Source organism: Neofelis nebulosa, chromosome 13, assembly GCF_028018385.1.
Source record: "Neofelis nebulosa isolate mNeoNeb1 chromosome 13, mNeoNeb1.pri, whole genome shotgun sequence".
Taxonomy (NCBI): Eukaryota; Metazoa; Chordata; class Mammalia; order Carnivora; family Felidae; genus Neofelis; species Neofelis nebulosa.
Window position 1 is genome coordinate 2,529,951 of NC_080794.1, and position 51,799 is coordinate 2,581,749.

At 45.5% G+C, this 51,799-nt stretch overlaps 2 protein-coding genes across 3 annotated transcripts; one reads left to right on the forward strand and one right to left on the reverse strand.

Moving 5' to 3' along the window:
- Positions 1 to 2,013: 2,013 nt before the first annotated feature.
- Positions 2,014 to 18,101, reverse strand: C13H1orf131 (chromosome 13 C1orf131 homolog). Its single transcript, XM_058696135.1, has 7 exons — positions 17,994 to 18,101; positions 15,897 to 16,243; positions 5,585 to 5,641; positions 4,830 to 4,925; positions 4,598 to 4,684; positions 3,986 to 4,038; positions 2,014 to 2,869 (listed from the first exon to the last, which is right to left on the reverse strand). Exons 1-7 carry the CDS (start codon positions 18,079 to 18,081, stop codon positions 2,731 to 2,733), a joined length of 867 nt encoding a protein of 288 aa, XP_058552118.1. The 5' UTR covers positions 18,082 to 18,101; the 3' UTR covers positions 2,014 to 2,730.
- Positions 18,102 to 18,299: 198 nt separating this feature from the next.
- On the forward strand, positions 18,300 to 51,561 carry GNPAT (glyceronephosphate O-acyltransferase). 2 transcript variants are annotated; one of them, XM_058696134.1, is made up of 17 exons: positions 18,318 to 18,433; positions 18,682 to 19,258; positions 26,533 to 26,715; positions 33,602 to 33,778; positions 36,663 to 36,792; positions 37,933 to 38,060; positions 38,517 to 38,592; positions 38,851 to 39,002; positions 39,140 to 39,270; positions 40,791 to 41,014; positions 44,537 to 44,779; positions 46,116 to 46,195; positions 47,256 to 47,396; positions 48,487 to 48,586; positions 48,666 to 48,759; positions 49,383 to 49,444; positions 51,251 to 51,561. In XM_058696134.1, the coding sequence occupies exons 2-17, from the start codon at positions 19,253 to 19,255 to the stop codon at positions 51,292 to 51,294; spliced, it is 1,971 nt and encodes a 656-aa protein (XP_058552117.1). In that variant the 5' UTR covers positions 18,318 to 18,433; positions 18,682 to 19,252; the 3' UTR covers positions 51,295 to 51,561. The 2 variants fall into 2 exon arrangements, with proteins under 2 accessions (XP_058552116.1, XP_058552117.1); XM_058696133.1 differs by lacking the exon at positions 18,682 to 19,258 and having other exon boundaries at positions 18,300 to 18,433.
- Positions 51,562 to 51,799: the final 238 nt, after the last annotated feature.

Consider the following 51,799-nt stretch of genomic DNA (forward strand, 5'->3'; position numbering starts at 1 on the left):
CACGCCTCCCCCAGCAGCCCCTTCGGCCCGGCCTCACTGCCGGGTTAGCTGCTGGATCCCTGAATGGCTTCCCTGGGGAGGGGCGGTTGCAGACTCCAAGATGAGGCAGCAGGGCATTTATGAGCAAGGGCTCTGCGGATCAACCCCCTTGGGAGCGAAGGAAGCAGGGCCGGCCAAGGGAGTCATTGGGTTGGGACACAGACCCAGCAAAGGCCTCTGCCGCTCTGGGTTGGGAGAGGGGCACTGGGTTCAATACTCCCGTCTCGATCCAGCACGGACGTGGGCCACCCCGGGAAGGAGGTGAGGTGATCCCTGAAGAGGGCCAACGGCTGAAGGTTGTGCCTTCAGTGCTCAGAACAGTAAGTTCTTCTACCCGAAAGAGGATCTGAGGGAGATATCCGGGCATCGACCCCCCCGCGCCACAGGTCTATACCGCTCCTTCAGAATTCCAGTGAGGGAAGCTTAGCCGAGGAAGGCCAGGGACGCTGGAGCTGGTCTTGGAGCTGCAAGGGACACTCGTGGTCAGCCTCCTCTCCTATTCATTCTAGACTCCCCTCACTCTCACCTAGTGCCTCTGCTAATCGTGGTTGGGACCCTCATCCCTGGGGGTCTGAGCCACAGGTCACCAGGCCCTTCGCACCCAGGGTTGCTGCATTTGTCTACTTACCATCAAAATCAGGCCAAAGGACTATGAAGAGATGCCTGAGTCCCACCTGGGTGCAGAATTTTCCCTGCCCCACCGGGTGACGGCGGCCTCGTCTCCTCTCGATGGTCAAGGGTAGGTCACCCCTGCGAGGTGGTGGCTCTTCTTGCCTGGACAACTTTGGTTCAGCGGGACACGTGCTGTATTGTTTCTTCCTTTGGGAAGCAGGGTCTCCAGGTGTCCGGGGCCGAGAGTTGTAGGGACGGGAGCCTCCAGGTCCCTAAGTGGGTCACTGGGAATAACGGTAGGCAGGGCGTCGTGTGGAACAACGGCTGAGCCACCAGACGTGTCGGGGACTGAAAGACACCCCTGCAAAGGGGAAATGGCGGTGTGACGACAGTAAGGAAACACGTACCCACCGCACGGAAGCCGTCTGTTCCCTCTGTGGCTGTTGGCAGAATCTTAGTCATAACCGTCTTTCTTTGGATGACTGGTTTTCATGGTGGCTTCTCTCGGCTGCGATCTTGCTAGAGGAAACTTCCATCGATGGGGAAATAAAAAGTGTGATCTTAAGCCTGCTCTCTAGCCCTTAAAGTACAGGTTTTTCTTAGTCCCTAAATATCTGAGGATTCCTGGAGCGCCCAGTGGTAACAAGACCACTCTTTAAGTATTTATTCAGTAAATTAAAAGGTGAAAGCAAAGCGAGGTGAGTAATTTAAACTCAGAACTTGCATGCTTCTCCCGAGTGGACTTGTCTGCAGTTCTGGTCCAGAGTCTGGCTAAGCGTTCAGCTGTCTGAGCTTCGAGGCCGGTGGAGGCGGGGGTGGGGTGGGGCGGCCTCGGACCCTGGGCTGCCTGTAGAGAAGGGGAACCAAACTGTCCCGGTCGCTGCTCTGATAGGTCACCTCTAGGTCTTCAGATATTTCCTGGTGCTTTGTCAGGCTTGGGATCCTCTACACCTTTAAAAAAAAAATCACTCTCTGGGGGCCTGGGTGGCCCAGCTGGTTGGGCGTCTGACTTTGGCTCAGGTTCACGGTTCACGAATTCGAGCCCCACATCAGGCTTTGTGCTGACAGCTCTCCCAAAAACAAACATTAAAAAAAATTTTTTTTTAAAAACCTCACTCTTAAAAACTGCCAAAGTAGGTATTCTGCCAAATACTGCCTTTCAAAATAAACTTGGAAAACAGAATGCTGATTCCACTCTTGCTTCAACTCAGGGCTTTTGTGGAGCTCCTCACTTGGCAATGGCTTTGGAGTCCACCTTGGAGCCACATAAAAACGTCAGCCATTTTTTACCCCTTTGTTTTGACCAAAACGTTACCGTGTGGTAAGATTTTTTGTCATAAAGAGAAACAATGCCAGAAGTGATTACTATCATTGAAGACTTTTTGTTTTTAATGGGTCACAAGCTTTGAGAAGTTCCAGACGCTTTCAGTAAGTGCAATATAATTTAAAACATATGTTTAGCCATCCACGGTGATTATTCTGGAGAGGACATTGGCTTACATGTAGGTGTGGCTAAAATCCTCTGCTGTGTTACCTGTCACAGTCACATATACCACAAAAGCTGTGTTCTATTTACATAACTTCTTACAGAGATTTCACGCACGGGGTAGGCTAGAAATCAAAACTGCTTTTCCCACAAAAACAACTGACAAATTATCACACGTGGTTCTTTCATGACAAAGTAACAGGACACCATTTTTAGAAAATTAAAAAAGGCAACTTAAAGGTAATTACTAGCACTTACAAATCAGTAAATCATGAAGTTTATAAAAAATCATTACATGCAGAGGTACAAAACACCAGTCAGAGCCAATCTAGCATAAATCTCGCCGGCCAGGATTAAACGTCCTTTTCAACAGGCTGGCTATAATTATACTCACAGTGCGGTTGGCCCTTCCCACCGTACGCTTATCACCATAAAACACACACACCTCACCGGTACAAATTTTATTATTTCTACTTGACGTTCTCCCCTAAAATAGAAAAGCAGTCTCTAAAATATGAAATAAATTAAGAATAATCTAGAAGTCTCATAGGGGTCCAGTTCCAGTACAGAGTTCCTCTATGTCACGAAGTACTTCACTTAGCCACTCGGGAGGAATTTATTTTCTTGATGTCAACCTGGCTCAGAATCAGTGTCCCATTTTTGAATTTTCCAACCTGTCCAATCCGTCCACTTGACAAAATACTGGGAGCTGATTTCTTCTTTTTGGCTCTCCTGCAGTTAAAAATTAGAGAAGGGTACTAAAGTTAAGCCTACAAGGGCGGGCTATCACACCGCCAGCCAGGTGGCCAGGGCCCCGCCCCTACAAACTCCGGGTGTCCCCCTGTGCGTCCCCCCCACTGCCCCACCCCAACAACTGCGGGCCTTCACGTGGCCCCAGAAACATGCTGCCTCCTTCCTGCCTCAGGGCCTTTGCATTGGTTTCTTCTATGTGGAATGTTCTCTACAGATCTTTCCAGGCTGCCCCCTCCTCTTCACTCAGTTCTCAACTCAGGATGTCACCCCCCTAGAATGACATCCCGGCCCATCCCCGGTGATTTTCTCCTCCGATGCTTTAGTGCCACCTCTTCATAGAACCTGCCGGGGCCTGACATCCCCTCGCTAACCTGTTCGTATGTTTTGGTGTGTTTCCCTCACTACAGTGTAAGCTCCTCAAAGACAGAGAAACTGCCAGTGTGACGACGCCTATATTCCCGACACCCAAGACACCCATATGCCTGGCACGCAGGGGACCCTCAACGGACAGACATGTATGGTCAGAACCAATGACCACTTGACGGTATGTGCAAGCTCACTAGGAGTCCAAGGAAAAGGCCAAGACAAAAGAAGTCGATTTTGAACCAGTAATTCAAGGAGGGAGAAAAGGCATTTTTGAACAAAAGCTAAGAAACGAAAATAGAGCAACAAAATCAATGTCCCGTTACTCAGACCGTGGCGCCCTACCTACGTGGTAGGTCAAGGAACTGGCAGTACAGACCCAGGCCGTGCTGTCTTATCAGCAGGCTCTTGGGGGGGGGTGGGGGGGGGGAGACACAAGTCTTTTGCTGGAAACGTCAATCTCAGCTTCTCCACCAGTCACTTGAGGTGTCTGGTCTTTGAAAATGGGAGACCGGAGAAAATTCCCAGTTTGGTTCTGAGGTAGCTATTCGATCTTGGGCAATGTCCTACACCCGGTCTTCCCCTCACGGGACTTACTGAGAATCCACGAGGGACTGTGAAGCACTCTAACGGGCTAGAAACACCGCGTAAACTCCAGGTGCTATTTTCACAACTGATTCAGTATGCTTATCCAGATCATTCCACCCCAGTAGCTGATGATGTGTCACTCACCTGTCTTCCTGCCCTTTCCTCTTCTTTTTCTTGAAAATATCTGTGTCCTGGGCCTGATTTCAGAATTTAAGATAATATATGTGTCAATAACGGATAATGGAGATTCAAAAAAAGGATGAGGTTTGTGGTCAAAACCCAGTAAGCTATCATTTAATATTTTTTTTCAAGTAGGTGTATGAACACAAACTTAGTTTCTTCCTAAAACTCTTTCAGAGTGTGAAAGGTCATTCCAGAAAAGACTGACAGTAGAAACATCGAATCTTCCGTTTTAGATGAAAGGGAGCGAGTGTAACCTCTGTTCCTCTGAGGTTTTTCATGGGTCCTCGTGTTCTACACAATGTAAAATGCAATACAGGAGAAAGAGCAAGGCAGCTTATGTTATCCGAGTGGGAGTTTGCTATTTCAGAGCAAACCTCTCATGTAAATATGCCAGGTTACCTGGCTGGTATTACGGAGTAAGGCAGACCTGAACAAGTGGAGAAAATGATCCTCTAACTCCAGATGTTACTGTTGTCTACACTGCTTTCCAAGCAGCCGGTCCAGCATTCCACTGTGGCCAAATGCAGCCACCTTTCTGTTCTAGCTTAGGAACGAAAAGGCTATTACTCCTACCATTCTCTTTTCTTCTTCTTTTGCTGCCTTTTTTTCTTTGATTTGCTCCTGCAAGACCTTGTAATTCACATAACTATTTTTGGGAGGCTGAAATGAAAGGAAAAAAAAAAAAAAAAGATATCATTTTTTTATTTTGCAAAGACCTCCCAGTGACCCATGCCCTGACTTGCCCCAGGCTCTTCCCCCGCTTTTGTATCCTGTCTGATGCTGGAAGACGGAAGCAGCCCCCCACCTGAGCACCCAGCATTATGGCACGTTCCCGTTCCAGGACTCTTTCCTTTCCTTTTCCGTAACCCGTGATCCCGAACCGGTGCACTTCCAAGCGAGCCTGTGGGCACAAAGCAGAATCAGACCCAGGTGCGTTCCAAAGCCTCCAGACAGGAGATACATCCCGGGCAGTAACACACGTCAGACACAACGTGCTGTCGCAAGAACTCTGTGGAGGGTGGTTTGCACAGCCTTGTGGAGGTCTCCGTTCTCCCACGTTTAATTTTGGACAGGTGAAGCAAAGACTTCTCTCCACACAAATTAGCAACAGAATTCGGATTAAACACAGAGATGCTCTCTGAGTTTCCACTTAAAGGTACCCCTCCAAACACACTCACAAGGAGAAACCATTCCTCATGGAGGTTTCAAATGCAGATCTGGGTTTGCTCATTTGTTTAAAGACACTGCAGAGGAAGAGGAAAAAGTCACCAGTGCCCACTCTTAGCAGCTCAATCCCTTCCTCCTCTCTTCTTTTTCATGCATTTTTAAAAACCGAGTTTTGACTACAAAATACACACGCCTGGCTTTTCATACTTACCACTGCATTATTGGCATTGTGGTCACAAGCCCTCGGGTTTTAACTGACAGCCTAATAATCACCAAGAGAAGGTAGTGTGATTTGCTTAGCCATTTACTCAACCACTGGACATGTAAGCATATTCTTTTGTGTGTGTGTGTGTGTTATAAAGCTGAACAGATTAACAATTTCAAAACACATACCTTCTCTAAGTTAAATTCTTGTCTATCCACATCGTTCCCAAGGATATTAGTTTTGGTCTGAAAAGAAAGAGAATTCTTATTAAGATCATCTGTTACTGTATCATTAGAGTATTTGTCACCAACAGAGTAGTCATGTTTTTTTGTTTTTCAGCTTATTTATTTTGAGAGAGAGTGCACATATGCATGTGCATGAGCGGGGGAAAGGCAGAGAGAGAGGGAGAGAGAGAATCCCAAGCAGGCTCCGATGCAGGGCCTGAACCCTCGAACCAGTAGATCATGATGTGAGCAGAGATCAACAGCCAGACGCTGAACCTACTGAGCCACCCAGGCACCCCCAGGGTAGCCATGTTTTAAAAAGCCCAGAAACTGGCCCAGATGTCTACATACCGAACAATAACACAAGCATGTTGCACAAAAGCCTAATTACCAGTTAATGGAAGAAAAAAAACCTTTTGAGGTCTCAAAGCTTAAGAAAGGATGAGAAATTTCTTTTAAATTTTTTTTAACATTTATTCTTGAGAGTGAGCGAGACAGAGCACGAGAGAGGGAGAAGCAGAGAGATAGGGAGACACAGAATCCAAAGCAGGCTCAAGGCTCTGAGCTGTCAACACAGAGCCCAACGTAGGGCTCGAACTCACAAACCATGAGGCCATGACCTGAGCCAAGGTCAGATGCTTAACCAACTGAGCCAACCAGGCACCCCAGGATGAGAAATTTTTTTTAATACAAAAATTTAAAAAAATGATGAGAGAGACTAATGTCTGTCTCTCATAAACCACATGTACAAGATTCGGTTTGGTACGGGGTTTAAAAAAGGGTGGGTGTTTGAGGGATTCTGGAGGGCAATATTATATTTGAATAATTCTTTCTCTTCTTTTTTCTTCCCAACCAGCCATTAGAATGATGGCTAACAAAACTCTCTTGACTTGAGTATTTCTTTCAGGAACATCAGATTTCTGGAATGGCTTATACTTCCCAAGAGAAAATGATGATACTGCAAAAGCCTGCAAAGCATGTGACTCTTTACATCGATGTATCTACTAGCTACGGTTACTGACCCACAGAATTGACCAGAAGCTTGAGATCTGAAGGAAATACACTGTCACATCTGGTTAACAAGAGCGGTCGCTACTCAACTCCAGCCACCAGATCTGGACCAACGGGAAGCAGGCTCTAAAAAAGAAAAGGCACCCTTCTCCCTCACAGGACAGTGGTGAAGAGGGATGGATGGCCGGCTGCTCTGCTCCCAGGATGGGACCTCCCGCTGCTCCTGCTCAGCAGGTGGGGGTGGGGGTGGGGGGGAGGGTCAGTGCTGGGTTGGCTCAGTGCTCTACCCCACACCATGCTGGGAAGTGCCAGAAACACTGCAATCTACAGGTCTCCTGGACTCTCCTGCAAAGGGGAGCTGTATTTCAGCTCAGCCTGTCCCCCCCACTCCTGCTGTGTTTGGGCTGTGTGGGTCAGTCAGTGACTGTTTCCACAGGGGACAGCCTCTGTCTCCACGAGGCCATGTACTGACCTCACAGAAGGGTTCTTACGATGAAAGTGGATGAAGCGTGCAATGGTAGACGTTAGCGAGGTCCAGTAAACAGGAAGACGTGGCCAACGCTGCGAAGTCACAAGCCTCCTGGGGGCACCACAACACTGCTCGCCCGCTGTCACGCAGCCCACGGACTCTTGCGGGCCCACGTGCTGACGGTGACAGACAGAACAGGGCACCACCAAGGATGCTCTAAGCATGCGGCCTCGTTCTGTGCTCTCAGTCCCAATAAATGCACCTTCCGCATTAGTGTATCAAGATTCCTGACTTTTACTATGCTTACGATTTTCTTCGATCGTGTATTGCACAGACTCAAATGCCTTAATTAAGGCCATGGGCACGTGGAGGACGCCAGGCACCTCCATTCATTTATCCCAGAAAGTCTTACTTCCTGTTCCATGATTGGAAAAAGTCTACGTCTACCTTGAAGGTAAAAACTCTTCTCCACTGGTACGCGTGTCTAATCTACTCAATATGATGAACACTAATACCACTTTTGGAAAACAAATGGCTTAAGTCTTAACGACTTCAGGACCATCCAGATCCTCAAATACAAATTATATGTTAAAAAGAAACACCGTAGGGGTGCCCTGGTGGCTCGGTCAGTTGAGTGTCTGACTCCTGTCTCAGGTCATGATCCCAGGGTTGTGGGATCAAGCCCCACGTCGGGCTCTGCGCTGATCATGGAGCCGGCTTGGGATTCTGCCTTCCTCTGTCCCTCCCCGCACCCCACCTCCGTCGCGCTGCCCCTCTAACCCACGTGTGCTCGAAGATAAAATTTAGAAAGAAAAAAGGATGGGGCGCCTGGGTGGCGCAGTCGGTTGAGCGTCCGACTTCAGCCAGGTCACGATCTCGCGGTCCGTGAGTTCGAGCCCCGCGTCAGGCTCTGGGCTGATGGCTCGGAGCCTGGAGCCTGTTTCCGATTCTGTGTCTCCCTCTCTCTCTGCCCCTCCCCCGTTCATGCTCTGTCTCTCTCTGTCCCAAAAATAAATTAAAAACGTTGAAAAAAAAAAAATTTAGAAAGAAAAAAGGAAACCTGTATGCTGGTCACAGATCTCCAAAATCCCATGAAACATTTACCTCCATTTCTAAGTATTGAAGTAGTTCTTTTCTCTTTCTTCTTCTGTCCCAACCATCCAATCAAGTAATGGCTGAACTCTTTCAAGTTGAAAATTTCTTTCAGGAATATCAGATTTCCAGCAATACTGGAGAGGTCACAGACGACCCTGACTGACTGTTACTAGAAGATCAGCAAGAGGAAGGAAGCACTGTAATAAAATTCCTAGCCACCTGTGCTACAGTCACCGCAGGGCTGAAACCCCTGGGTCTGGGGGAGAAATTGGTCCCCAAAGGACAGGGGCATGGCTTCTGATGTCCCTGCTTCCCCCAACGCCAGCCCACAGATTACCCAGTCCTTGCATGCAGGCGTCTGTTCATCTTGGCCGTGGGGACACGTGGGCCGAGGGGCTGTGGAGACCTGAGTGGCAGGCCTGGCCTCACACAGATCATCTTGCTGTTCCCAAGCCCTGTATCAACATGTCACTAGAAACTCCTCAGCTTTGTAGCCGTCGATGTATTTGAGAAAAGGTCTGGATTCTAGATCCTTGTTTATTTATCTTTTCATTTTTATTAAAAAAATTTTTTTTTAATGTTTATTTTTGAGAGAGAAAGAGTACAAGCTGGGGACGGGCACAGAGAGAGAGGGAGACCGAGAATCCAAAGCGGGCTCCGCGTTGACGGCACAGAGCCTGATACAGGGCTTGAACCCACGAACCATGAGATCATGACCCGAGCAGAAGTCGGACACTTAATTGACTGAGTCATCCAGGCGCCCCTCTAGATGCTTGTTTACAATAAAAATAAACATTTGGAAAATAATTCTTAGCTAATTATTTTGTGATGCTGAATCCATAGGCATAACCCCCCCCCCCCCACCATTACCTAACTTTTATTCACAGCTTTAAAGCCACTTCAGTACATTATTCATAACGTATCGCCTGGTAGAGAAACAATCGGTGGTCTTCCCTGTTTTCTTGCCCCTTGGACCCACTGCAGTAGGAGGCACAGCACCTGCAGACAATACCGGGTCCTCTCCTGCTTCTAGGCTTTGCTGCCTACCTGAAGCTAGACGGGGCCACGTGACCTTCTGTGGCCAAAGAAGTGTGAGCAGAAAGGAAGTGTGCCCCTTGCACATGGAGCCTCTCTCTACCAGTCGTCTGTTGACTCCCCTTCTTCCCCAAAGCAACTAAGAACCTTCCAGATGGTGGAGCCCCTATTATCCCCGGCCCCTAGCTGAGGATGGTGTAGGGCAGAGCAGTCTGTCCTTAGGAGATATAAAAATAATTAATTTTTGCCTTCGAACCACTAAGATGGACAGACTATGTTATTAAACCACAGCCTAATCTAACTTGACCGGCAAAGCCTTACTGTCCCACACACGGGAAAGAGAAATGTCTGCAGATTTTGAGAACTTGCGTGTTAGGCAATGAAGAAAGAAAGCTGTGGAAAGAAGCAACCGTTTGGGAGAAACGCACGGGGACGATGGATAAAGGCCCGCAGCCCCCTAGGCTCAGTGAACTCATCCATGGGTTGACTTGCTGACCACGAGTACTTTCTCCTGCACTGGTTAGATTCTTTTATTCTATCAGCTACACTGTCCAACCTTTGTCCAATTAGAGAGTAGCTGGGGAAATAAACAGTCTCGTTTTAAAAAGCAAGCAGTTCTGGGGCACCTGGAGGGCTTAGTCAGTTAAGCGTCCAACTCTCCGTCTCGGCTCAGGTCTTGATCTCGTGGTCGTGAGTTCAAGCCCTGCACTGGGCTCCGTGCTGGGCATGGAGCCTCCTTAAAAATATAAATAAAAAATATAAATACAAAGTATGTATCTACATAACTGTATTTATAAAAATATAATAACATATATGTAATTTAAATGCAAGCAGTTCCAAGAGCATCAGGAAAGGTACTCTGATCTTCTTGAGGAGAAGTTTCTTCAACTACATTACTCTTAACACCTATCTGACACTGGACCTCGCAAAGAACCGGGGTGTGGAGCAAAGTAAGAACCTGGGGAAATAACCTGGGGACAGCTCTTTCTATCTAGTGAAGATTCTGGGAAGCAGTGCACTTGTACTGTGCAAAGGACAAAGAGCCTGACCTGACCTGTATTCTCTCTTTCTGGCGTAGTGGTGAGGCACACAGCTCTCACACAGCCAGAAACCCCGGGGTCCGAACCTGAGCTCTGGTATTTACTTCACATCCATAATCCTTTGTGTGGAATTCTTACAAAATTAAGGAGTTTTCACATTTTAGAAAGGTAATACCGTGACTATACTGAATATCATACGTCATTTCCAGTGTGGGCCAAGACAGCAACCCATAAACCATTAAGCACGTTCACATTTCTGCAGCAGTATCTATGAATATTCATGCCAAATGCAACAAACAGAAATAATTCCTAAGCCTCATCTGAGTTCAGTTCAGGTTTTGCTGCCAAATAAATCTATCTGCATCAAACTTCGAAACAAAACATTAACTGTGACTTCCAAAGCTCCGGGGTTCTGGGATTGCAGGTATGGGGCGGCTGACTGTTTAAACGCAGGCATGCACCCTCACCTCTCTAGGCATCGATTTCCTCTGTAACATGAAGACAGGGCGCATGAATTGTGAGGATTCCACGAGATAACGAATTAGGGAACAGAAATCATCACTCGTGGAATGCAGTACGCACCAGCACATCTTGGTTATTAGGAGTGATTGGCTACCTGCTCAGGAACAGTCCACATGCACCTGGGTCCAGGCCCCAGGAGCCAAGAGCCCCTTCTGATCTAGAGTCCACCGTCCTATTATTTCTATTGTCTTTCTTACCCCTTCTTTTCTACGGAGGCCACAAAGGAGGCTAAGGTTCAGGGCAGGGGCCGATGTTAAGGGTGGAAAAAACACTGGTGAGACATCCCTGTGAGCCAAACAACACTTGCATCATTTCCAGCCACACCCGATGCTTTCATTTCTCAAGACCCTTCCTCGTAGGCAGCCTTGCACCCGTTCACGGTGCTCATTCCTCATATTCCGTCAGGCCACCCATCCTGACCCAGCACCACTGCGGTAAACTCCTGATTCAGCTCCTGCAGGCCTCTGCTACCGCTTCCCTGTAATCTAGTTACCACACAGAGGCCTGAGTGATGTTTAAAAGGTTAAGTCAGGTCACCTCATGCCCTTAAAACTCTCTGCTGGCTTTCCACATACTTTAAACTGAACTCCAAAGGTCTTACCATTGCTTACGGGACCCGGCAGGGGCTGGCCTTGGCCTGTTCCTCCACCGCAGCTCATACCGTTCTCCTCTCTGTCCTCCTCCACTAGGCTTCCAGCTTCCAGAACACATTAGGCCTTCTCACGCACCCGGACGCTGGCAATGCTGTGTACTCCCCACCCGCGTTAGTCTCCCGGCTCCTTTCTCTGACAAACCTCAGCAGAGCTTTGTCACCGTCTCCTGAGACTTCCACCGACTCTACCGAAAGGAGGTTCTGCCTGCTACTCCCAAGACCCTATTTCTTTTCCTTCAGAAGGTTTATAACTTTTTAATTATATTATTAATTTACCTGGAGTTTGGTTGACCCCACCAGTAGAGAGTATACTCCATGAGGGCAGAGGACTCTCTCTCATTCACCATTGGATCTTCTGGGTCTGACAAATAGCTGGCACCCAAATTATTTGTGGAATAAGTAAGTACACAGGTGATCTTTTACCTACTATTTCCTGATAGACTACTTCTATAGTCACTCCATTGTAAAAAGGATATGATTAGGAAGTTCATCTGTAGGTTAGACACCTGGGATGGGTAAAATGTTACATAAATGGTGGCCAAGTTCCCAGATGAACCCATTAAAAGGGGTGATGTCAGCGGGGAGGGTTTCCCCCCACAGCCAACAAGCAATCCTCCCACACCAGCTATAATCCAACTCCATCTGGAGACAGCACCACACTGCACAGACTAAGGGCTCAGTCCTGCAAGACTGTCCCTCGCTTCATATGCTGCAAGCCCAGGTTGTTGCCTGTACTTAGGACTGGCTACCCACAGGTTACAAGTCCCCACGACTCCTTCCTTGGGTTGGATGAATTTGCTAGAGCAGCTCACAGAACTCAGGAAACCTGTCTAACTGACTAGATTGCTGATTTATTACAGAAGGACACAAGTCAGGAACAGCCAGATGGGGGAGACGCACAGGGTACAGCAGGTGGGACAGGACAAGGACTCCCATGTCCTCTCTGAGCGTGTCACTCGCTAAGCACCTACAAGTGTTCACCAACCCACAAGCTTTCCAAACCCTTTTGCGTTTATGGAGGCTTCACTACCTAAGTATGATGGACTAAATCGCTGGCCATTGGCAATAACTTCAACCTCCAGCCCTTTACCTCTCCTCAGAGGTCAGAGAGACAGGATTGAAAGTTCCAAACCTCTTGTCACGGGGTGGGTTCCCCTGGCAGTCTGTCCCATCTTTACAGCCTTTCCAACTCACTCATTACAAAAGATACCTTTACTGCTCTTATCACCTAGGAAAGTCCAAGGGTTATAAGGGTTTTGTGCCTGAAACAGGGGACAAAGAAAACATAAATAGATATATACAGATACAGATACAGATATAGATATATACATACACACACACACACACACCAAGTATATGTATATATATTTTTTCTTATTATAAATCACCATACCACACCATGAAAAACTGTTTCAATACACAATGCAGTTTAAGCACAGTATTTATGGCACAAGCCTAAGTTCTAGGGAAAGACGGTCACTTCCTGGGTTCAGGCAGGGCCAGCAGGGTTATCTAACTGGTTAGTACCTCTCAAATATTCTCCAAAGACGACCAGCTGACTCCATGCAGGCTATCATTATTATACTTCTTTGCTGATTCCATGTCTGTTTGAACTGTCCTACAATGACCTGTAAGCTTTCAGAGAGCAGGGGCCACAACTATCTTTTACTATGTTGTACAAACTCTTAGCATCGCATCACATATCCCAATTACTCCCAGCTGACTGACTATTCCTTACCTGGCATTCCCTAGATCCAGGATATGCCACTAATAAGCAGTGTTGTATTCGTTTGTATTTATTTACATGTTGCAATGCCAACAGGCTGAAGTCTTTTTACAGGCATATGTGTTTTTCTTGTGTTCATATCCTGTCTCCTTAGCCAGACACATTCACATTTTCAAAAGAATCAATTTTAGGGGCTCTTGGGTGGCTCGGTTGGTTAAGCGTCCGACTTCAGCTCAGGTCATGATCTCGCGGTTCTTGAGTTTGAGCCCCGCATCGCTCAGAGCCAGGAGCTTGTTCAGATTTTGTGTCTCCCTCTCTCTCTCTGCCCCTCCCCCACTTGCACACTCACACGCTCTCTCTCTCTCTCTCTCAAAATTAAACATAAAAAAAATTCTAAGGATCAATTTTAAAAAGGAGGAAAGGGCAGAACGGCCAAGGGCAACTGAGAAGTTTCATTAGGGTCAGGAAGTCCAAAATGTCCAATGAGCTGAGGTTCCTGAGAAAAGCCAACTACAATGAAAAAGGGATCAATCAGAATTGGAAGAAAAAGAATCTAACAGCCTGCTGCAGATGATCTATTATTAAGAGACAGAGAAATGCATTCATTCAATGCTAACCTTTTTGTCCTTTCTACTAGAAAACTTTCCATTCTAGAGAGAACACAAGCAGGTGTAGGAGGAAACAAAAGACCGAGGACCTGAGGAAATGAGGGGGGGGGGTACTCAGATGCTTTGCTAAACTCCCCAAATGCAGAATTATATATAATGCAAAGCACTGTTTCCCAACCTTTCTCACTACACGGCACACACAGAAAATACTAACATTTGTATGGCACACTAGGGGACACTATGATAATATTATCTCTTGTGAGTTTCCCTGGCTGATCAGCTTGGGAGTTCCTGCTGGCTGAAGGACCAAGGGAATCCGTTTCCTAGTCCACCTCTAACAGTGCCCAGTGCCCCAGCATTTGGAGTATGAGTTGGGAACTGACCGGGAATCCTAAAATAAAGGTAGATTATTACAAGAAGCACTATTAATCTTTGAGGAAGAGATCCTGATGAGGATCACTTCACTTGACATGAAGTGCTACCTGAATTCTAGGAAAGATTATACAGATGGTTTTTAAATCGTAAAAAAGATGTGGTAAGCACTAGACACCGACCAGCACATGCACACACATATTCACTGAGAACCATGCAAGCCTGACTGTCTGCAGTGGGTTGAGTTGTGGTCTCCAAAGAGACATGTTCTAAACCCCCAGAATCAATGAATGGATCTTATTGGGGGAAAAGGGTCTTTGTAGTGTAATTAAGGATCTCATGACAAGACCCATTCTAGATTTCGGGTGGGCCCTAAATCCAATGGCAGCTGTCCTTTGAAGAGACAGGCAGAGGGAGATTTAAGACTCAGACATATAGAGAAGAAGGCCATGTGTAGACACAGGCAGAGGTTAGGGTAACGCAGCCACAGGCCAACCAACACTTAGAGCCACCAGAAGCTGAAAGAAGCAAGGAAGGATTCTCTTTCAGAGTGGAAGGTGCCTAGCCAGCCAACACCTTGATTCTGGCCTTCTGGTCTCCAGAACTGTGAGAGAATGAATTTCTGCACAGCAGCCCTAGAAACTAATACAATCCCCTTTTCCATTTACGACAGACAGAAGTTTATAGGACACGAAGAATGCAACAGAAATAGAGTCCCTGGAGTTTTGCAATGAATTTGACCAAACCATAATGATATCCTTGTGGGCAAAGCTAGATAAGCAACCATACCTCTCTCCTGGACTGAATTTTGAGTGAGACTTCCAAACTCAGTCTGAGATTACCGCTCAGTGAAATCAAACTGCTTTCCGTGAGAAGGGGAGTTCCTTGAGAGGGAGCAGTTTCGTCTATTTTGTTCAATGCTGGAACCCAGTGCCTACAACAGCAGCCAGAAATAGTGGCTGAATGACTCCGTTTTCTCAAAGCACCGTTAAGCAGAAGCCCCAGGCGCATGAAAGAGTCAACTCGGCAGGCTTGCGTTGGAATATTGTCTGATAAGAGTGTTTTTACATCCCCGAACCCCTGAGTCAAGGCACATCAAGGCTGCCCGGATAGTTTACACTAGCCGTGGGATTTATGGTGAACACGTCCTTTTTCCTGGGGGTCTAAGAGCTTCAATAACCAAGGTCAGTCTGGATGTCTACACAACCGACCCCCAATAAAAACCCTGGACACCAAGGCTGGAGTGAACTTCCCTGGTCGGCAACACTTCCGACCTGCTGTCACGAATCACTGCGGTGGAAATTAAACGCATCCCACGCAACTCCACTGGGTAGGGACCTCTGGACACCTGCACCTGGTTTCCTTCAGACTTGGCCACATGCACCTTTTCCCTTCGCTAGTTTTCCTCTGTATCCTTTTGCTGTAATAATTTGTGACCGTGACGATGACTATAGCCAAGTCCTGAGTCCTGTGAATGCTTTTAGCTAATCCGCAAGCCTGAGGGTTGTTCTGGGGACCTCTGACACGGTCTGTAAAAGTACTCATCTAGGTGCGCCTGGCTGGCTCAGTCGGAAAAGCATGCGACTCTTGATCTCGAGGTCAGGAGTTCGAGCTCCATGGAGGGGAGGGGAGGGTAGAGATTACTTAAATAAATAAAAAATTTTAACAAAGAAACAAAAAGATACTTCTCTACAACTGCAATATCAGGGTTTCCAACACATACACTGAAACTAACCAACTCATTACCTGTGTGTTCTCATCTTGATCCGGCTTCCCTTTCCTTTTTTTATTTCTGCTGTGAAATTCTATCACTTGTACTCGCTCCCTGCTGTTCCTCAGTGTTGAGGGAGATGCCGTAGCACTAGGGGCGTCTGGTCCTGAAGGAGAGCTGGTGCGGGTCACAGCAGGAACACACTGCAGCTCTTCCCTGAGTTCCTTGAAGAAGCTGGAGGCTCTCTTCCTTTGGCCTCTCACGGGAGAACCAGGTACAGGAGCTGGGTCTGCTGCCAAGGTCACTGGAGTCCCTGCATCTCTCCTCTTGTTTTCTCCCTTCTTTCTGATCCTTTTCTGTTCTGCCTCATCTTCTGTCTCCCCTGTTTGTTCAAACACAGAGTGGAAAGATAAATATTTTTGGTTCTATCGAATGAGATGAAGGCACTTGTACATACCGCCACGGCTATCAACACCCAGAAATACAAAGAAAAAAAAAAAAACAAACGATTTCTTTTCCTTCAGATAGGGATGTATTTGCATAATTCATAGAATTCCAAAATGCATGGGGCGCCTGGGTGGTTCAGTTGGTTAGGCGTCTGCCTTTGGCGCAGGTCATGATCTCGCAGTTCGTGGTGAGTGTGGGCCCCACATCCAGAGCCAGCTTCAGACCCCCTGCCTCTCTCTCTCTCTCTCTCTGTCTCAAAAATAAATAAACATGGGGCGCCTGGGTGGCGCAGTCGGTTAAGCGTCCGACTTCAGCCAGGTCACGATCTCGCGGTCCGTGAGTTCGAGCCCCGCGTCAGGCTCTGGGCTGATGGCTCAGAGCCTGGAGCCTGTTTCCGATTCTGTGTCTCCCTCTCTCTCTGCCCCTCCCCCGTTCATGCTCTGTCTCTCTCTGTCCCAAAAATAAATTAAAAAAATAAAAAATAAAAAAAAATAATAAATAAACATTAAAAAAGAAAAGAAAAGAATCCAAAATGCAACTAGGTAACTGACTGTATCCATGCCTTTGACCCTTGCAGCATAAGTTCTCACCTTGTTCCGTAATAAAAGTGACATCAAGGCAATAATCCCAGGAACTGGTAATCCCAATTGGCTCACGTTTTATGCTGAAAATGTCTGCCACTGCAGCTGGTGTTTTGTTTTATTTGGTTTTTTAACACTTTCTAGGGGTATAGGTAAGTATCACAGTTTTCCTATCGTCCAGAGTACAAGTCCATACAAATACAGGGACTGTACATACGAGAGAGTCTGAGGATTGGAACCCAGGCTCCGCAAATTACTAGCTAGGTGAGCTTTGGGAAGCATTTTAACCTCTAGTGCTGGTTTCTCCATTTGTAATAATGGGACTAAGGACAGGATCAAGTTCACTGGGTTGTGAAAATTAAATGAGTAAATACACGAAAAATATGGAGTGCTTGGGAAATTCTCTATACTTTTAGCTGTTGTGTTTACTGTTTAAATAAACTGATCATTTTGAGCAATGGCTCCAAACTAAAATAGCTTTTGAAACATCACCTTACAAATTTAAGAAATGCTTGCTCCTTAAGGGCGTTAACGCCTAACAATCATCTCTGTTGCATGAACAAGGGATGTCGCCTTCCCTGGAGAAAGTTCTTCAGTGTGTGGAACTGTCTTCCTACTAAAGTGCCCGGTCTCTGAAGTCCGTGGGGGAGGAACACACTGAAGGATGGGGCACCAACGTCACAAGGTGGTACCAGGGCACCAGGATCACCGAGTTTGGGGGAGAATGTGGGGCGCGCAGTGGGCTTCCCAGAGGGCCGAGAAATGTGAAAGAGTGGGCTATTCCGAGAACCCTTTAAGCCTGACAGCCTTGGTACTCATGACGAGTAACTAAGTGGTGCCCACACTCAGGGGCGACGTGGGAGGCTGTATTCGTAAAGAGTAACAACAGACGCTGAAGGTGGGGGCGGGAGGGGGGGAGAAAGGGGGAACTCGGACGCAGGTGTGTGCTGAACCCATCCTGGGAACCAGGTCGGCCAAGGGAGGGGTGCTCCACGTGCAAGAACCTTTGGCCTTGAACGCCGAAGGCGACCCAGTTCGGAAGACACAGCAGACACCTCGGCTGCAAGTCCACTCTCCACGTGGGCTCCGAGGCCCCTCACTCACCGAAGTCGTAGAGGTTCCGGAGCAGGGCGTCCAGAAGTGTCTGAGAACCCGGAGGCGCTGGGGCCTCCGATCCCCGATCCTGGGCCATCGCGGGGTCTGCCACCGCGGTGCGGCCCAGAGCCCGCCCGGACGCCCACACTTCCGAGTTCTGACGCGCTGCGCGCGCGCGCGTGCGTCGCGGGTCCCGGCGCGGCTTCCGTCCTGGTTAAGATGGCGGCGCCCGGGGTCCTGAAGAGCGGCCGCAGAGGGTGCCGCCGCCCTAGGCGAGGTCGGGCCGCTCAGCGCGGAAGAACCGCCCCCAGCAGCATCACTACGACCGCTTAGCAAAGAATTTCAGGCCCCGCCCGGACGGCAGCCGCATCATGGATTCTTCCAGCTCATCTAACTCTAGCTTCTCCGTCGGCTCCGCCAGTCCCGGCGCTGTCGTGCTCCTCTACTCGGTAGGCGCCCCGGGGAACGAGGCCCGGGGCGGGGCCGCAAGAGAGGACCCCACCCTGCCGGTCCCGGCCTCCTGCGGGCCAGGACCCCTGGCCCAAAAGAGTGGGTGCCGGGGCCGCCGAGGAGGGGTGAGGTGGTTGACTTGGTTTCCAAGGCAACGGTGTATCGCTGTGTGTGTGAATGTGTGTAAGCTTTTAGAAGTTTCTATGGGCGACGGTTCCTCTGGTTCCTCTCTCTTTGCCTCCACCAGGCGGGGGGCCTTCAGAGAGCCCCTGACGCAGGAATGAGGCGTGAGAAAGGGATCTCTCTGCCTCCAGCGAGGGGCTGCCTGTAGGTGGAACCGGAGAAACCTGCGATTCTGACCTGGCCTAATATGTCAGCGTGTGGCTCCCCACCCCGCCCTTTTGCTGCCGTGATGTTCCTGGGAGAAAAGTATTTGGCTCGTATGGGGACACAGAGTTTGTGATAAGACATAAAAGTTTTTCAAATAGAAAGATTGGGAACTTCTGGAAAATTTTACTGCGTTTTTTGTCTTCCATCCGTACCTTTTGCGGAAGGAAGCTAATGCCGCCCGGCCTCTCCCAACTTGCCTTCTAACCCCCAACCCTCTCTCCCTCTCCCGATTTTAACTGATCTTTTTTGCCAACAGAATGTCGGTCGCTCACCATTTATATGAAGAAATTATGAGGTGAACGCTTTGTAGTTCTCAGGATTGCACAATTCTGGGGCAGCTAATTTTTTTGTTTTTAACCACGAAATTAATTTTTACGTACTTTACAAGGCAATGAAAGAATGCATTTTAAAAAGCATGTTACTATGTCATGGAGGTTAGTGCCAGTTTCTGTCTTAAATTTAATGTTAATGTGTGTAGGAAGGTCGTAACAGGGAAAAGACAAAACAATGAGATAAACCAAAAACTCAGTTTCAAAAGAGAAGGTAGATACAGGGCTACCTTCAGATTGGGACACCAGCATTCTTTGGAACATGGGGAAACTTCTCCCTCCATGTGGAGAGCTCTGGGCTTATAATTGCTGTCACCTGCCCACTTCTGTGAGAGTTATTACTTTAACCTCTCTAGTTGTTGACCTCACCCCACAGCTCTGTGGGGGAACTATTTTGACCTCATTTTCTGACTCTGCTGTTCCAGACCAGGCATACAGGGAACCGGGTTGCTGTGTAGATCCTGACTCACCATAGGTAGCTTTTTCAGCCCTAAACTGGCTTGTGAATTGACTACAATTTTGCACATGCATATAAAGGAAAGAGTTGGGTTTTTTTTTACTTCCCCATTTACTGCTGGTTCTTTAATGATAACACTTTGGTTGGCTTTTTCACATGAAAAATTAAGGCGATTGTACGTGAGCTTTTTCTACCTCTGAAGCTGGACAGAAGCCCTCACTATCCTTGTAACTGCATAGGCTTTACTCTTAGGATAACCTGAACTTTTTCTTACTGTTTCAGGCTGTCCTTATTTCCTCAGCCACACTGTTCTTGTGCAATACTCTAATGTGAGAGTAGTACTTAGAGATATGTAAGATACTCCTGATTGCAACAAACATTACAGCACTGGTTACTTACAGCGTCCTAGTCATTATTTTCAACACCCAGGATATGGAAGTTAAAGACCCAGCCTTTGCCTCCATGGAGTTGAAGTTATGAAAATAAACAGTTGCAGTTACAATTAAGTGAGGTAAGGGCAAAGGTCAAGTCATCCACAGCACGTTGTGGCAGGAATGAGAAGGAGCACCTGACCTGTTTGGGGACTCAGAGGAGACTTTTAAGAGAAGGCGACATGTGAGCTGAGTTTTTGAGGTGTGAATGGGAGATGAAGGAGAGGAAGACACCCATGGTAGGCACCCATGTAAGAAAGCCACTCTCTTGCATGTTTGGGAGAACCTAGTAGTTAGGTAAGGGTAGAATAAAGGAGACGTGGGAAATAAAACTGAGGAAGTGGGCAGAAGATAGTTCCTAGAGGGATTTTATATATCATATTTACGCACCCTTAAGAATAAAAGCTTTCTAAGGGAACCTTTAAGGATGATCGGATTTATATTTTTGGAAGTCTAAGGAGACTGGGTTTCTAGAGTGGTTATTTGTGTGGATAACCTTCACTTAAGTAGAGACGTAGAAGGAGAATCTGATAGGGGAAGGAATCTGACGCCCTAAACCTGGGGAGCAACCAAACACGATCGCCGTCATCCAGAGAAGTCATAAAAGCCTGAGGCAATGGCAGTGAGCTTAGGGAGAAGGGTAAATTGGTTAGTTTGAGTTGATTAGGATAGTTGAATGCGGTGGCTGAAGAAAAGGAGGTTTCTGTGATGTGGCAACTGGGCGGACGCTGCCGATAGGAAATCTGGGGAGAGGAACAGGTTGTGTCAGTTTCAGGTGTGTTCAGTTCCAGATGCGAGTGGTAGAATGAATGATTTTTAAGTCGTGGATTACTACGTTATGGACCCCATACCTCACAGGTGTTTGGGAGACTCCAGACAGAGTTAGAAACATGGTACCAGAGGAAAAGAGGCAGGTCTAGCCTAAAGATACGGATTTGTCAGACATCAGCAAGCAAATTGTAGCTGAAGCCGTAGGTCTGCTCGAAACCTTTTCGTGAGAGCACGGGATGAAAAGAAGACTGGGGATAGATACTTCCTGGTGTACCCAGAACCCAAACTATGGCTTCCTGCTAAAGTCTGAAGGAAAAATCTGGACTCCTTACAATGTCCTGCAAGACTACACCATTGCTACCTCTCTGATTCTACTAATGTTGCTCACTGGGCTTTAGCTACACTGGCCTTTGTTTCTCTGACAGTAAGCAGGCTCTCCCCTCAAGCGTGCTTACAGTTCCCTCTGTGTGGCATGCTGTTTTCCCAGAAATTTTCATCGCTTCCCCTGTCCCATTTGAGGTCCCAGTTCAAATATCACCTCCCAGAGAGGCCTCAACCCAAGCATTCAATCTAAAGTAGCTCTCCAGTCCTTCCTTGTTAGTTACTGTATTTTATTTTCTTTATATTCCCTTTTCCAATGCCGTGTTAACATTAGTCTTGTACTGACTCTCAAAGCTGTGTGTTAATTTCTCATGACGTTTGTAGAGCCCGTTGTTGACATACAACCGTTATGAAAAATTAAAGATTGACTTTTGTAAATTTACAGTTAAATAAATTCTGTTAAAAACGAAAGTAATAAATACCCCAAGCTCAGCACTTCCTAATTATTTTACTAAATTTTACTGTTACCCACGCTTTTGAGGTTATTTATGTCCATCAGACTGTAAGGTAGAGATGCTATGTAATAGTGGCTACTGCACATCCCTCCCCAGCTCTCCGCCCACGGAAGTCGTGTTGGTAGCTCGAAATCTGCCAGGGCTCTCCCGTGGTTAAACATTCACCAGCGTGCCACTGGGAGTATGCCTAAGTGATCTTATTTGTTGCCTGTCTTTCGTAAGGCAGCGTAAGCTCCTTTCCTACATGTTCTTTGTCTGCCTTGTTCATATTTTATTCTCAGCCTGTAGAACAGTGCCTGGTATGTCGTGGGCTCTCCCTAACTATCTGTTGAATGAATGGATCCTCCAGAGCAGTTGAAAGGGAGGTACAAGGAGAAGCTTGTTTAGCTACAAATAAGAAGGGGCTGCTGTAAAAATTAAGATAGAAAAACAATGGGGGGAAATAACTGGAATCTTACTTGGGCTCCTCTTTGTATCGTGCCTCTAGATGAGGAGCTGTGCAAATACATTTATCTTATGGTAGTAAATACTTCTCCATCATGTATAGGGAAGGCCAACAAATGAGTAGTTAACACTCAACCCTAGCTGCATGTAGGAATCACTTGGAGTACTTTTAAAAATAATTCTGATGCCCAGGTACCATTCACAGACTAAATTAATCAAGAATCTCTAGGGGGTCCTGGGCATCAGTATATTTTTTAAGTGCCCAGGTTATTTTCATGTGCAGCCTGGGTTAAATCACTGGATTAGCCATTGGGTCAGGACCAGATTGGGAGCACTTTGAGCTTTAGCCTGTGAATATTGGGGAGCCAGCAGCAACAGGGCTCAGGAAGTGTCTTCATTCAGTAATTTTTCATTCTACAATGAATTTCTACTAGGAACTGGGAATACAAAAACGTATAAGACACACTACCTACGCAGACAAGAAGTTTACAGTCTTGCAGGGGAGATACCAATCTGGGTTTAATGAAGTATTTTAGATGCTGTCAGGAAAGGCTCAGTTAAGAGTCAAAGGAGAAGATGGTCAGTTCAGTCTAGGTTGAGGGGGGAGAGTCAGGAAATGGTACACAGAGGTAAACAGAGGCTGAGGTTGATGGCTAAGTGTTTTCAGGTGAACAGCGCAGAAGGGTCTCCCTCCCTCCTCCATCTCTCTCCCTGTCTATATATGTATACTTATTTATAAGTATTTTGTATATTCATATGTAATATAAAAATGTTTATAAACATAAATGCCTTACGTGTGTGTGTGTGTGTGTGTGTGTGTGTGTGTGTGTATACAGAGAGAGAGAGAGAGAGAGAAGATCTTTGTCTCCCTAGCTGATTCCAATCCTTTTCTCTTCCCACTCCCAGGACCACTAAGTAGGAAGTCTCTAAATCCCCTTTCATCCCTAAAATTATATAATCTATAATGACAATTTGTTACATTGTACCCAGTCTGAGTCTATACATAAACTGTATATTCTTTTACTGATGAGAAATGGGAGATTTGAGAAGGTTCTTGAACCTTACAAGCAAGCGTATGATATGTTACAAGGACAGAGTTTTACGGTAGAATCCCAGCATTAGAAGATTTTTCCCTCATCTATTCTTTATATATGTGGGCATAACAATGTTCGTGTTTGCATATTTCACATGTTTTACATGCTACCCTTTTGATGTTGAAACTCCTCTTAAGTGCCCTTTTGTTTGTATTCTCATTATGCCTAGTCGTGTTCTCAGTTTAATATTCTATATTTTTTTCTGCTACTTCAACATGTAGTCATTCAGTTGTGCTCTATTCCAAACACAGCTGGATGTTGGGAAATACAAAGAGGGCATGTGTTTTGTCTTCAGGATACTTGCATTTTGGGGTGACGACATGCAAACGATTGCAGTATTATGGGTACATTCCATCATAGGTGGAGGTACTGGGTAAAGACGTCTGATGGGGAAGGCAGAGTAAGTCCCTCTGAGCAACTCAAGGAGAGTTTTCTCACAAGAGTGATGCCTGAGCAAGGATGACAGAGGAACAAAAAGGCCTTCCAGACACAGAGATGAGCATGTGCAAAGACCCAGAAGCATGTCAACAATGAACTGTGTTGGGGAAATGCAAATCATTTGCTATTGAGTAGACCTTAGCATGGTGGCCAATGAGTCTGGAGAAGGAAGGACAGACCAGCTCATAGGGGTGCTTGTATGACATCAGAAATGGCTTAGGTCTTACTCTAAAGGAGGTGGCGAGTCACTTAAGTCTTTTAGGCAGGGGACAACTGGGTCAGAATTGTGTTTTGAAAAGAGCACATGGCAGCATGGAGGGTAGAGTCAAAGGGTCAAGGAGACCAGTGAGGAGGCTGCTGTGATAAAGCGCACAGGCTGGACCTGTGGTTGAGGAGTAGATGTGCTATGTTCTTAAAGGCCACCTTAACAGGATCAGATGGATTGCACACAAGGGTGAGGGAGGAGGGGTCTAGAATAATGCAAAGGGACATAGATGGCATGGTGGTTGTTGAGATTTCTGGTGTAAAACTCCAGAAAATAAGCAGGTTGTAGGATTGTGCAGAGGAGAAATGAGTTCAGTTTTAGAAAGGCCAAATGTCGGGGCGCCTGGGTGGCTCAATCAGTTAAGCATCCGACTGGGGCTCAGGTCATGATCTGACAGTTCAGGGATTCGAACCCCGTGTCAGACTCTGTGCTGACGGCTCAGAGCCTGGAGCCTGCTTTGGATTCTAAGTCTCCCTCTCTCTCTGCCCCTCCCCTGCTCATGATCTGTCTCTCTCTGTCTCTTAAAAATAAATAAACCTTAGGAGGGCCAAATGTGAAGTGTTTGCAACTAGATGTGTGTATCAGGAGCTCCCGTGGGAGAAGAGAACCAAGCAGGAGGTTCGACCACATGTACAATTAGTATCTAAAGCCAGATGAGCAGTACAGTGGGTTGAGACAGGACTGTTGGATTTGTTAACATTAAGGGAAATGGGAGGAAAGAAGAAACATTTTCATTTTGGTTGAAATTTTCCCCCAAGGTTGAGAAATCACTGGATTAGAGAAATGAGGTGGATCTTCTGCTGTGACAAGAGTCATGAATTAAAAACCAAAGTAAAGGGGCGCCTGGGTGGCTCAGTTGGTTGAGCGACCGACTTTGGCTCAGGTCATGATCTCAAGGTTTGTGAGCTCAAGCCCCGCGTCGGGCTCTGTGCTGACAGCTCGGAGCCTGGAGCCTGCCTCAGATCCTGTGTGTCCCTCTCTGTCTGCCCCTCCCCCACTCATGCTCTGTCTCTCTCTCTCTCCCTCTCGAAAATGAATAAATGTTAAAAAAAAAAAAAAATAGGAAAATTTCAGGATGGTTGGAAGTGGGGAAAGGAGGGAGCCCTTAAGAATGGTGTCAGGCCATAGGGAGGTCTGGGAAGATGAAGACTAGAAGGAGGTCAGGGTTTAATGATTAAATTAGAAAGAAATAATAATGTGTGTTGTATTTTTTAATAGCAACGAATGGAAAATAATTAAAAGTTCCATTAGTAAAAATAATATGGTGGAAGAAACTGAAAGGACAAGGAAGTTTATACAGGAAATGAAAAACTCAAGTGACAAATCAAAATGTATGTGTGTCAGGTGGGAATGTGTGTATATGCCCAGAAAAAAACCATTCACTAGAATGGTCCCTGGGTCATTGGACAACAGGTGATTTAAATTTTCTTCTTTGAGCTTTACTGTAACTTCCAGATTTATTTATTTATTTATTTATTTATTTTTGGCTTTAAAACATTTTATTAAGGGCACCTGCATGGCTCATTCAGTTGAGTGTCTCTTGATTTTGGCTCAGGTCATAATCCCAGAGTCACAGGATCAAGCACTGCATCAGGCTCTTTGCTGAGCATGGAGCCTGCTTGGGATACATGCTCGCTCACTCTCTCTCTCTCTCCATCTCCCCCTCCCCTTCCCCCTCTCCCCCTTCTGCCCCTCCCCCGCTTGTACACGTGTGCTCACATACACATGCTCTCTCAAAACTAATTTAAAAATTTTTTAATTCCCTGGTCAAAACAATTCTTAAAAAATAATAATAATAATACATTTTACTAGAATCTGAATTGCTATTTAAGTGCCCCAGAATCTCTAAGCATTTTTTTCTCCCCAGTAAGTTGACCGCTACTCACACAGGTTAATGCAGGAAAGATAAATAGAAGTTCCTAGGATCTGCCCAACCCCGGATAGAGGACACCCTTTGTGTCAGCAACACGCATGGTAGCGAGGGAGAAGGCAGGTGGCTCTTTGCGTCTCATCACAGCCTGTAGATGGAAGTGACAGGAGCCATGACCTGGGCATCCCTGCCGCCCCAACAGCACTTCTCCAAGAGGGTAAAGTTCAAACTTCCGCCCTTCAGTCACCAGAGGAAAAAAGTATTTGAAGAAGTTGGAGGACATATGGGGTGCCTTAAGTGGATTGGCACCCATATAGTTTGATTTGACATAATTTTGAATTTCTATTGTATGCTTTGATTTAATTGTGAATCCTAAGGAGAAGAGGCAGGCAAGACATATTTATCAATGTGATTGATAAAATTGACCAGATAAAATTGATTATAAAATTGGTCAGATTATTCTAGAGCTTAGTCTCTCATCTTTACTATCTTTGTTGACTTTTCCAAAAGGGTACTGGCTTTACAAAGATAGCAAACAGACATAATAAAATATTGTGATAATTCAATATCAATTTATTGACCCCTAACTGTCATTATATTTCCTTTTTTTTTTTTTAGTATAGGAGAACCTTTTATCAGTGCACTCTGCTCTTGTTCATGTGTCCTTGAATAAAAATGTTGGCAAAGATGAAACCTTACCAGTGTAGTCCCTAATCTGCCCTAATTTATTTTACAGTATGTACGTTACTTTCTTTCATTTTCCTTACCCACAGAAGGAGCTCAAAAAATGGGATGAATTTGAAGATATTTTAGAGGAGAGGAGGCATGTCAGTGACTTGAAGTTTGCAATGAAATGCTACACACCTCTTGTCTATAAGGGGATTACTCCTTGCAAGCCAAGTGATATTAAATACAGTGTTCTCAATTCTGAAGAGGTTCATTATGTCATTAAACAGGTAAGTGATTCCCTCTTCAACCACAGCCAACAAGGAACAACATAGGTTTGAACTGTACGGGTCCACTTAGAGTGGATTTTTTTTTTTTTTAATAAATACAGTACAGTACTGTAAATGTATTTTCCTTATGATTTTTTTCTTATGATTTTCTTAAAAATATATTCTGTAGCTTATTGTGAGAATATAGTATATAATACATATAACATGGAAAATACGTGTAAATCAACTGTTCATGTTATCGGTAAAGCTTCCAGTCAATAGTAGGCTATTAGTTAAGATTTTGGGGAATCAAAAGTTATGCATGGATTTTCAACCGCATGGGGGGTTGGCACCCAGCCCCCACGTTGTCCAAGGGTCAACTGTAGTCTGATAGGGAATGACAACAGTTGTATAATCCATTGAATTGACAATGAAATCTGATATAAGACATGCTGATGGGAGCCCAGTATGCAGGGGCACTAATTACTTATAAGGCAAATAATTTGTGTAGGGAGTTGGGAAAGCAATTTTTTTTTTTTTTTGTCCATAGACTGATGAATGGATAAAGAAGATGTGGTGTATATGTGTGTGTGTGTGTGTGTATGTGTGTGTACACACACACACATACACACACAATGGAATACTACTCGGTGATGAAAAAAATGAAATCTTGCCATTTGCAACAACGTGGATGGAACTAGAGGGTATTGTGCTAAGTGAAGTAAGTCACTTAGAGAAAGACAAATATCTCATGATTTCACATATCTGTGGAATTTGAGAAACTCAACAGATGAGCATAGGGGAAGGGAAGGAAAAGTAAGATAAAAACAGGGAGGCAAACCGTATGAGACTCATAAATACAGAGAACAAACTGAGTGTTGCTGGAGGGGAGGTGGGTGGGGGGATGGGTTAAATGGGTGATGGGCATTAAGGAGGGTACTTTTCAGGATGAGCACTGGGTGTCCTATGTAAGAGATGAATCACTGGGTTCTACTCCTGAAGGCAAGACTACACTGTATGTTAACTCACTTGAATTTAAATTAAAAAAAAAAAAAAAGAAAGAAAATCGATTTTTTTTTTTTTTTAATGATGCCTACCTAAAAGACGATTAGGGGTTGTCCAGGTGAAGTGGGTGAAGAAATGTTCCTAGCAGAGCAGATAACATTTTCCCCGTGGTTTTCAAATTTCACTGCACATGAAAATTGCTGGAGAAGCTTTCAGGAATCCCTGTGCATAGATCTCACCCCCATATGAATTAAATCAGAACGTAGAGGGAGGGAACCAGACATTCTAGTAGTAGTTTTTAGAGAAGCCCAGTCAACTCCAAAGTATAGCAAAGTTTGGGAACCACCGGCTTATTTTAAAGACTAGAGGGGCGCCTGGGTGGCGCAGTCGGTTAAGCGTCCGACTTCAGCCAGGTCACGATCTTGCGGTCTGTGAGTTCGAGCCCCGCGTCAGGCTCTGGGCTGATGGCTCGGAGCCTGGAGCCTGTTTCCAATTCTGTGTGTCTCCCTCTCTCTCTGCCCCTTCCCCGTTCATGCTCTGTCTCTCTCTGTCCCAAAAATAAATAAAAAACGTTGAAAAAAAAAATAATAAAAAAAAAAAATAATAAAGACTAGAGAGCATGTGTACCCACAGTACTAGAAGCAGGTCCGACCAGACCGAAGAGGGCACAGAAGGAGTAGTGGTAAGAATTGGGACTGGAGAGGGAAGCAGCGGCCACATGGTGAAGGGTTTTATAAACCATCCAAAGGAATTCAATTTTACCCTACATACAGTGCAAAGTCATTGAAAGGTTTCAGGTTGGACTGTGGCCTGATCGGTTTATGTTTTAGAAGCACCGTTCTGCTCCAGACGGAGAGGGGAAGTCTGGTTATGATGCTTTTGCAATACTCCCTTTGTGGGATCACACTTGCCTAGACCAGTAAGTGGTCGTAGAAACGAGTTGGACAGATTTAAGAAATTTAAGGGGTGGAGTAGACCTTATTGAATGAAGGGAAGGGCAAGAAAGACTTAGAAATGAGAGCACCATTCATTGCGATAGGGAGCCCAGGAGAAGGAATGGACTGGGGAGAAACACTAAGTTCTGTCTTGGACGTGTGATTTGAAGGCAGCAGGATAGAGGCATTCAGTGGGCAGGACTACAACTTCCTGGCAGCCGGCCCTCCCTGTTCTGTTGCCCAAGTGCTCTTGTGCCTTGAGGTGAACCTGGAGAGATCTTTGCTTCTTTGACTTTTAAGCGGAATTTAGTCAGATGTATGGCTTCAGAAAAGCTCTTTATCTCTGCTGTTTTCTTCTGATTTGGATGTATGACCTGTGCTCCTAATCCTTTTGTTTTCATCTCTCTGTCATGATCTGTCTTGAAGAAACAATTAGTCTTCTCTGATTGGTCCTATTCCATCAGTGGCATGAAGTTTCCTCGTCAATTAGAAGCCAAAGACAGTGGTTCTCAATACTGGCTCTTTGATAGAACTTTTACAGAAAGTTAACTGCTATTATCCACCAGTATATACACTCCATGAAGGCAAAAATTTTATCTCCCTTAATGACTTTTTTTTTTTTTGCTGTATTCCTAGTGCCTAGCACATAGTACACATTCAATAAATATTTCTTGAATGAATGAATAAAAAAAATATGCTTTGGTACTGTCCACAGAGATTCTGATTTAATGACTCTGGAATAGGACCCAGGCATCTCTTTCTTCTTCTTCTTCTTCTTTTTCATCTTCTTTTTAAAAGCTTCCCAAGTAGGAGTGCCTAGGTGGCTCAATTGGTTAAGCATCCAACTTCAGCTCGGGTCATAATCTCACGGCTTATGAGTTCCAGCCCCGTGTCAGGCTCTGTGCTGACAGCTCAGAGCCTGGAGCTTGCTTTAGATTCTGTGTCTACATCTCTCTGCCCCTCCCCTGCTCATGGTCGGTCTCTTTGTCAATAAACAAACATTAAAAAAGTTAATAAAAGCTCCCCAAATAATTCTAGTGCATAGCCAGATCAAGCGTGACTGACCCAAGCCAGTGTTTCTCAAACTTGGCTGTGCTACTGAGAAAAAAATCCCATAATGTAAGTAGATTGGAATTGTTATAACTCAAGATTATGTAACCCAACTGGGCCCTCTGTAATTCTCGTTACCCAGGAATTCTTTGTTTCCCCAGTGAAGTCTCTTCCATTCTCCAAAATGACAGCGTCAGTGTCCGTCCCATTCTTTCTGAGCCTCCCATCTCCCCCGCCCTTACCCTCAACATGAGATTTTTCTTCTTGCTTCACAAAAAAATGTAAACCATTATATGACCACTCTCAACTTTCTCTGATCAAGCTACTAATTGACCTGCATCTGATACCCATAACTCTCCTCTTCCTTCCTGTTCAGAGGGGACAGGGAACCCTTTCTCCTGTTGGAAGTTCAGTCCCTCCCCTACTCCTTTGCTCTGAACTTCACTTGCTCCCTCCTCCTCCGGGACTTTGTTTGCTCGATCGTCCTCCCAAATGTCTTTAACTTCTTACTGTTCTTTACTGCTTTACATCCTCACTGAACATGCTTAATTGTCTTCCAGCTTAAATCAGCCTTTGAGCACATTTGTTCCCCCTTATGACTCAGCACTTCCTTTCCCTGTTGTGTTCTACTCTTAGAAGCAGCTGGCTGTTTTCTGTACTTTCTCACCCTTTGTGTATACGCAGCTCCAGCTCACTGGAATCTGGTTTCCAACCCGCTGTAATTCATCTCTCCAGGATTGCAAATAATGACTTCCTTCCTTATGGCTAAAATCAACCTTGTTGAAATCCTTCGCAGCCTTTGGCACACTCTCCCTCTTTTTTTTTTTTTTTTTTTTAGAAGTTTTTAGGTTCTCTCTACACCCAGCATGGGACCCAAACTCACAGCCCCAAGATCAAGAATCCCGTGATCCAGGGCGCCTGGGAGGCTCAGTCAGTTAGGCGTTCAACTCTTGATTTCGGCTCAGGTCATGATCTCATGGTTCGTGAGATGGAGCCCCACATCAGGCTCTGTGCTGACGGTGCAGAACCTGCTTGGGATTCTTTCCCCCCTCTCTCGCTGCTCCACTCACACTGGCTCACTCACTCCCTCAAAAATAAATAAACTAAAACAAAACAAAACAAAACACATGCACCACTAACTGAGTCGGCCAGGCATCCCCCCTCCCACCAAATCTTCTTGATTTCCTCCGTTGATGTGCTTCTTTTCCTTCGCTTGTGTCTTTAAATGCTGCTGTTCCTCAACTTCTTCTTGTAACTCACTCTCTGAGCAGTTTTATTTATTGCCAGAATCATAAGTATCTTCCTTATACTTACGTTGTTATGTTAGTAATATGTTATAAACAACAGTATGTGATAAATAATAATTACTCTCTGTTGCTTCAGTCCAGATCTCTTTTGAGACGCGTATTTTGATGTCTGTTGGAATCCCTACTTGGAAAATCCAAACACCTCTCAAATTCAGGATGTCTGAATCAAACTCTCTTACCCTCCCACCCCTACCACTGTACCACGCACACCCGCCTCCCCGTTTTCTGTACTCCAAGAACAACCCTGCCATGTGCCTGCTGCTCAAACCGCAAATCTGGATGCCGTCTTCAGCTTCCTGCTTTGCCTTCATCCTAGTCAGTCACTAGGAGCGGCTGCTATGCTCCCCTTGATAGCTCTTGTCTGTTTCTTTCCATCTCTGCTGCCGCTTCTCCAACTCAGGCTGTCTTTGGCTCACAGGAATGCAAGAGCTGCCATCAAAGGGCTTTTAGCCGAGGAAAGATGAGATTACTGCTGCATCTAAGGGACCACTCAGGTTTGTGGTGCGGAGAGCAGACTGAAGAGGGACAGCACCCGGACAAGGACTTACAGAGCCATTGCTCATCTTTTAACCTCATCTGAGGTTTCCAGGAGGAGGGTGCTGGAAGGACAGACATACCTGTTGAGCAAATGAGAAGCCCAGGTTCACAGAATAAGGGATCAGGTCATTCTCTGCTTCCGTGCTTTCGTCCAGTTTTGGAGAAGGCATTCCTTCTGAATCGACCGGTCTGCTCCCCTGAATGCCTCAGGTGTGTAATTCTTTCAGAACCCCGGGGGTCATGTCCTTCCTACTCTTCAGCCTTCTCTACCGGTCCGGCTGGCATAAGTGCTTCCTGGCTGGGGGAGGGCCCTCTCGGCCACGTATTCTTTCTGATGCGCGGTCTCTCTTTCCCTTCTCGGCTCAGCTCCTCAAAGGTATAGTCTGTCCTTCCCCATTCACGCCCCACTTTTAGCAGGCCATGCACCTCATCCAGTAAAGGTCATTGTGGATCTCCAAGGGACCCGATCCCAGGGGCTGTTTTAGTCTTCGCTGTATCTTAACTGTGTCAGTTTTTGTTGGGCAGTCTCCTGCAGGACCTCTCTTGATGTTTATGGTGCAACCCGGTGTAGTTCTCTGAATATCTCCCTTGTTAATCTCTTTACAGTTTCTTCCATCCACCAGGCAAGTGTTTCTCAAGGTCAGACCCTCAGCCTCCTTTATCCCTGCAGCCTCCCTGATCCATTTTGTCCATTGTCTTCATTTCCATTTTCACCTGTAGTCTGGTGATGTCCAGACAGGATCTCTAGCCTTGGCTAGATTATCAGGGTTCACACTTTTATCTCTGACTGTCCTGTTCCCTGAAGGTCATCTAATTTGTATGTCTCACAAACCCCTCAGAATCAGTATCCCCGCCTTCTCAACCCCTGCACCACACAGCCTTCTACCCTTGGTCTGTCTCCCCCATCTCAGGACCGCCCCACCATCCATTCTGTTGCCCAAAAGAACTGAGCGTCTCTCTGCCCTTCGCCTTCTCTTCAGCACCTTTTATTACCTTTGTTTGGGCCTTTTCTGTCTCTGGCCTCAACTATTTTGATAGTTCTTCAAATGTACTCCCTTTCCTAGGCTTGTTTCCTGAAATCCATCCTTACCACTAATCCACTGATTCCTCCATTTCCCTGAAAAAGATAAAATATGGAGCTAGGTAGAGGATAATTGTCCATTTGTGAAGGTACCAAATGCCACTGAACTGTTTATTTTGAAATGGCTCATTTTATGCTATATTAATTTCACCTCATTGTTTTTTAAAAAAACATGTAATTTAGGAAGCTGGGACTCCAGCATTCTACCCTCTGATCTTCTGGACCTCATCCTAAAGCAGAACATTCTCCTCTGCAAAGGATAATTATTATTTATCACATAGACTCCACACTTGTTTCCAACATGCTTGTTTAGGGGGAAGTAAAAAGAGTCAGATTAGGATTCCTTAAGGACAGAAACGGACTTGTTCATCTCCAGGCCTAGCACACGCCCATATTTGTTCTCTTTACAAGAAGATGTGGTGTGCCATATGAATAAAGAGAGTTCCATTGTGAGGTCATTGATTTCACTAGTTACCCTTTGATACTTGGGAGAGTTTTGTCCCAGTGACCTCTATATCTGAATAGTTTAAACGGTTATTGTGATATAATCTGGTATTTTTACCTTGTATATTACCCTGTAATAGCATTGAGCAAGCAGATGGAGTGCTGCAACATTCTAGGGAAAGAAATTGCTAAATATGTATTCTAGGACACTAATACATGGGCAACAACTTATTTTAGAGAATTTGGTTGTAAGCTTATTAACAAATCAAATGAAAGGTGAGAGGTTTTCTTTAGTCTAAAATACTATCCTTGAAAGACGATTCTCTTTGAATTTCTAGTCTGTGAGGTTATCTAAATAGGATCATTTATCTACTGTGGTTATATTGGAAAATAAATTATGTCAATTTAAATGAAGAAGAGAGCGTAGCATTTTTGAGCTATATAGTATTGGTCCATTTGGAACTAGTCATACTGGCTTGAGGGAATACAGTTCTGGCTTCTTTCCTTCAGAAACGTCTCCCTGCTTTTCCTTTTCCTTTTCCTTCTAGCTTTCCAAGGAATCCCTTCAATCCGTCGATGTCCTCCGAGAGGAAGTTTGTGAGATCTTGGATGAAATGAGCCACAAACTGCGTCTGGGAGCCATCCGTTTTTTTGCCTTTGTGCTGAGCAAAATATTTAAACAAATTTTCTCAAAAGTGTGTGTAAATGAAGAAGGTATTCAGAAAGTGAGTATTGCTGGTTAAAAAACAACCTCTTCTTCTACCCCTCATGATACAATCAACGCAGAGACATCTCACTCTGCACCAAATGAGCGGGCCCTTGGCATCAGGCATCCAGGCTGGCCGGAAGAGGCTCTGCCTCTCTGGAGGGTGATGTTTGTCACTTTCAGATCTTCAGACTTGAGATTAAGTTAGTCAGGTAATACTTACAGGCTAACCTAATGTCAGATGTCCACAAAGTTACAGAAGTAATGCCGAGAATTTCTGTACGCGGTTCACCTGGATTCCCCTCCAACATTTCCTTCATCCTTTTCCTCAGTTCTCTGGTGTGTTTTTCCCATAAGGGGTTAGGATACTCCCATCTGGCGCAATTATCAAAATAAGCAAACTGACATTTAACGCTAGAATACAGACCTCCCTCATTCGTAGTCTACCAATCGTCCCGGTTATGTCTTGTACAGCAAAAGAAAATCCTCTATCACGCGTCACATTCAGCTTCCTTATCTCTGTAGACCCTTTTAAGTTAGAACAATAACTCGGCCTTTGTTTGTGTTTCATATTAGTTTTGGAAACAAAACCCAAAAAACAAAACCAGACCAGTTGTTTTATAGCTTGCCTTGATTTGGATTAGAGTGATGTTTTCTCAGTGGGAAAACATTGTGTCCTTCTCAGTGCAGCAGGTCAGGAACACAGTGATGTGCACTTTGAGCATTTGGTTAAGGTGGTATTTCCCTTTATAATGAGTAAGTGTCTTGTGGAGAGATGCTTCAAGAGGGGTCCGCCTTACTTCCTCCCTTAGTTTTTACATTGACTGATGATTTTTGCCTGAACCAGTTATTACTCTAATGATTGCCAAATGGTGATTTTTCTAATTCCATCACTGTTAACAGCCTGCTTTCCTCTGAAAGGAAGAGCTTTTCCTATTTTTATTCATTTATGTTTTTTAATATCGTTTTTCCTCTTACCAAGAAGCTCTAACCTTCATTGACCTGCCTGTACATGTCTTTTAAGGTTTTGTTTTATTCAGTCATTTACTTTCAAGTATTTCTTCTTTTTTTCCTCCTCTGACTATTTTCTAGATTGCTGACTTACTCTCTGGATCTCTGTCAAAGAATGCTTGATAAAGCCATCCAGAGAGGGGCACCTGGGTGGCTCAGTTGGTTGAGTACCCACTTCGGTTCAGGTCATGATCTCACAGTTTGTGGGTTCGAGCCCTGCATCAGGCAGTCTCTGTGCTGACAGCTCGGAGCCTGGAGCCTGCTTCGGATTCTGTGTCTCCCTCAGTTTTTGCCCCTCCCCTGCTCGTGGTCTGTCTCTCTCTGTCTCTCAAAAATAAATAAACCTTAAAAAAAAAAAAAAAAAAAAAAAAAAAAAAAAAAAAAGCCATCCAGAGAATCTTGACTGGTGTTGACTGGCCATGTCTTCTTCTTTTTTTTTTTTTTTTTTTTTTTAATTTTTTTACATGTATTTATTTTTTTCAACGTTTTTTTTTTTTTTTTTTTTTTTTTTTATTTATTTTTGGGACAGAGAGAGACATAGCATGAACGGGGGAGGGGCAGAGAGAGAGGGAGACACAGAACCGGAAACAGGCTCCAGGCTCCGAGCCATCAGCCCAGAGCCTGACGCGGGGCTCGAACTCACGGACCGCGAGATCGTGACCTGGCTGAAGTCGGACGCTTAACCGACTGCGCCACCCAGGCGCCCCTACATGTATTTATTTTTGAGAGACAGAGAGAGACAGAACGTGAGCAGGAGAGGGGCAGAGAGAGAGGGAGACACACAGAATCCGAAGCAGCCTCGAGGCTGAGCTGTCAGCACAGAGCCCAATGTGGGGCTCGAAATCACAAACCGTGAGATCATGACCTAAGCCAAAGTCAGATGCTTAACCGACTGAGCCACCCAGGCGCCCCTTGGCCATGTCTTCTTAACTGATCACACATTACCTTGCCTTGGCGAATTATAGTTAGGTTAAAAAAGAAAAGAAAAGAAAAACAGATAACACACTGATACGGTGAATGTATTTGAGGTATCTTGACAGCCTACAAAATATATCTGGAGGCTCAAATTCCTTCTAACTGCAGGGCTCCCATTCTTCCTGCAGCCAGTCCAGTGTATAGAGAAATACCGTACCTCTCATTTATCCTGCTAATTCAGATTTGTTTTCATTAATCTACCCGAGAGAAGCTTTGTTCCCTCTTATACACACAATCAGTCTAGCACAGTGGGTAACAGCTGACCTTTTTTTTTTTTTTTTAAGTTTATTTTTTGAGAGAGAGCGCACCCGTGTGAGTGGGGTAGGAGCAGAGAGGGGGGCGGAGGGAGAATCCCAAGCAGGCTCTACGCTGTCAGCACGGAGCCCAAGGCAGGGCTCATTCTCCCCAAAGGAGAGCTCATGACCTGAGCTGAAATCAAGCGTCAGACCCTTAACCAGCCGAGCCTCCCAGGTGTCCTGACAGCTAGCTGACTTTTTAATTCAGACTGATTTCAGTTGTATCCCCAGCCCGGCCATCGATCAGATGCATCACCACGTCGCAAATGAGGAACCTAATGCTTAGGCCTTCTTTACAAATATGTGGAATTAAACAATGCGTGTAAAATGCTTCATATGTGAAATGCTTAATGTGGTGCCCCGCTGATATGTTAGTGTTTATCACTATTATTATTATTTTCTATGCAATTTACATTTTTAATGTTCTTGCATCATGTGTGCTTATTTCTGTAAAACTCTGAAACGTAGTAGGGGATTCTGTATGTAGCAGGGGAGGCAGAAAGACCTTGTTATCCTTAGTGTTCCCTCTGTACATATACACATTCTTCCTGTTCTGATGTGGCATGTGATTTTAATAATATGAAAACTGAAATGATTCAAAAGGGAACATTTGTTTTAAAGCTACAGCGAGCTATCCAGGAGCACCCGGTTGTTCTGCTGCCAAGTCATCGAAGTTACATTGACTTTCTGATGTTGTCTTTTCTCTTATACAACTATGATTTACCTGTACCAGTCATAGCGGCAGGAATGGGTACGTATTGTTTCCCCCGGTTTTTATTTTAATTACAAAAATAAAAAATACTCACCAAAGCGATTTTAATAGTTACTGAGGTATTTGAAGATGATGGTGAAAATACCCTGTCCCTTCTTCCGTTTCAATTTTACGTATTTTTATATGAGTGTTTTTACTTCTGTAGGACTGATTCCCAAAAGCAGGATTGCTAAAGCAAATAATTGTTTATCACCTCCCTTTTGAGGTAGCCAGGAAAGTTGGGATTCAAGAATACACCTTGGTTAATAAATGCAGTAAACAGTAAGGTAAAAACAGCCAGGGACTTAAGTACTTTAAAAGCATTTTCATCTGTACAGACATGTGAGGGAGTTATTTGAAAAGTAAGGAAAATGGAAAGAAGGAGGGTTTTTAAACTGATGATAGAACTCTTCCTCTCATCCGGGACTTGGTGGATTTATTCTGTGCCACTCAGAGAAGGCCGGGTAAAAAAAGAAAGGTGGATAACAAAAAGAAAAAGAAGGTCGCTCTGGACAGCTGTCCAGCATGGACCACATGTGCTGGTCTGTCGTCCAGGTCGGCAGCAGTGCTAACTGAAGACCTCGGCATGATGACATCATTGAGCTGGCCACTTGCCCACTGAGGCCACGGTCTCTGGTGGGTCTGGCCGTAAACGCCAAGGCGCCCGGTGGCCCTCGAGGTAGCCTCCCAGCTGGCCTGCCCACACGGCCCCTCCTCTCCCATCAGACTGTTAGAGGTCCTTAATGGATGTTCATGTCGGGAAGTGTAATTATTTTTTTTTTAATTGTTTTTTTAATGTTTATTTTTTGAGAGAGAGAGAGAAAGAGAGAGACAGAGCTCAAGAGGGGAAGGGCCAGAGAAAGAGGGAGACACAGAATCCGAAGCAGGCTCCAGGCTCTGAGCTGTCAGCACAGAGCCCGATGCGGGGCTCGAACTCATGAACCGCGAGATCATGACCTGAGCCGAAGTCAGTTGCTTAACCGACTGAGCCACCCAGGCGCCCTGGGAAGTGTAATTATTAATATCATAGGGGTGTTTTCCACACACAAAATCTTTCTTCATAGAATGTGAGTTGAGGTATTTATGGAAAGTTCCAAGACCTGCAAAAAAAGATGATCCCCTTCTGTATTTATTTCCTAGACTTCCTCGGAATGAAAATGGTCAGTGAGCTGCTGCGGATGTCGGGTGCCTTTTTCATGCGACGCACCTTTGGTGGCAATAAACTTTACTGGGCCGTGTTCTCTGAATACGTGAAAACCATGCTACGGGTAAATGCAGATAATTCCCAAGTACTTTCGAGCTTGCTGGAGGAGCTTAAATTCTTCCTTCCCGAACGCTCAGCCACTCGTCCCGCTGCAGGAACGCACATGATCTCCGCAGCCTGTGTGACCTGCGGCCCTCTCGCCCGTGCTTTGCCCCTGCGCCCTGCACGTGCACAGTGTTGGTTCCAAAGGCTGGACGTGGGGGGTCGGGAGCCTGGGGGAAGGAATCAAAAGAAGGGCACCTGTTGGGATGAGCATTGGGTGGTTGTATGAAGGCAATCTGATGATAAATTACATTTAATAATTATGTTTAATAATTATATTTTAAAATTATATTTAATATATATTACATATATATAGAATATATAAATAAGTGGTTTGGGTATGGGGAAAAATCATTTCTCACTCTGAGACTAGGCAATGGGTTTTGTGTTTTGTTTTGTTTCTGTTTTCTCTTTAAAGAGTGGTTATGCTCCTGTTGAATTTTTCCTCGAAGGGACAAGAAGTCGCTCTGCCAAGACACTGACTCCAAAATTTGGTAGGTCCTTTAGAGATTGAAGGAAGAATACAAATCCAGAAGATGTGGTGTGGTCACAGCTACTGGATAGAGCTTGGCACTTTTTTTTTTTTTTTTTGGGCAAGATATTCTTTCTTTTTTAAGTCTAACTGTTTAAGTTGTAACTGTTTCTATTTATGGGCTTAGTATCTATTGTGCACTTCAGGGTCTTCCTGTTTGTGTCCCCTTGTTTACTCCACTTTTCAATACATCTGGAAAACCCTTTCTCCCTGTTTACAGGTCTTCTGAATATTGTGATGGAACCATTTTTTAAAAGAGAAGTTTTTGATACGTACCTTGTTCCAGTTAGCATCAGTTACGACAAGATATTGGAAGAAACTCTTTATGCGTATGAGCTTCTGGGGGTCCCTAAGCCAAAGGAGTCCACAACTGTGCGTAAATTTAGGACAACCAAACTTTTATTTGAATTTGATTTTACTTGAATTCAGAGAAAATGCTCATTTATACAGCAACTCCTTTCTGAACTTACTCCTGTTTATCCCCATTTCCCCTGTCGTGACACCACTAGGGATTGTTGAAAGCCAGGAAGATTCTCTCTGAAAATTTTGGAAATATCCACGTGTACTTCGGAGACCCTGTGTCACTTCGATCTCTGGCAGCTGGAAGGATGAGTCGGAGCCCGTATAACTTGATTCCAAGGTGCAAGACCTGTGTTTTCATAACCGACATAGAGATTAGGATGAAAATCTGGAAGGGTAGTTGTGATTCTTGAGTTGACCCCTTCTAGGACTGCAACTTAGTTATCCGAGATGACGTATCAGAGGAGCAGAAAGCTTCCATTAAAGAATTACGTTTGCAGGATATGTGTGTCAAATAGGCAAGGTCAGTGCTCATTCTCAGGGGAGCCAGTGCCCTACCGCCTACGCTACACCACAGTGTGCAGTGCGCTGCCCGTACTGCGTGTGTGGGAATCGTTGAGCACTATTGGTAGGTCGGCCAAAGTGTGGTTAATCCTAGAAAGGATTATGTGGCCAGAATGAATGGCGGTGAGTCCCAGTCCTCAAGAAGGTTATAGTTTTGGGGCGCCCATGTGGCTCAGTTGGTAGAGCACGCTACTCTGGATTTTGGCTCAGATCGTGGTCCCTGGGCCGTGGGATCAGGCCCCACCGTCGGGCTCTGCGCTGAGCGTGGAGCCTGCTTGGCATTCTCTCTCTGTCCTTCCCCCTTCCCCTCTGCCCCTCTCCCCCACTCTTGAATGCTCTCTCTCTCTCTCTCTCTCTCTCTCTCTCTCTCTCAAGTAATTTTTTAAAAACAGGTTATTGTTTTATGGTTCTTTCAGGATGCAGGTGCAGATACACCTTTGGATTTTCTTAATTTAGAGAAATACACATGGGGAAGTAAGGGAGACAGAAACCACCTGTTCAGACAGGCTTCACATGACCACATCATCATTCGTAATTCATCCGTAGCGCCAGTGGTTCCACGGCAGCTGGAGTGCCTCACTAGCGGCCTCGCTGGCGATCAAGCAGATGGTAGCCTTGTGCTGCCACAGGCTTCACGCCGTAGATCTCGGATATGTAGGACGCGGTGCCCTCACTGGCTCTAGCTTTCCCATTAAGCCGCCTTACGGTGTGGACACTCTCAGGTCCTGTGCTTGTCCCTGCTTCAGCCTGTCCTGTATAGGTTCCTGATATTTGATGCCAAGTTTGGTGATCCGTGCCTGAAGAATCTGGCAGGCGAGGATCGTGAGCTTCTCAGCAGAGCAGCGGAGCAGTCAGGCAAGCTGTGTAGCCCATCCAGGGCAGGCATGAGCAGTTACCACGTAAGCTGGTGTGTTCTGTGAGAGAGGTGTTCAAAGGGCAGCGAGCGAATTCTGAGAGGGCAGAGTGGTTCAGTCCACTGGGGGAGGCATCAGGTTTCAGAGGAAGTGATACATCCTAGTTGTAAAACAACAGAATTTGTTTTGCCTGGAACCAGGAAGAATAGGACTGTGTCCCCTGAGTGTATTTTATCACCCCTCAAGAGCATACCGTAGAGACAGAGGGACAGATTACACCACAGTGAAAGTATATTCTTGCACTGTGACCTGAGAGAATTCGGTTGGCAGAAAGAATGAGAAGCCTTCCAAAGGGTCTGCCTTCTCCCGTTCCCCTCCCCCACCATTCACATCAGTGTGGGTAGCAAAACTGTAATTTGTTGTTCCCTGTGTTTCCTTATAGGTATATCCCTCAGAAACAGTCAGAGGACATGCATGCCTTTGTCACTGAAGTTGCCTATAAAATGCAGCTTCTGCAAATTCAAAACCTGGTTCTGAGCCCGTGGGCCCTCATGGCTGCTGTTCTGCTTCAGAACCAGCCTTCCATGGACTTTGACGCTCTGGTGGAGAAGACTTTATGGCTGAAAAGCTTAACGCAGACCTTCGGGGGGTTTCTCACCTGGCCCGGTACGTATGTGAGATGTATGTGAGGAGCGTGCTTGCTTTTTGTTTCTTAATTTGGAAAAGCTGTCACCTAGACATGAAACACCTACACAGGACACCGAGCAAAGCTTTGCTCAGAGAGAAAGAAAACTTTTTTTTTAAGTTTATTTATTTATTTTGAGAGCGAGAGAGAGCAAGTAGGGGAGGGGCAGAGAGGGGGAGAGAGAGAGAATCTCAAGCCAGCTCCACAGGCTCAGCACAGAGCCCTATGAGGGACTTGAACTCACAAACTGTGAGATCATGACCTGAGCCGAATCAAGAGTCAATGCTTAACTGACTGAGCCACCCACGCGCCCCAGACAGAAAGAAAACGTCATTTGTTTTTATCACTGGGGGACACTGAATACAGTATGTTGATTATTTGAGAACAATTGCTTATGTGTCACTTCTTCCTATGAGACTCTGGGTATCTCAATTAAAATGCTGCCTCCTTGGCACCCAGCAGGGTGGAGAGCGGATGAATCTTATTTCCTCCGCATATTCCTCCCTCCGTACCCACTTCTTGTTATTTTTATTTTTTCAAAGTTTTTTGTTTTTTGGTTTTTTTTTACTAAAGTACAGTTAGCGTCACGTGTTTTGTTTCAGGTGTGCAGCCTTGATTGGACAGTTCTACGCATTACTCACTGCTCACCGTCGTCAGTGTAATACACCCACCTCGTTTTAAACCACATTAGATTTGCAGCCCATTCGCTTCACCCCATCAAAAGGACCAAAGGGCCGGTCTCGTGGACCTTTATACGATTCTTGGAAAATGACAACTTTATAAAGCCCTCATTGGCGTTATAAATACTTCGCCGGGAGTTTGGGACGTGTGTGCCAAGTGTTAGCTTTAGCTGTTTCCAGTCTCTTTGAGTCAAAATTGCAGAGACCACAGTTGGAAATGTAATCCGTTCATAGCTCCCCACTGGTCACTCATTAAACTTCTTGAGTGCCTGGTGGGTGCTGGGAACTACCCAGAGGCCGGAGAGAACAAGGCGCAACCCCTGTGTGGGACGTCCTCCTGGCGTGTGGAAGGCAGGGGCGGGGCATCTAGTGAAGCTGGGCCAGCGAAACACACACAAAGAACTTTGAATGGACCGCAGAGCGTTGCTGAGACCCCTGTGTAGGGAAGGGCCACGCTCGGGGAAGGTTTCATAGAAATGACTTTTGAACCGATCTTGATGGAAAAGCAGGAGCCATTCTGAAAGACGAGCGGGCAAGGGATTGCTAACGTAGGGATTGGGAAATGTGAAATGGTGCAACAGCACCGCATCATGGTAATGCTGGCCTGCAGGTGGGTGGGTGAGCTTACAGTGTTGGCTCTGGGAGAGGGATGATGGAAGGTAAAGATGTGGACACAGGCTGGATTAGCTGGGCCTGCTGCCTGGGGGATCTGGACTGGAAGCTGTAGTTTACGGGACTCAATCGCAGTTGTTTTTTTTTTAAGTTTATTTATTTTTTTATGTTTATTTATTTTGGAGAGAGAGAGCGTGGGAAAGGGGCAGAGAGAGAGGGAGACAGAGGATCAGAAGCAAGCTCTGTGCTGACAACAGAGAGCCGAATGCGGGGCTCAAGCTCACGAACCGTGAGATATCACCTGAGCCAAGATCGGACACTTAACTGACTAAGCTACCTGGTCGCCCCTTAATTTATTTTTGAGAGAGAGAAAGAGAGAGAGAGAGAGAGAGAGAGAGAGAGAGAGAATCCCAAGCAGACTCCATGCTGTCAGCACAGAGCCCGACGTAGGGCTTGAACCCACGAACAGTGAGATCACGACCTGAGCTGAAATCAAGAGCTGGACACTTCACCAACTGAGCCACCCAGGCACCCCACAGTCGAGGATTTTAAGCAGGGAAACATGACTGCAAACAACTGTAGAAAACAACCAGTGTCCGTTTTCAAGCTGGGCCACATGAATGGGAAGGGAAGGAGCCTGAACGAGACAATGGCAGAGCTGAGGTGGGGCTATGAGGTGTTTAGGCAGAACTGCCAGCAGAAGTGGTCACCAGCAGGGAAACAAAGATGAGTCAGACACATGTTCCCGTGGGCGGCAAAGGACACGCTGAGTGTGCTTCAGGTAGAAAATCATGAGAAAAGCGTAGGTAAAGTGCTGACTCCTACTTGGCCCAGGAGCATGTGAAAACCTAGGCACCTGTCTTTCCAAGCGTTTTTGTTTTCTCAAGATGGAAGAAGTAGGCCAGTCTGTAGCTAAGAGTATCTATTCAGCAACTAAAATAACTTGTTATTATAGAGTGAGAGTCTGTTGGTATCTAGGTAACAGTAACAGAGTGATTAAATACGATTTCCGATTCAGAATGTGGTATATCCGTTCAGTTCCTTTTTTCTTCCTTACTCCACTTACCATGTATTCCTAAGCATTCTCCTATCAAGAGGTCTTCATGATACATGTATCATTATGCCATGTCGTATCATGTATATAACATTACCATATGTCATTACCTTGAGCAAGCGGAGACAAGACATGTGCATCTAGAGCGACGTGATCGAGTCCAGAAGGAAACCCCACGCCCCTTAGTTGTCTCTTCCGCAAAGCATTAGCAGACTTTGCCCAGCTTGACCAGTGTGCCTGGCTACATACCCGGCAACCAGCTCTTTGGCTCAGGGAAACAGTAAAATGATTTCCCTTGCCATGAATGTTGGTTAAATATCACCATCTCTTCCTTATGCTTCTGTAATACTAACTTCTTGGCCTTCTCTAGGCCAGCATAGTGTCAGGTGGTAAGTTACCAGCATCTGTTAGGGGCTCAGTTCTTTAGTTTTCTCTGATGTGAAAAAACCAGAAAACCTCCTCAGCGTCTGCCTGTGCCCAGGGAAGCCTGGTGCTAGGGGAGTGCCTCTGGGATTACCCTTTGTTCACCAGCAAAGTTGCAAAGCAATATTCTTGCCATCTTGGAATTAATTGGTCTAAGCAAGGGGTGTGTGTGTGTGTGTGTGTGTGTGTGTGTGTGTGTGTGTGTGTGTGTGAAGTATGTTTTCATCATGAGCCTTCTTAGTATTTTGTGAATTCACATGCATGTGATTTTCTTATCCTGTAACTTGCTATTACAAAACTCTGGATACCCTTGGTTCCTGAGGAAGTGTTGGTTTTTAGACTGGGAATTGGTATGCATTTCAGAGTGGCTGACAATTTAGGGGTAGATAAGAAAGTGCATTAAATGTCCTCAGAGTTTATACTGCTTTTAGAAAATACCCTTCACAGGGGCACCTGGCTGGCTCAGTGGGAACAGCATGTGACACTTGATCTCAGGATTGTGAGTTTGAGCCCCACGTTGGGCATAGACATTACTTAAAAAAGAAAGAGAGAAAGAAATAGGTATCTTTCACGTAGGGTATCACTACTTCAGTTGGTAGAGCCTAAAACCAGAACCTGGCGCTTGAAAGTAAACCTGTCAGGTCCCTAACGTTGATGCATACACTGGCCTAAGACTCCCATCAGGGAACCCATCCCATTTCTTTGCTGCCTGAACGCATTGTCTTTGTGTGTAGATAATGAAGCTGCTGAAGAAGTTATCCAGTCCAACCTTCTTCTGCATTCCAACATCGCCAGCCTTGTCAAAGACCAGGTGGTTCTGAATGTGGACTCCGGAGACTCAGAAGTGGTCCATGGGCTTCTCTTCCAGCATATCACTCTCCTCATGTGCTCAGCTTACAGGAACCAGTTGCTCAACATTTTTGTCCGCCCTTCCTTAGTAGCCATGGCACTGCACATGACCCCCGGGTTGCGGAAAGGTAACTTTCAGGAATGTGGTCTTGAACTTTAGAAGAGACCTGGCCGTTCAGCTCCATATACAGGGAGCAGCATTTGAAGCCTTATCACGCTCAGCCACACGTGTGCGTCCCAGACACCATCAAAGAAGGGGCCCTGTGTACTCAGAAGAAGCTAGGCTTGTTCCCTAAATACATGGCCATCCACTTAACATTTGGGAGTTGAAAGGGACCTAAGAAATCATCTAACCTAAACCTCTCCATTTATAAGTAAGGGAAGTGAGGCCTGGAAAGGTACCTAATCACCTAAGGAAGGTTCTGGGACTAGAGCACGGCTGTCCTTGTCCCGGTCAGCATGGGCACAACAATCCAGCAGCGCAGGAGTGCTTACTAGATACCCAGTAGCGTCCCAGTGGCGATGAGGAGTGTAAACAATGAATAAAACCGTTTTTGTCCACCGGAACCTGTAGTCGAGGTCAGGGGTTTTCTACCCAGGCTATGCTGGAATTACTAAGGGCGAGCCCCATTCTGATTCAGTGGGTCTGGACTGTGGCCCACACATTGCTGTGCTTGTTTTTGTTTTTCAAAGCTCCAAAGAAAGAATTATCAGTGCCAACCATAGACCTGCATTGGAATGAACCTCACAGGTCCTGTGTCCATACCCTTATTTTGTGTATGGGGAAATGGCCCTGGAGAGAAGTCAGACAGTTTAGTTCAAGACCCAGGAAACTCAAATCTTGATCTGAGGTTTCTTACATTGAAATTCATTCACAACTAAGGATCACATGCATGGTCTTCTAGAGTGTTGGGGACACCCTGAAATTGGAGGCAACATTTCCTGTCCATGCGTCTGTATATTCTTCTAATGAGAAGTTCATAGCGTATGTCAGAAAAATGAAGAAGGCTCTGTGGTTGATGGGTGAGGTAGACCTACGTGTCTGGAGAATCCGCATTTTCTACTGTGTGCTGGTGTCTTCTAGTGCTAAAGATACAGTAAAGACAGCAGGAAATATGAATAGAGAAGGGACTGAAGTAAGTCATTGCTTTCCGTCTCTACTAAGGAACCATGGGCAGGAGAAAGTGAAGGACCCTTGCGTCCAAGAAATGTGGCATCTTGCTCGTCACCAAACTGACTGGTTTGAGGCCTAGTTGTGATTAAGATTCAATATTGAAACTGCTAAACTATAGTTTGTTCTGTACGTAAAATTTGGATTGGTTATAGCTTCCTTTGGGGGCCCTAATTCTTGTCCCTGGCTTTGAATAACATGCCTTTGAACCAGTGCATTTTGGAAAGTCAAGGACCTCTTGGTACTCCCTTCAAAAGCAATGTTGTAATTTGATGTAATTAATTTATTTCCAGAGGATGTCTACGGTTGCTTTCGCTTCCTGGTCAGTGTTTTTTCAGATGAGTTCATCTTCCTTCCAGGAAACACAGTCAAGGTAAATCCTTACAGCCGAAGAGCCCAAGTGTGTTCGCAGTGTGAGTTCTGGAAATGGTAGGCTTGCATCCACGAGTGTGACCTCCCTTTCTCCAAGGCTTCATTTGGCAGAATTAAAGAGACACTTGGACACTCACAGCTCAGCAAGCTCTGTTTTGGTTCTTGGTCAAGTTTAATCAGTAATGTAGGGCTTATTCGGTGAGAAGAGAGTCTTTCTTTCAACCTTCAGTGCAGCCACTGTAAATAAATCAACACCGTTTTGTTAAAAATTTACCAACCAGCACCTGGGTGGTTTGGTTCATTAAGCGTCCAACTCTTGGTTTAGGCTCAGATGATGATCTTGCGGTTTCGTGAGTTTGAACCCCATGTTGGGCTCCATGCTGGCAAGCATGGAGCCTGCTTGGAATTCTAGGTCTCCTTTCTCTCTGCCCCTCCCCCACTCGCTCTGTCTGGCTCTCTGGCTCTCTCTCTCTCTCTCTCAAAATAAATAAATAAACTTAAAATTTACCGACTGCCACACATTTTCCCGTTAACAACTTGTTGGAATGTGTCGGGCCTCTTGCTTTGGGATTGGCGAGCAGTAGTGTTACCCAGTGGTATAGACAGCTCATGAGGAATCGGGCTTCCGGATTCCCGGTAGTTTGCTGGCCCGCTGGTTTGCCGCGGCGGGCGGTGTACCAGGATGGCAAGTAGTTAGGTTTCTGTACGCTGTGCCAGGGAGCACAGGTTTTCCTCAGTTGAAAATGAGGGCAGCAGATTTTGAGCATAAGCATAACCCCACATATTTTGAGGACCTGCTGGATGTCCTTCCTGTTGGAATGTAAGGAGTGTGGCCATGCAGAGTGAGAAAATCCATCCCCCGGGTCGTGATTTCTAAGGCTTATAAATCTTCTGTGTGTTTGCTGTTTGAGGTTCCGCATTTTGTGTGTTAGCACACACGCTTCTCTGGCTGCTAACAACCGGAACCTTCCGGAAGGGTTGTGGAATTAACTGGTGTTCTCTCAGTGTCCCCGTTGACCTAAATTAGTGGACGCACTCTGTCTTCTCCTCTTCCTTACCAGGACTTTGAAGAAGGCTGTTACCTGCTCTGTAAAAGTGAGACAATACAAGTGACAACAAGGGACATCCTAGTCACCCCGAAAGGAAATCCTGTCTTAGAATTTTTAATAGGCCTCTTTAAACCTTTTGTGGAATCTTATCAGGTATGTAACTCTTGGGAAGTTCTGCTTCATCCTCCCATATCCGGTACAACTAAGATCCCCCCAGCCTGTACTTCCTTCTGGTCCCAAGGGCAAGGGTCTCCCCCAGGTGAATGGTGGAACAGTAGGGAGATTGATCAATAGGGTGAAAGATTCATCTCTCAGGTGATTCACCCTCTCAGACCCCAGAGGGTAGCAGCTTTATGACGCCACATAACTACACTTACACCCAAGCACTGTCATGCTGTATCTTAACAGCTATTTTCGTAGCACGTAGCAAGGTGTTTGATACATCGTAGGCGCGCAGTAAATGCAAGATTTGAATGATGCAGAAAGTCATTTCTATCAGAATTTCTATACAGAAATTATTTCTATCACTAAAGGCTGATGCTGGAAGGGAAAGGAAAGGTTGGGGTGCAAGTATCAGAAAGAGTGTGTCAGAGCTCTAGGAGTGCTTCGAGAGGGGGGAGGGTCTATATGCCCAGCAAGAACTGTGCCAGGATTCAAAGGGAGAAGGGGAGTTTGCAGTGGAAGCTCTCAAGGGACTGTACATATTTGCAAGAAGAGGGCTCTGTTTCTGAGCTCTGTGCACCGGTTAGAGGCGCCCGGGACTGACCTCCTGGCAGAGTGGCGCTGCGGCCTATGAGATAGTTCTTGTACAAAGTCTGGCACTTAGTAGATAAATGATAAATGCTCCTTCTATCTCAAAGCACCTTTCTGTGCTAGAAGCCATCAAGCATTTGGGGCCTATTAGGTGTTTTTAGAGAAAAAACGGTTGCAAAACTTTCGGTCCTCTCTTCCTAAGCAGTGTAAGATCTGTTAAGCTGATGGTGATTCACTTAATTTGCAACCCATCAAAGTGAGAAATTGTATTTTAATAAATGTCACTACTATTTCAAACTCTTTTTTCTAACTATAAGCAGTGATACGAGCTCAAGAGGGACCCAAGAATTCTGCGGCTTTTCTGTGCCCAAACCTTGGAGGGCATTTATTCTGCTCTTACATAAAGTATCTTTCTGTGACGAGGGGCACTATCACGTTACTGGCTGTCCTATTGTATTTGGCTGCCTTTTTCTCTTTCTGTTAAAACCAGATAATTTGCAAATACCTCTTGCACGAAGAAGAAGAAGACTTCACTGAGAAACAGTACTTGGGTGCAGTTAGAAAATTCACCAGTGAGCTTCTTGATCAAGGTCAGTCACACCCCTGTGGGTGGTGATTTCCTGTGGTTGAAAACAAGAAGTAGTCCACTCACTTCTCTCTCTGTCCCAGGTGCCTCGCAGTGTTACGACGTATTGTCTTCCGATGTACAGAAAAACGCCTTAGCAGCTTTTGTGAGGCTAGGTGTGGTAGAGAAGAAGAAAGTGTAAGTACTGCGTGGGACCGCATGGGTGCTGAAGGGGCGGCGACGGCTAATGACAATTGAGCCCCGAATCCAGACAAAGTCGTAGAGACAGATGATCTGTAAACATTATACCGTACCTCCCTCACCCATCTGCTGATGGGTCACGTCAGTATGAGTTACTGTGCAAATTTTATGTGGATATGAAGAAAAATGATACTGAAGCAAAAAAAGTGTTTTAGGCCAGCAGTTTGGCTTTGACCCAATATTGAAATTTATAGATTAATTATAAGAAAGATTTTGGGGGAGCACAGTAGAGTGTGTGTGCATGCATACACTTGTATATGCCCACGTGCAATACCTAAATACATACGTGTATGTGCAGATCGTTAGATGTTTCCTCTTCTGAGTGAATGAAGGTAAGAGCGGTCAAGCTTAGGGACGGCTGGCTGGCTCAGTCGGTGGAACATTCAACTTTTGATCTCAGGGTCGTGAGTTCGAGCCCCACACTGGGTGTACAGATTACTACTAAAAAATAAAATAAACTTGAAAACAAAAGAAAAGTAGTCTTACTGTATAAATAATGAACATTGACTCCCCCCACCCAAGTTTATGCGATAAGAGTTTTTTGCATTTTCTTCCCCTAGAAATAGTCACAGTGTGTTTCATGTGAATGAACCTGCCGCGACAAAATTAGAAGAAATGCTTGGTAAGTACAGTTTAGTGACATATGTGGTTTCACATTGTATTTATCACCATACAGTAAAACAAGAAAGTATACTGTGGCACCAGAGACTTCATCAAAATGAACAACAGTAGAGTTTTAATATAAAGAGAACTATTTATATTATCTAGGTTTTTCCAAAGGGAAGTGAGGACAAAGTGCAGAGAACACACAGCAAGCATAAAATGGGCAGTCTCCTCACAACATAACAACTATCAGCTTCTAGGGACGCCTGGCTGGCTCAGTAGGTGGAGCGTGCAATTCTTGATCTCAGAGTTTGAGTTTGAGCCCCACACTAGGTGTAGAGATTACTTGAAAACAAAACCTTAAAAAGAAATTATATGGGGCAGCTGAGTGGCTCGGTTAATTGTCCGACTCTTGATCTCAGCTCAGATCTTAATCTCAGGGCTCATGAGTTCAAGCCCCACATGGAGCCTACTTAAAGTTTTTTTCATTAAATTAAAAAATTATCGGCCTCAGGGACACCTGGGTGACTCGGTCGAGCGTCCAACTTCAGCTCAGGTCATTATCTCCTGGTTCGTGAGTTCAAGCCCCACATTGGGCTCGCTGCTGTGAACATAGAGCCTACTTTGGATCTTCTGTCTCCCTCTCTATGTCCCTCCCCTGCTCATGCTCTCTCTCTCTAAAATAAATACACATTAAAAAAAAAATTATCAGCTTCTAGCATAATTAATCAGGGTCTGAGATCTGGACCCTTCACATCCAATCTTATCAGACATGGAGAAAATACCTCTCATCTGAGTCCTTGGATTCATTTTCTCCCTGTCTACTCTTGGATCCCTTCTTTCCCCGGTAAAGGGTTGGGGTCAGTGTTCACAGCATATAGACTTTCTGAACTCAGAATTGGGGCCGATAGCACCTCCTTGGGAGAATAATCCAGCCTTACTCTTCTCCAGATGCCATTGGCTTATCAACAAATAATCCAGTCCAGAAAGGCAGGGTCATTTGTTTATGGTATGCAAAGAGAGTTGAGAGTATGGATATAATCAAAGAGATCTAAAGGTCAGAGGAGATAGCAAACATTTTCTCATAGGAATGATGGGATAGTTTTAGAAGGGGAGAGTGTTAGCATCTGAAAAAAAATACTTGTCTGCTGATTATATTGAATAAGCACTACATCGTTGAGTGGATATTCTTACAAGTAGCAGTTTTGTACCCCTACATGAAATTCAGTACATTTGTCAAACCTACATGAAAGAGCTTTAGGCAGATGTCTGCCAGGATGAAGGGAAAACCAGGACGGGGCGTGTGGCTGACAGAGAAGGGTTGAAGAGAAAGGGTAGACGGACAAAGGAATGGTTGACATAAATAGCGAAGGTGGAAATGCTAGTTTCTTGCTGAAGAAAATATGAACGATGAAATCCCAGTCTTCTGTCATATTCTGTCTGCAGTCTCAGAACATGCAACCTTTGAGTTTGGTAAGAGGTGCGTATAACCAAAACAAACCCTAAATAAAACCCTCATTCAGTGAGGATGACAGAATGGGTTTCTTAATCATGGATGGCAAATGTAACGTGGGTGTGGATGTACTAGAACATAGGAGGCTGGAAGTTCAGAAAGCAGACTGGGTTCTAATCCTGGCTCTGGGCCTGGCCAGTGGGGCGGGGGTGGGAGTAGAGCGGGGGAGGGGCTGCTGCCTCCCCTGCGGACAGTCAGGTGTCTCCATCGGGGCTTTGTCAGCCTGTGAAACCACACAGGTGTCAGGCTTAAACAGCTGTATGGGGATGGGCAAACTCAAGGTCATTTCATGAGCTGGGTTTTTTTCCTTAGGTTGTAAGATACCCCTAGGAAAGCCGGCAACTGCAAAACTTTAATAATTGCCAAACAGTTATGCGAAATGTGGTCACATAATTGCTGTCATCTGAGGACTCTTATTCCAGCAAGCAGTGGTGTGAAGGAAGAGAGTCATCTGCTCGTGCTTCACGAGACGTGAGAGCCATGGGCTCAGCAGAGGAAGAGGTAGCCGCTGTAAGCAATCAGTGTAACTCTCTCCACCGTGACGGTTAAAAAGGCATCTGTGTCCGACTCTGTGTGTGTTTTAAAATAAAACAGTCTTTTGGAAACATGTTTGGAAAAACAAAGCCCAGCTCCTATTTCACTAACTTGTTACGTGTATTAAACATTTACACCGACTTGTTGAATTACAGTGTGACATCAGCGCGAAAGGCGGTGGCTGTCGGAAGTGGCACACCTGTATTTCCTGTGGCTTCCTTCACCTCACGTGGCGTCAAACAAGTACCAGGTTGATGGAGGTGTGTGATAAGTCAGCCAGCTTACATGAAAGCTTGCCGCCCGGGGGCCTTAAGCAATAAAGCTGCA

Bases quoted from the DNA above. Each gene is read 5' to 3' on its own strand.
- C13H1orf131 (XM_058696135.1), bottom strand. From the start codon at position 18,081: ATGGCCCAGGATCGGGGATCGGAGGCCCCAGCGCCTCCGGGTTCTCAG. The intron at 5,642-15,896 runs GTAATGAGTTGG...CTTTCTTTTCAG, and splicing joins ATCAAGATGAGAACACACAG to ACCAAAACTAATATCCTTGG. The intron at 4,926-5,584 runs GTATGTGTTTTG...TTGTGCCCACAG, and splicing joins AAGAATTTAACTTAGAGAAG to GCTCGCTTGGAAGTGCACCG.
- GNPAT (XM_058696133.1), top strand. From the start codon at position 18,356: ATGGATTCTTCCAGCTCATCTAACTCTAGCTTCTCCGTCGGCTCCGCC. The intron at 36,793-37,932 runs GTACGTATTGTT...TTTATTTCCTAG, and splicing joins AGTCATAGCGGCAGGAATGG to ACTTCCTCGGAATGAAAATG. The intron at 39,271-40,790 runs GTGCAAGACCTG...GTTTCCTTATAG, and splicing joins CCGTATAACTTGATTCCAAG to GTATATCCCTCAGAAACAGT.